The 72089-nt window shown below is 40.6% G+C and overlaps 1 protein-coding gene and 1 long non-coding RNA gene across 9 annotated transcripts; one reads left to right on the forward strand and one right to left on the reverse strand.

Moving 5' to 3' along the window:
- Positions 1-3011: 3011 nt before the first annotated feature.
- On the reverse strand, positions 3012-55172 carry LOC117591328 (protein O-glucosyltransferase 2). 8 transcript variants are annotated; one of them, XM_034284544.1, is made up of 9 exons: positions 55042-55168; positions 54331-54685; positions 42963-43973; positions 42729-42904; positions 42565-42653; positions 19416-19547; positions 19149-19336; positions 7475-7661; positions 3012-3418 (listed from the first exon to the last, which is right to left on the reverse strand). In XM_034284544.1, exons 1-9 carry the CDS (start codon positions 55058-55060, stop codon positions 3227-3229), a joined length of 2349 nt encoding a protein of 782 aa, XP_034140435.1. In that variant the 5' UTR covers positions 55061-55168; the 3' UTR covers positions 3012-3226. The 8 variants fall into 8 exon arrangements, with proteins under 8 accessions (XP_034140435.1, XP_034140434.1, XP_034140433.1 ...); XM_034284543.1 differs by having other exon boundaries at positions 42565-42875; positions 42967-43973; XM_034284542.1 differs by having other exon boundaries at positions 42565-42904.
- On the forward strand, positions 54092-54806 carry LOC117591329. The gene is made up of 3 exons (XR_004574385.1): positions 54092-54211; positions 54342-54705; positions 54775-54806. It is a non-coding gene; the product is annotated as an uncharacterized LOC117591329 (long non-coding RNA).
- Positions 55173-72089: the final 16917 nt, after the last annotated feature.

Below are 72089 nucleotides of genomic sequence, written 5' to 3' on the forward strand. Positions count from 1 at the left end.
ATCTGACTTGGAGATGCAGAAATAATTGCTTCAGCGATTGTCGTGTCCCAATGAGTATCGTTTTCAAGCAAATTTAGCTCTTGACATGCTGCACGAAATGTGGGGCACACGATACCATTAACAGTTCGCAGTGATTCAAATGATGTTGGCCCTCGAACATGTACCAGTAAAAACCGCAAATAGAAACATTCATCATTCTTCGGATGAACTGTGTAAATACGACCAAGAGCATCAGTAGAATCGCCTTGCTTCCGACGTTGCAATTTCTGCGATGTGGCGTTCTAAGTGTAATAACGTGGCATTTCTGAGTAAAGCAAAGTTCGTGCGAACGGATCGCTTTGACAAATCGCAAAGAAACTGGTCAGTGTTGTCGATGGAGGTGTTTCGGCACGTTGAGCAGCATTCGACGCTGTGAAATATACTCTCTGACCGTTTTCTAGATGCACCCCCAAATGTAAAACAGTGGGACGTTCGTGTGACGTTCGTAAATAGGGAATGAAAATATACGCCAAAATGCTTCATTGCAGTTCACATATCTACCAACTTGATAGCGCGTGATTTCATCGTTGGTATTGGATGTAACAAATAAATAAAACAAATATTAAATATGATTAAACAATTACAAATGAACAACAAATGAACTTATTAGACAAATTTCTGAACACACACATGGTGTCTTCAGAAAAAAATAAAGTTTTGGCTTTAAGGCCGCATCAAACAGGCCATAAGTTGTTTTTAAGATGTATTCTGCTACTCGCGACGGAAACAAATCCAACAAATCAAAAACCATGGCAATCGGTCCAGCCGTTCTCGGGTTATAAGTGCTTTACAAAATACGGAGATTTTTCTCAGCCGTCTCTCCATAGATTTTGATGAGCATACATTAAACGGCGAGGATTTTAGTTTTTTTTTACTATTCTGTGAGGGAACGTGTCCCTCACGGGCTGTGGAGGGTTAAAGCCTGGGGCTCGAATATCCGAACACGGTGAATCTGGAAGAGGCGCTCAGAGAGCGGGGAGCCCAAGATGGCGGCGCAGAAGAGAGCGGGGAGCTCAATTGGGCGGATCCAGAGAGAGCGGAAGGATGGAATCGGGCCGGCAGCGGACCGACGCATGACCAAATATGGCCATGTGATCGAGGTCCTGTTACGAAGAAGGGAGAAAGCATCAGAATCGCCAATGGAAAAACACTGACCGCGTTGGAGAACCGTTAGCCGGCGCCTATATAAGGAGGGTGGCCGCCAAGGCACGGGAGCTTCGCGCGTGAGCAGCCCAAGAGCTGAGTCGAGTGTTCGAGAGTCTGAGTGAGTCGAAGTGCGGAATAACGGAAAATTGTAACGGGACCAGCGACGTCGAATGCACAGAGTGAGTCTTCAATATTCAGAGTGAACGGCAGATTCTTGGAAGAGGTTAGAGCCGAGAAGGGCGAACCATTAGAGTGCGGAACTTGGTGGCGGACCGAGGTCAATTGCCCCAGTTCAGCGGCACCAACGTGCAACGCCCGGAGCCAAACCCCAGCATCGGCAGTTCACAAAATAGCGATAGCATAGCCATAAGCTAGCCCGACGTAGTAATATTATTATTACTGAATAAACCCCGAACTGTCAGAATTAAACCAATCCCGTGTTTTTACTTGGTTTTCGAGGCAACAAAAATAAATTCGTTGCAACCACCCCATTTCCCGCTGAGTTAGCTCAGCCCAGGTCATACGACCGGAAAAAGGGTTCGTTACAATTCCTGAGTTTTTAAAGCCAAAATCTAGTAAAAAAAAACTCACAAAAATCCTAATTTTTGCATTGCAAAGCTTAATATTTTTTAAACGGTAGGACAAAACCTAAGAAAACTGAACACGAACTGAAAAAGAACAAGACTTTAAAAACAGTTGTGACATAGAAAAAAAACATAATTAAAACGAGAAGGGACGTGTGAGACGTCACAACTTTTATACCCGGCACTCAGTACTACATCTGCACCTTAGCGGTTATTTGTCAAATTCTACATTTTATCTTCATCTGTCATCTACATCTACAACACTTCTCACACCAACACGCTCCTTTAGCTTTCCGGGCTTCCCTAGACCCACACACTGCAGACTCGCGGCAGAGGCAGAGGCCGAAGCAGAGTGTGAGAACGTGAAAAAAATAAAAATATAAGCTGCGGGACAGGGCCACTGCAAATTAATTTCTTCTATAATGATGATCCAATCGGATCCCATAGATGAGATATGGTCTGATAGATATGGTCAATATGGAGATATGGAGCCAAAATTTGGTGGCTCTAGCTCTTATAGTCTCTGAGAACTAGACAAACAAGACGGACAGACGGACAGACAGACATGGCTCTATCGACTCGGCTATTGATGCTGATCAAGAACATATATACTTTATGGGGTCGGAAACGTTTCCTTCTGTGCGTTATATACAACCGTTATTCACACAAATACAATATACCCTATTTACTCTTCGAGTACCGGGTATACAAAAAAATTTAAAGCCTTCAGTCTATCAGAAGAGGTCGGTTTATTTCGAAGCGGAAAAATAGTTCGACTTTGTCAGGTGGTTTATTCAAGTCTCCCGTCATGCGGCAGGATGTCTCGTTCATCTCTGTGACGATTTTTCCACTGATGGTGCAGTAATTGCATATCAGTTTCCGAAACCAATAAAAATGGGCTCCACTGCCTTGTTTCCTCACGCTCTTATAAATCAGCTGTCTTTCACAACGGATACTTTTACGTCCCTGCAATATATATTTTATATGTAACATTTAAAAAACCGAATAGTCAATACAAAAAAATTCCTATTGTTTAAGTGGGCAGACGAAAAGCTTTTCTTTGATTTTAAAGAAAAACAACAAAATAAATTTGTATTGAAAAAGCTACAAATCTGTCAATTGGGGTCTCGTAAATGTATCAAAAAGATTCATACAATTCGTGCATTTATTTGCATGCTTAGACAAATATTTAAATATTTTTACATCTATTTTTATAAAACTTCTTCCTTAAGTTTTTGCAGGGATGGTTTTTACAATATATATTTGCATACATGTAATTTTCTAACTAGCTAGAATGTTCTGTGATAGTATATGTTCAATTTGGAACATAAGCTGTACATATGAAAATTATCTAATATATAAATTACTTCAACTAATTAGTCTACAGTACATATTTAAAAATAGGTTAAAATATTTTTAACACAACAAAACAATTGGAGAAACAATTCTTCAATTAACTAAACAGACGTTACCATCATTGACTGTGGTTGCGGTGCTCGGGGACGAATCATCATCGTGGCCTTTTTTAGTGTGTAGTCCCAGCCTCTCCAACGAAACCATACAATTCCTTGCCGAGCAGTTAGATCTTGAGGATCATGAAGGTATAGTCCATTTAAACCACGGCCACAGGACTTCCACCACCAGCCCCCCTAAATGATAAATGCAGAAAATTCGTTTTGTAATAGTATTTAACTAGATTTGCATTATTTTCATACCCGACACTCGAAGAGTATATAGGGGAAATACTTAGGGTCGAAAAATTTAACACACATAAGGGATCGTTTCCGACCCTATAAAGTATGTATATTCTTGATCCGTATCAGTAGTCAAGTCGATATAGCCCTGTCTGTCTGTCCGTCCGTCTCTCCGTCTTGTTTGACGCCTCGTTCTCGGAGACCATAAGAGCTAAAGTCACCAAATTTTGTGTAAAGACTCATGTGATATCACACTGAATCAAGTTTGTTTTAAAATTTCTGCATCCACAATTTTGAGTATGAGAGAAAATTAAAGACGCAGTTTCGTAGGGAATGTCCATATCTATCAGATTTTTTAATTAGGTTTAGGTTGGATCATTATTACATCTGTCATCTACATCATCACGCCCATAATTTTATCTCGGCCTCCCTACCTTAGAGCAGCACACCACACGAAGCAGAGTCTGGATGTGAGAATGTGCAAAAAATAAAAAAAAACTGCTAGACAAGGTTTGTTTTGCCACTTCAAATTAATTTCTTCATTCTGGCTGTAATAATGTTCCAATCTGACCCCAATTCGGTGATCTGATAGATATGGTTCTACCCTACCGAATTGGGTCTTCAAAATTGTGAATACAGCAGGTTTGCACGATTTGCGGGGGCGGAAGGGGGCGGGCGAAATTTTGAAAAAGACTTGTAACATTGTGAGCATCTGCATGCAAAATTAGGTGGCTCTAGCTATTATAATCTCTGAGATACAGAGGCTCTATAAGACATGGCTCTATCGACTCGGCTATTGATGCTGAACAAGAATATATATACTTTATGGGGTCGGAAACGTTTTCTTCTCTGCGTTACATACATCCACGTTGTGCACATATATATACAATATACCCTAAAAAACTAAATGTTGTTGCAATATGTAGAAAAAATTTAAAATTTAAAATTCGAAAAAAAATCATTAGGTCACATACAGTTGCGGTGCATAAAATAGCACAATGGCACTAATCTTTCTTCTTTGAGATATTTTGTTAAAACAATGGTTCTAATGAACGTTTTAAAAACGATTATATCAACTTTGAGGCTTAATTCAACTTACCCGAGAGAAATGATATGCTTTGAAGGCTTCAGTTGGAAATATTTGGAAAGAAAAGGAATTATTCCGATATTTGGGCGTTAACAAAAGTAGCACTAATATCATAAAGCCCAAATAACTTCAAATTTATAAGAAATTTCCCCAATTTTTCTTTACTATAGTTAACTTTTATTGTATTCAAAGGTTAAGAGTTTGCTTTAAAGCTTTTGGCAAAAAAAAGGCTCAAAGTCTTGTCATAAAATGTAACCTTATTTTTGCGTCTTTCCTTTGGGATTCATCTCTACAAACCTGGCAAGACCCCCAAAAATCAAGCTTTTTCTTTGATTTCGTGTTAGAAAAATATTAACTGTTATATATAACATTATGAAACATGTTATTTAACTGTTCCACTGTTTTAAAACTCCTTAGAGCTCTCTATCTGGTCTGTTTTGGGTAATTTCCCTGATGAAAAGACACAAATCCACGGCATTTTCTAATGCAGATAAGGCAGCAGTATTGTTTTATTATATATTAACAAAGAAATTTTGATTCATCATCGATTCGAGTACGGGTACTATACCACCTACATAATACGAAAAGCATGCACATACCATGAGGCGTGTCTCAGCATGATTATTATACCCGGTTTTCGAAGAGTAAATAGGGTATATTGTATTTGTGCGAATAACGGTTGTATGTAACGCACAGAAGGAAACGTTTCCGATTCATAAAGTATATATATCCTTGATCAGCATCAATAGCCGAGTCGATAGAGTCATGTCTTTCTGTCCGTCCTGATGAGCGCCTAGTACTCAGAGACTATACGATCTAGAGCCATCAAATATTGCAACCAGACTTCTGTATGCTCACACTGTTACAAGTGTATTTCAAAAATGAGCCACGCCCCCTTCCGCCTCCGCAAAAGGGCTAAAACCTCCCACAGCCACAATTTTGAAGATAAGAGAAAATGATCCGATTGGATCATTATTATAGCTACAATGAAAAATTAATTTCCAGTGGCTAAACCCACCCCGTCCCGCAGATTTTATTGTTTTTTTCACATTCTCTCATTCACACTCTGCTTCTGCTTCACTCGGCCTCTGCCTCTGCCGTCCCTTTGCCTGTGCCGTCGGTCTGCCAATGCCCCTGCCGACTTTTAACCCACCCCGTCCGCAGCTTATTTTTGATTTTTTTTTGTGTGCTGGAGCAGTTTCTCCCTCTGCCGCGAGTCTGCAGTGTGCGGGTCTAGGGAAGGGCGGCGAGCTAAAGAGACTGTTGGTGTGAGTAGTGTTGTTGATGTAGATGAGAGATGAAGAAAATATTTAAAATTTGACAAAACACCGCTAAGGTGCAGATGTAGTACTGAGTGCCGGGTATAAAAGTTGTGACGCGGAAGAAGCGTCTCACACGTCCCTTCTCGCTAGATTTTAATCTCACTTAAAGGGTTTTGTTTTTCATTAGGAAGTCGTTTTACATAAGCTCTAAAGTTTTTGCAACAAAAATAAAAAATTTTCTGTTCTATATCTACATATATATGTAAATTTATCCATATTAATTTGTGCCAACGCCAGTGTTTTTTCTACCTTGTATTCACTTTAACAAACGGTTTTTTTGCTAAACTTTTTTCTCAGACTTTAAACACTTAATTTATATTATTTTAAGCTAGATCTAGCTTTCTAGATCTCCATTTTAATTGCTCTCAAAAACCAGCACTTTCAACCGAAAATTGAATATTGCGCCAATTCTTTCACGACTTTTTGTTGGTACCATGTTTTAAAGAATTCCGAATCATTTTAGATGAGGAGCCTACTATTTACCTCACATAAGGATAGCGTGATTCTTTTGGAGTATAAGTTTTGATCCTTTAGTTTTTTTCTTCCTGAAAGTGTTTTCGACGATAATAAGTAATATTTTGTAACTTTCTGTTTACAAACGACTTAAACCCACGATTATTATATCAAAAAGATAATATATCAAAAAGCTCGGAAAAGTAAAAGTTTATATAAAATAAAAATGTTTGTGCTATTTTTGTTGCCATTTAATTTTGCTTCTTTTTCGAAAAATTTTCTAAATTATTGAGACCCTCAAAATGGTAAGGAACAATTCTCTTAGGACATGTCAACCTACTTTATATTACTGCAAAGTGCAAAAAAATGTTCCTCCTCCAAGCTCTTCGACATTTGATTGCTTGCTCACCAAATGTTATGGTAACGATAGCAAAAGGGTGCCTTGCCTCAATCTCTTCGAAAAATAACATAGCTTGCAGGGTCCTCACCCTTAATTCTCGCCTACACGCCTTCTTCTTCTATATTTGTTTTTGTTCGGCACGATCCATATTCAGTGCGTTTGTGTGCATACAAAGCAGGCAAAACGGAACATTGTGTTGGTGCAAGATGAAGTGAAAGTCTCACCGTTTGGGTTGCGTATCAAACCCTCATATAATTTATCCGTCATTTTATAGATGCATTCGTCAGCTTTAAAGAAAAGCTAAGTTCACTACAACCAGATTTAGGATAAGGACATGTGAGACACTTCTTACGCGTCACAACTTTTTTACCCGGTACTCAAGTAGGACATCAGTACCTGTGGTTTTTCTTTGAATGCCCACTAAAATTTAATTTCTTCATTCTGGCTATAATAATGATCCAATCTAATTCTGTTATCTTATAGGCGATTGGCTATTGATGCTGATCAAGAATATATATTCCACTTTTGTGATACTCTTCGAGTACCGGGTATAAAAATGATCATCAAACCATTTCTAAGCCCCATATCTTTCAGAAAAAGTTAGTCTGGATCGAAGCGGCAAAATCGTGCCCAGTAGTAAAATGAAAGACTTTATTGAAGAGAGAGTTCAGGTTCTGTTCTGAACATTTTTTAGCATTTTTTTGCAGACTTGGCCTACGCATTGTTCACAAGTAAAACATATTCCTTACCTTTAACATGCTTGCGCAGTTCAGCGAGCTTCGATCATTGTCTTTATTGTATGTAGAAAACGGACTATTATTTGATCCATACCATGGATCGTTAAGCGAGTCGCCTGCGTTTCCTTCATATCCATCGATCTCAAGCTTATAGTAATCCGCCTCTGAGTGTATTTTAAAGTGAGAATACTGGGCATATCTGTAATCAAATAAATAAGTTTCTTAACTTAAACATAATTTAGCACATTTTACCAGGTATTCGATAAATTTAGGACCATATTAGCTTTTTCTTTTACCATTTAATTACACTACCCGACACGATTTTTCCACAAGGAAGCAGATCCAGTTTTTATGAGAGATATGGGACTTAAAAAATGATGAAAATGTTCTGATATACAATTTGTTGGGCGTCCTTTAAGGTATTGCTCATCAAAATCTATGGAGAGACGCATATGCTAAAAATGCTTAATCAATCCTAAAAACGCGAATTTTTCCGTTAGATACCGACATATTTTAGGAATTTATTTAATTGAAGTATTTTTTTTTTCGAGTACTGAAGCTAGAAATACTGTGTCAGTTTGGCGCGCAACCCTCCAAATCGTCCTTGTTTTAGATTATTTTTTTTTTGGTTTGCTAGCCAATTTTAGCTCAAGCGTCTCTCTATAGATTTCTCTCCATAGATGCACCTAGACAGAAAAAATAGAGGAAATATATACATTTTTTCAACTTTTCCTGATATTTTAAAATCGACTTTTGTTATTTTTGTTGTTTTGTTGTCAAAACTGCTGGAAGGGGTGAGGGAAGCCACTGCAATTAAATTTTTTCATTCTGGCTATTATACAGATCTGAGGCAACCTTAATTTGGGAATTCGAGGATGTGGATCAGAGGAATAAAGTTTCTAGTTGGGTTAATGGGAATCGTAAAGATTATGCGGCTCAACAAGTCAGGGCTATCTACGTTCTCCTTGATACTATTTTGCATAAATATTACCCAAAGCATTTTTCTATGGACAACTAAGAATGGAAGGTTTGTTAGATGTAATCTACTACGGTAGGATGGTAGTCTCACAGTTGGATCCCAGTTGCGGCCACGCAGGGCAAAAACACTTTTTCTTCACTGATTCAATACGGCCCTGATGTATGTTGTACTGAGGGCACCATACACATGAGCTGTGTTCTAATCACCAATTTTATCAACTCTCAAGACTGTTCCTAGTTGCTCCTGCAGCTGCAGCTCGTGCAAGATAGTCACTAATCCTCCGTTTAATGGCCAAGCCGCTTCAGGTACGACCGAAAGCAGTCGTGACCGTTCAACATCTGAGCAACATAAAAGTCTACCTGTCCTTTCTTCCGCTCCAGGCACACCCTGATATCCGGGCTAAGTCTGTGGGACCTGCCACCTTTGCTCAAGTGCTCGGCACACTTCCTGTACGAGAGCCTGGGGTCCATCATGATCCCTAGGTATTTTAGGTATTGCTCTGGCCCTCTGACTGTCACGCCGATCATTGCCCGCGCTGTCTGATTGATTGCTTAGCCCCGCAACCGGAAGTATAGTGATTACACAGTCGCCAATTGGATAGGAGGATAGCGAGCTCGAGACGAAGGTGAAGTCAAGGACTGAACCTGCACATCTTCGGTTAAATGTGACCATAACGTCGAGGGTCGAAAAGGTCCTGCCTCTGCAATAAAGTGACTTGCTATGATGAATTTAAATATGTTTATGATTTATTATTTTCTTGACGACGCCGACACGAAGGACTCCCCGCTGACGTTCAATCGATTTTCGATTTATTTGCTAGTGACTAGAGGGTAGCCCGCCAGATTCGGAAACCACATTCGTCCCCATAGACGAACCAGGCCGTGGCTTCATATACTTGGAAACAGGGACTGCAAAAATTGGTTATTTGTAATTTTTGAATAAAACGAGAAGGGACGTGTAAGACGCTTCTTACGCGTCACAACATTTATACCCGGCACTCAGTACTACATCTGCAGCTTAGCGGTTTTTTGTCAAATTTTAAATTTTTTCTTCATCTGTCATCTACATCTACAACAATTCTCACACCAACACGTTCCTTTAGCTCGCCACCCTTCCCTAGAGCCACACACTGCAGAGTCATGGCAGAGGCAGAGACGCGGCAGACGCAGAGGCCGCACACTACACGAAGCAAATTGTGAATGAGAGAATGTGAAAAAAGCAACAAAAGCTGTGGGACAGGGTGGGTTTACCCACGGCAGAGGCAAAAGCCCCATACTGCAGAAGCAGAGTGTGAATGAGAATATGTGAAGAAAGACATATATAAGCTGCGGGACGGGGTGGGTTTAGCCACTGCAAATTAATTTCTTCACTCCGGCTATAATAATGGTCCAATCGGATTTGGGAGCTCTTCGCCCTTTAGCGGTGTGGAAGGGGGCGTGGCTCATTTTTGAAATACACTTGTAACAGTGTGAGCATACAGAAGTCTGGAAGCAAAATTTGGTGGCTCTAGCTTTTATTGTCTCTGAGATCCAGGCGCTCAACAAGACGGACGGACGGACATACAGACATGGCTCAATCGACTCGCCTATTGATGCTGATCCAGAATATATATATATAGGGTCGGAAACGTTTCCTTCTGTGTGTACTTACTTTGTTCACAAATACAATACTCTTCGAGTACCGGGTATAAAAATTGTTGAATCCGAACTATAATTTATCTAATGCACTCCTGAAGATTTGCGTTTTGCTCTGCATTGATTGCCGACGTCCGCCAGAAAACGTAGTTTCTCGACTGTCGCTTAATTGTCGTTGCTAGCCAATGCTTTCTGATTTGCACAGCTTGCTTCTGCCTTTCGTTGCTTGCCATTGTCGCCTTGCACACACACGCTTAAATGTGCCACCAAGCCAACTAGTCGACTTAATGCAAATGTCCTCCAGCTTTTCATAGCGTTTTCCTTCCTCCCAGCACACGTACACATGCAATCTCTCTAAGTTGGTTTCACACTAGCGACTTGCTAATTTTTCTGCGCCGTAGACTTTATTCGCAAATGTCATATTTAGGCCACAATCTTGGACGAGCTCCCAAATTTTAGTATTTGCATTTATTATATTGTATTTGTGGTCGCAGCAATGTGAGTAACGTAAAGAATTTGTATATTTGTATATAACCGTATATAACCGTATATAACCGTGTGTATAACCGAGGATGATATGGATGATTGTCTGTCTGGCCGTCTGTTCGTCTTGTTTGACGCCAGTTTCTCAGAGCCACCAAATTTTGTGTGTATACTCATGTCATATCACACTGAATCAAGTTTGTTTTTAAATTTAGCCACGCGCCCTTCCGCCACCGCAAAGGGCCACAATCTATCACATCCAAAATTGAAAACAAGTAGGACCGTGTGAGATGGATCGTACGCGTCACAACTTTTCTACCCCGGACCTCATTGTTATACCCGGTACTCGAAGAGTAAATGGGGTATATTTTATTTGTTCACAAAGTGGATATATGTAACGCAGAGAAAGAAACGTTTTCGACCCCATAAAGTATATATATTATTGATCAGAATCATTAGCCGAGTCGATATAGCCATGTCTGTCTGTCCGTCTGTCCGTCTTGTTTGTCTACTAGTTTTCAGAGACCATAAAAGCTAGAACCACCGAATTTTGCCACCAGACTGCTGTGTGCTCACACTGAAACCAGTGTATTTAAAAAAATAGCGTGTTGGCATGATAAGTTATGTATGTAGATGTAGATGACAGGTGCAGAAAAACAAAAAAATTTCAAATGTAAAATGCGAAGAAAAAAAAGTCTCATACGTCCCTTTTTAACTTTACATTTTACTTTTTTTCTCAATCTATCATCTACATCACTTCTTACAATTTTAAGTTGTATTTACATATACCAAAAACAAATAAAACAATAAATAATATATATTTATATAATACTATAATATATATTAAAACTGAGTTATTCTAAGGTACCGTGGCTTCGGCCAACGGAGGTGAGAGACGATATTGATGTTCAGATATTTTATTGCCGGCACTGCAGGCTCGGTCGAATATGAGTGTAAAACTAAATCGACAACTAAAACACTGCTATCACTGCTGCCAGAAGCGGCCTGCCAGATGTTGCCTGCTAGACGCAGCCCAGTTACACTCGAAGCACGTCCGCTCCAGCGCTGTAACAGCCATTCTTACAAAGTAAGAACATTGCCTCTACAAGAGTGGTCGCCCTCGAACCTCTCAACTTCTCTATCATTTCGTTGACCTGGACCAACTCCCTTTTTCTCTTGAGTAGGGATCTGATATAGAGGATGATGCCGATGATAAAGGTCTGTCATCTTAGCGGTCTCGTCAGCAATGCGTCCATATTCTGTTAAGTTTGTGGTGTGCCTAATGTAATTTAGCTCCTCCTACACTAGTACAGTCCCATCTGTGAAGGGAATATAGTGGGAGTGGGAGAAGTCGGTGATGCTCCACAGCTTCTTCCACGTATAGCGGAGTCAACTTGTTCCCGAGGTGTCTGTTAGATATTACCAACATTACTCGGTTAGCTGAGCTTTTTGAACCTTATTCTGTATTTGCCTGTAGGCACCTGCTACAGCAGAGTAAAAAAAGTCTACTGGCCTTTAATTGGTGACCGAATGTTTTGATCTGTTGTACTCTACAGTTTCCTGCAGGAATATATCGACGGTGTCGGTGATGCCCTTAGAGATTTTGAGGCACCTGGCAATTTCCACCAGAGTAAGGTTCCAACCTTTCCACCTGGCCGTTCGAGATACTGTGGAGTGGAGACGTGTTGGGATGAGACTCCGAAGTTATTTTGAGAAAGAGACCTAATCGTCTCAAAATTAAGTGAGGGCTCGTTGTCGCAATAGATCTGCTTTGCATTACGTATTACGGAATACATTCATAAGCTATAAGTGCGGAGCCTTTAGGTCCGCAATGGTGCGGGAAGCTATTGGATGCGTGATGGCAAATTTCGAGAACTTTTCAACACATGTCAGGAAGTATTTCCTTTCGGTTGAGAATTTATCAACATGCAGCATTTCTCCCGTGCATGAGAAATCGCAGTGAATTGCATTTACGACCTGCGGCATTACTATCGACTTAATGACAGCGGCAAGGGCGGCTTTGTCTGTAAAGTGTACGATATTCCGAGTCTTTTCCCCGAAGAAATAAAGACTTGCTTAAGAGGGAATTGGGCTTCCTCTAGGACTATCTGGTTTCTAAAACAATTGACGGGCTTATCGCGATACCTCGCTATGAACCGTCGCTGCGTCCTAGTGTGGGACGCTTTCCAAGGCATTGACATTTTGTCGAGACAGTGCGTCAGCAACGTGATTTTCTTTGCCTGGCTTATAGAAAAGCTTGGCCGCAAGCTCGTCAACGCTTTATTTGTATACCCGGTACTCGAAGAGTAAATAGGGTATATTGTATTTGTGCGAATAACGGTTGTATGTAACGCCCAGAAATAAACGTTTCCATAAAGTATATATATTCTTGATCAGCATCAAAAGCCGAGTCGATTGAGCCATTTCTGTCTGTCCATCCTGATGAGCGCCTAGTACTCAGAGACTATAAGAACTAGATCCACCAAATTTTGCCTCCAAACTTCTGTATGTTCACACTGTTACAAGTGTATTTCAAAATTACGCCCCGCGTAATCTCAATGTCATTGTCTTCTTCTTCCTTTTCTTCATTGTTTACGAATGAAGACGTAAGCGGAAGACAATGAAATATGCATGCAACTACTATTCTATTTTGGATTTGTAATGAAATGTGTATGTAATTGAATCTTTATTCAATTACATCTTTTTTAGAAACAAACATGTCTGCAAAATATTTTTTGCTATGCCGCTCGAAATCTTTAATTTGCTGTCGGCAGAAACAATAAAAGCGAAGAGTGCAGAACGTAAAACGTTTGCTATCTCTATCTAGCGCTTGCCTCTCTGAGAGCTGAGAGAGCGTGGTGAATAAGCAGGTGATCCTCCACTCAGCTGATGACGTTACCTATTAGTAATTCTACCATGCTGACGACGTCACCTTGTTACAAATTTCACCATGAGCTAGCCCTTCTGAAACTGTCTTCGCTCTCATCGGTCGACACAGCTTTTGAAGGGGGTAAAGTAATTAGGCTAAGTGCCTGCTGCACAGAGAAAACAATTCATTCAAAGGTGGAAGACTAATTATGTACATATAGAATAAGAATAAAAAAAACGTGGTGATAATTCTGAAAAAAAAATAAAAGGGAATATAAACCCGATAAACCCAAACTGAAAAGAGTTGTGGCTGCAGAGAAAACATGAAGGGTCGTGTGAGACGCTTCTTACGCGTCACAACTTTTATACCGGGCGGGCTCATTTTTGAAATACACTTGTAACAGTGTGAGCATACAGAAGTCTGGATGCAACATTTTGAGGCTCTAGCTTTTATGGTCTCTGAGATCCAGGCGCTTAACAAGATGGACGGACGGACGGACGGACAGACAACCACGGCTCAATCGACTCGGCTATTGATGCTGATCAAGAATATATATACTTTATGGGGTCGGAAACGTTTCCTTTTGTGCGTTACATACATTCACTTTGTGCACAACTACACTATACCCTATTTACTCTTCGAGTACCGGGTATAAAAAAACTAAAACCAAAAACCTGGATATAAGGTACGAAAAGAAAATTTGAAAAAGTCACCTTATTACATAACTGCATGTATGTACATATATAGGTTATGAACCACGTGTGGCAGAAAAATTGCTGACCTGGCCGATCTGGGTCTGACCCTCACTCTCGGAGGGTGGTCCGCTCCAACACCACGATCATCAGTCCCTCTTTTTTGGTGCCACCGGACCTTGTCTGCCGGCAGAGACACGGATGGACTTGGTTAGCAGGACCTAGGCATATACATGAAGTAACTATAAGGAGGCATCGTCGGTGGCAGAGTTACTCGTGGCTTTTCATAATTTTCAGTGCTGGTTTGCTTGTCGACGCGTAAGGTTGGTTGCGAACATTTTTTTTCAAACTTATTAAAAATTGTTTTTTTTTTTCAAAACACAGACTACTATTATGTGGCAAACTATTAAAAATTAAATTATGAAACAATTATTATGTTTTTTCACATTGCTTTCAAATGATTCAACAGCACACTCCATTGTCGTTGCCTTCACACTTACAGCGAGAGCCCTTTCACTCGCACTTTTCACTCGCACGTTTGCCTAATTTTTGGTTCATTTCAAAAACGACGATATAAATCAATATAATACATTTCTAAAAACAAATGTTGGTTCTTGCGTAATTGGTGAAAAAAAAATTTTGTTCCATTTGCCATTGCGGTTGACCATGTATGTCACCCTCCTACTCTCAGGTTTATTAAAATAGTTGAAAGGACTTAAAGGAAGGGAATAATTAAAAATGAAAATGTAACGAAAAAAAATATATGAATAGAGAAAAAATATAAAACAATGTTATTAATAATATTAAATACACTTAGAAGAAATAAGAGGAAGAAAAAAGTGAAATTCATGCATAATTAATAATTGATTCATTGTGTCAATGCACTACGAGGCATTTGACCACTTTTCTTGGCCGAAACAAAAGTTTCAAAAAAGTTTGTCAAAAGTAAAAAAAGTAATATTTTTTAACAGCTATACATAAGAATAACATCAGTCCGTAATGTTACGTACCCAAACAATTAACAGTGCGCACCACTGTTAAGGCAACAGCTGTTAAAGTCAGCTGTTTGGTACGAACGATAGAAAGTTATCGGAAAACTGATTTTGTTCAAGTTTAACGTGCAAAAATTTGTAAATTTAATAAATTTAAGTTAATTTTTTACAATATTCTCGATTCAGGAAGGTATTAAAAAAGTGTTTGAGTTTGAAAATAAAAAATTGACCTCATAATATGTTTAATGGCTAATTTCTTAACAAGTCCATATTTGTGACGAAAATTTGTCTTTGAATAGACTTACTGTTGAATGTAGCAGCAGCGAGTTATCAGCGGGCTGTGGTTAACAGCCGGAGCTGTTAACCGAGAAGTTATCTGCAGCGAAGGAAGCCGCCCTCCTACAAATAGGAGGAAGCATTAAACTGCATAGATAATGTAGAGTATTTAATTCTTAATCCAATTTATTTTTTTGCGCTTTTCTGCGTCTTTGCAGATATTTGAGTTTTCGTAACATAACCTAAAGTTTGGAAATTCCGAGTTGTTTGCAATGTTAAACTCAGTGAAGAAGAAAATTTGCAGAAGAAGATGCAGATTTGCATTGCATTTAAGTGGTAATACCTGTCACTAGCTTTGAGAACGATAAAAGTTATTTTTAGACCCGTTGAAGAACTTTTTTTTACAGTTTGTAGATTAAATTGAACAATTTCACGGAAAATTAAAAAAAAAATTGAAAAAAACTGTGCAGATTTGCTAAATTTGTGCTGAATCGTACAATTATGATAACGTTGACGTAACGCTATTGTGTCCAACATTCAACAACTCAAAGAAAATAAGCTGCTTGCAGTATACAAGGAAGTCAATGTAAAAATCCTATTATCTTCTACTTTTCCATTTTTAAAAATCCGCGCACAACTTTTAAAGTAAAATATGGCATTGCTTTACATATTCCCATCATTTTTTGTTAGGTTCAATTTAAAAATAAAATAAAAATTCGATTTCACCCTGAAGACTCGAAAAGTAAATAGGGTATATTGTATTTGTGGGGAATAACGGTTGTATGTAATGCACAGAAGGAAGCGTTTCCGACCCCATAAAGTATATATATTTTTGATCAGCATCAATAGCCGAGTCGATAGAGCCATGTCTGTCTGTCCGTCTGTCCGTCTTGTTTGTCGGCTAGTTCTCAGAGACTATAAGAGTTAGAGCCACAAAATTTTGGCTCCGCACTGTTGTATGCTCACACTGAAACCAATGTTTTTCAAAAATGAGCCACACCCCCTTCCGGCCCCGCAAAAGGGCGAAAACCTCCCAAATCTACAATTTTGAAGATAAAAGAAAACTAAAAACGCCATTCCGTAGGCAACTAAACCCACCCTGTCCCGCAGCTTTTGTTGCTCTTTTTACATTCTCTCATTCACACTCTGCTTCTGCTTCACTCGGCCTCTGCCTCTGCCCTCCCCCTGGCCATGACTTTTCCGACCGTTAACACCTTTTTTTTTTGTGTGAGGGCGCTACCTCTGCCTCTGCCGCAAGTCAGCAGTATGTGGGTCTAGGGAAGGACGGCGAGCGTGTTGGTGTGAGAAGTGTTGTAGATGTAGATGACAGATGAAAAAAAAAATTAAAATTTGACAAAACACCACTGAGGTGCAGATGCGCTATTGTCCCAATGACCAGTTTTGGTGGCTGTTTATGCCAAATTAGCGCAAAGGGCTTATGGCCGGGAGCAATTAGTATTTTGTATAAGTAAAATTAATTTGTGGTATTAAGCTATTGAATTGTTGCATTTACGACATACTCACAGAAGTTTGTTGCTATAGAGCATACATGTGATATGTAAAAACGATAGAGAAAGACGAAGAACATGCATTTAATAGGTGAATATCGAAATTGAAAAGAAGAAGAGATTAAATTGATTTTAATTCCGACTCGGTCGAACAGCAGCACTTGGCTTTTTATTTCGAGATTTTGATTCTGAACTGGTTGCGAGGAGTTGCGGAAACAGTGGCCAAAAGCTAATTTTTAAAAGTTAAAATCAAGACTCGGTTTTAACGCTCTGTATTAGAAAAAGAGTGACCATCAAAGTTGCGTACAAAAAGTTTTCATAGATCTTTTCATTTTCATTTCAAAAATTTCATGATCTGATATATATGGCCATTCCCTACGGAATGGCGTTCTTAGTTTTCTTTTATCTTCAAAACTGTAGATTTGGGAGGTTTTCGCCCTTTTGCGGGGGCGAAAGGGGGCGGGGATAATTTTTGAAATACACTGGTTTCAGTGTGAGGTTTTTGGTGGCTCTAGCCACAGACGGACAGACAGACATGGCTGTATCGACTATTGATGCTGATCAAGAATATAAATTAACTTTAAGTCGTGTTGGTCCGAGCTGCGGTATGCGTTGCGTTGGCTCCGCGGCCACGGGTTCCCGTGGCCCGCTCTTGTAGCGGAGGACGGTGGTTGCGGTTGGCAACTGAGTCAAGATGGCTTCTAATACAACTCTCCCATTAACGGGAGATAAAGCAACCGGGAATTCCGAGTTGTTATACTAATATAGTTACGTGCAAAATGCTGAGCACAGCCTCAAATACACTTGCGAGGCAAGTAAATAAGCAGGTTAAGATTTGATTTCGAATGAAGATTTGGATGTCCGAAACCTAGCCGGCGAGCCGTCCGCGCACACAAGAGATAAGAGCCGCCCGCGCGTAAACAAGATCATGCGATCGCTGGCGCCCAATCAGATAACAGAGCCGCCCGCTGCAACGGCATCTACTGCATCGGCGCCCTCCGTATCGGACTGGATAAGTTAGGGCGGCACATGATATTTCACATTTCTTGTGCGCTAAGTTAGGGTGTCCCATGTTATTGCTTATGTGTTAACTTATATATACTTTATGGGGTCGGAAACGTTTCCTTCTGTGCGTTACATACAACCGTTATTCCCCGCAAATACAATATACCCTATTTACTCTTTGAGTACAGGGTATAATTATAACGATATAACATGAATTGCTAATCTTATTTTTGGGAGGGGTTCCTAAGGCACTTAGCGCAGCGGCAGAAGGTTTTGGGTAGAATCATAATGGCATATTCTTCTATCTACGACTTTGTTAGGTGACGGAGTTCGTTTTTGCAGCACAACACCCACACCATTTTCCCTGAGCCTAGCCGGCCAACCCTTAGTAGACAGAGAGTGCTGACGAGACGACACTTCCCGTGTCCCTTACAAGATGTAGAAAATATTGAAAATGTAAAATTCGAACGAAAAATCGTGAAAGGACGAGTGAGACGCTTCTAACGCGTCACAACTTTTATACTCGGTACTCAGTAGTACATATGTACCTTATCGGCTTTTTTAAAGTTACATTTTACACTTTTTCTACTTCTGCCATCTACATCATCACTTCACACGCCAAAACGCTCTTTAAGCTCGCCCCTCCCCTAGAGCCTTACACCACACGAAGCAGAGTGTGAATGTGCAAAAAATTAAAAAAGCTGCTGGGCAGGGTGGGTTTTGCCACTGCAAATTAATTTATTCATTCTGGCTATAATAATGATCCAATCGGATCCCAATTCGGTGATCTGATACATGGTCCTCCCCTACCGAATTGGGTTTTTAGTTTTCTTTTATCTTCAAAATTGCGAATACAGCAGATTTTCGCGATTTGTGGGGTGGAAGGGGGTCATCAAAAATATATGTATAGACTTCGTGGAGTCGGAACGTTTCCTTCTCTGCGCTCCATACATCCACTTTGTTCACAAACACAATATACCCTATTTACTCTTTGAGTACCGGGTAAAACAATAAAGTACAGTTATACTGACTGAGTGGAAGTTACTACTCGTTTCGCTAACTTTTCCTTATTTATTAATATCTTCTTAATATATTGGTTGTTAAGCCTGTGAAATAAGAATATATAAAAAATCCTTTAAAAGTAGCTTGCAGTGCATAACAATTTTTTACTGATATGGTCCTGACTGACATCGACACGGAAATGCCCATATACTATGTTCCATACAAGTACCGACTATGAACACTTACCGTTTGTTACCTTCAAAGTCTTCCAACTCGACTCTAAGAGTATACTCTTCATTGTTCGTCAACATATAAATATTTTCATTTCCCAACCAAAACTCCTTCGATGGTTCACCAAATCCGTTTTTGTAATCTGACCAATCTCGATTAAAGTTTTCACGTGGCTCCCCAAAGTCATCACGTCTTTGAATCACCTAAAAATGAAATTATCATTGAGCATATTCGTTGATGAAATTAAATGAAGCTGAAATTTGATGTGAATGAAATTTGTACCGTCCAGCCTCCATCAGAAATTTCCTGTTCACAGTATACTTTTAGGAACCAATATGTTGTGCCTCGAATTTGCAAGTAAAAAACTCCAGAATTTCTCATTCCGGCATTCAACAAGTCCACACACGAGAATCCCTATAAATATACAAGTGGATGCGTTAATTCTAAATATGAACATTTGTATTTATAAAAGAAATTGATTTCAGTAACTCAAAAACGCCTGAGCTGTTTTTTAAAAATGTTTGATCTGTCTTCCGTAAGCGTAGATAGGAACATAAGTCGAACTTATGCTAAAGATCGCGCATTCGTGGAATGAGTCAGGGTGGTTAGAAAATCTACAGACGCTCACGATACTCTTGTTTCTCTTTTTATACCCAGTACTCGAAGAGTAATTTGTATTTGTGGGGAATAACGGATGTTTGTAACGCACAGAAGGAAACTTTTCCAACTCCATAAAATATATTTATTCGTAAACAGCATTAATAGCCGAGTCGATTGACCCTTGTCTATCTGTCCGTCCTTATAAGCGCCTAGTACTCAGAGACCATAAGCGATAGGGCAAACCCACTTTTGTATCCAGACTTCTGTATGCTCACACTGTTACAAGTATATTTCAAAAATTATCCCCGCCCCCTCCCGCCGCCAAAATATCATACAGCCACAATTTTGAAGATAAAAGAAAACGCCATTCCGTAGGGAATGACCATATCTATCAGACAACTGAATTTGGATCAAAATGGATCATTATTATAGACAGAATGAAGCAAACAATTTCCAGCAGCTTTGCTTATTTTTTGCACATTCTCTCATTCCACACTCTGCTTCGAGCAGTGTGCGGCTCTAGCGGAGGAGGGCAAGCTTAAATAACGCGGTATACATGTAGTGACGCATAAAAAGCGTCTCACACGTCCCTCCTCGTTTTAACTCATATTGAACCAATAAATTGAACCATATTGAACCACAATGGACAAATGGGAAACTTTTGAACGTACTTTTAACGAGACAGACTTAGGTCGTGAACTGCTAGAATGATTAAATAATAATATCCTGATTTCCACAAAATAATTCCATAGCTTTTGAAACTTAACAGTCGAAACTAATCAAAAACGTACACAGAGGGTATTATTCGTAACAGTACAGCTGCCTTTTTTGTAACCCCAAAAACACTGTCTCAGATGCATTTTCACACAGCAAGATAATAATCACCACAAGAGCTGCCGAACCCTCATTTTTATACCCGGTACTCGAAGAGTAAATAGGGTATATTGTATTTGTGGGGAATAACGGTTGTATGTAATGCACAGAAGGAAACGTTTCCGACCCCATAAAGTATATATATTCTTGATCAGCATCAATAGACGAGTCGATAGAGCCATGTCTGTCTGTCCATCTGTCCGTCTGTCCGTCTTGTTTGTCGGCTAGTTCTCAGAGACTATAAAAGCTAGAGCCACCAAATTTTGCATTCAGACTGCTATATGCTCACACTGAAACCAGTGTATTTCAAAAATGAGCCACGCCTGCTTCCGCCCCCGCAAAAGGGGCGAAAACCTCCCAAATCTACAGATTTGAAGATAACAGAAAACTAAAAACGCCATTCCGTAGGGAATTGCCATATCTATCAGATCACTAAATCCGATCGGATCATTATTATAGCCACAATGGAGAAATGAATTTCCAGTGGCTAAACCCACCCTGTCCAGCAGCTTTTGTTGCTCTTTTTACATTCTCTCATTTACACTCTGCTTCTGCTTCACTCGGCCCCTGCCTCTGCCCTACCCCTGCCGCTGCCTCTTCCGACTTTTAAGCCACCCCGTCCCGCAGCTTATACTTGTTTTATTTTTTATCCGAGTCAGCAGTGTGTGGGTCTAGGGAAGGGCGGCGAGCTAAAGGAGCGTGTTGGTGTGAGTAGTGTTGTAGATGTAGATGACAGATGAAGAAAAAATGTAAAATTTGACAAAACATCGCTAAGGTGCAGATGTAGTCCTGAGAGCCGGGTATAAAAGTTGTGACGCGTAAAAAGCCTCTCACACGTCCCTTCTCGTTTAAAGTAATATTATTGACTTAACATATTACTACGTTTTTATAGCCGCTACTTAAAAAGTTTAATGTTATATTGGGCTTCAGTGTAAGTGATGTGCGGAAAGTACAGTAGGAAACGTTCCTAGACCCAGAAAGTATACGTATATATTCTTAATCAGCTTCAATGGCCGATTCGATGTCTAGCTGCCTCTCTGTTCGTCTTAATTGAGTGTTGTATAGTCTTTAGTCCTAGTTATCATGGACTATAAAAGCAAGCGCAACCACATTTTTATACCCGGTACTCCAAGAGTAAATAGGGTATATTGTATTTGTGTGCAATAACGGTTGTATGTAACGCACAGAAGGAAGCGTTTCCGACCCCATAAAGTATATATATATTCTTGATCATTCTTGTCTGTCTGTCCATCTTTCCGTCTGTCCGTCTTGTTTGTCGGCTAGTTCTCAGAGACTATAAGTGCTAGAGCCACCAAATTTTGGCTCCAGACTGCTGTATGCTCACACTGAAACCAGTGTATTTCAAAAACGAGAAGGGTCGTGTCTTACGCGTCACAACTTTTATGCCGGGTATAAAGGACTACATCTCAGGACTACATCTAGATGTAGAAGACATCGCCAACCACTAGATATCGTTCACATTACAGAACACGTAGTAAAAAGCCTACTAAATAAAATGCATCAAAAATATTGGATCAGTTAATCGTATTTTCCAATTTATGAGATATTTAAAACAGAAATAAAATTGGTACTTTTTCCCTGCACATTCTGTGCAATAATGACCGCTAGGTTTCACATCAGATTTTTCGAAAGTGGCGTCATCTATGAAAATTTTTTGTACGCAACTTTGATGGTCACTCTTTTTCTAATACAGAGCGTTAAAAACCGAGTCTTGGTTTTAACTTTTAAAAATTAGCTTTTGGCCACTGTTTCCGCAACTCCTCACAACCAGTTCGGAATCAAAATCTCGAAATTAAAAGCCAAGTGCTGCTGTTCGACCGAGTCGGAATTAAAATCAATTTAATCTCTTCTTCTTTTCAATTTCGATATTCACCTATTAAATTCATGTTCTTCCTCTTTTTCTATCGTTTTTACATATCACATGTATGCTCTATAGCAACAAACTTCTGTGAGTATGTCGTAAATGCAACAATTCAATAGCTTAATACCACAAATTAATTTTACTTATACAAAATACTAATTGCTCCCGGCCATAAGCCCTTTGCGCTAATTTGGCATAAACAGCCACCAAAACTGGTCATTGGGACAATAGCGCATCTGCACCTCAGTGGTGTTTTGTCAAATTTAAAATTTTTTTTTCATCTGTCATCTACATCTACAACACTTCTCACACCAACACGCTCGCCGTCCTTCCCTAGACCCACATACTGATGACTTGCGGCAGAGGCACACAAAAAAAAGGTGTTAAAGTTCGGAAAAGTCATGGCCAGGGGGAGGGCAGAGGCAGATGCCGAGTGAAACAGAAGCAGAGTGTGAATGAGAGAATGTAAAATCAGCAACAAAAGCTGCTGGACAGGGTGGGTTTAGCCACTGGTAATTAATTTCTCCATTGTGGCTATAATAATGATCCGATCGGATCCCAATTTAGTGATCTGATAGATATGGCCATTTCCTACGGAATAGCGTTTTTAATTTTCTTTTATCTTCAAAACTGTAGATTTAGGAGGTTTTCGCCCTTTTGCGGTGGCGGAAGGGGGCGTGGCTCATTTTTGAAATACACTGGTTTCAGTGTGAGCATACAGCAGTCCAGAGCCAAAATTTTGTGGCTCTAGCTCTTATAGTCTCTGAGAACTAGCCGACAAACAAGACGGACAGACGGACAGACATACATGGCTCTATCGACTCGGCTATTGATGCTGATCAAGAATATATATCCTTTATGGGGTCGGAAACGTTTCCTTCTGTGCGTTACATACAACCGTTATTCCCCACAAATACAATATACCCTATTTACTCTTTGAGTACCGGGTATAATGAGCCCCGCCCCCTCCCGCCCCTGAAAAAGGGCGAGAACCTCTCAAATCTATAATTTTAAGTTAAACCAAAACTAAAAACGACATTCCGTAGGTAATGGCCATATCTATCAGATCGCCAAATTGGGATCCGATTGGATCATTATTATAGCCACAATGAACAAATTAATTTCCAGTGGCTAAACCCACCCCGTTCTGCAGCGTATATTTGTTTTTTGCACATTCTCTCATTCACACTCTGCTTCTGCATTATGCAGCCTCTGCCTCTGCCGATTTTTAACCCACCCCGCCCCGTAGCTGTGCCTCTTTCTCTGCCGTGAATTTGCAGTGTGTGTGTCTAGGGAAGGGGGGCGAGCTAACGGAGCGTGTTGGCGTGAGAAGTGTTGTAGATATAGATGACAGATGAAGAAAAAAATTAAATTTTGACAAATAACCGCTAAGGTACAGATGTAGTACCTGTAGTGGTACAGATGTAGGGTATAAAAGTTGTGACGCGTAAGAAGCGTCTCACACATCCCCTTCTCGTTTTGTCTACATCTTTCACCAACATTCACATCTACTTCCACATCACTTCTCACGCCAACACGCTCCTTTAGCTATCCCCCCTCCTCTAGTGGCACAGTCTGCAGAGGCACTGCAGAATGAGAGAATGTGAAAAAAACAACAAAAAACAAGCTGCTGGACAGGGTGGGTTTAGCCATTGCGAATTAATTTCTTCATTGTGGCTATAAAATGATTGAATCGGATCCCAATTTGGTGATCTGATAGATATGGTCATTCCCTACGGAATGGCGTTCATAAGGACGGACAGATGGACGGACGGACGGACAGACAGACATGGCTCAATCGACTCGTCTATTGATGCTGATCTAGAATAAATATACTTTATATGGTCGGAAACGTTTCCTTCTGTGCGTTATATACAACTGTTATTCCCCATAAATACAATATATGTACATCTTTCCCAACCGTTATACCCCACAAATACAATATAGGGTATATACTCTTCGAGTACCGGGTATAAACAGTTAGTTTGGTTCGATTTTGTCAAGTAGTGTAATAGACTTTAGAATTAGTTCTAAGTTTTTTTGTTTTTTTTTTTTTGTTAGGACGTTGATATGCAATGACTGCACTATCAAGTGGCCCATGCCACACCAAGCCAAAGCCTGTTAAGCGCGGAACCCAGCAGAACGTAGCCCTCCTCCCGCCCAACCGACCGAGTGGCGCTGCATGCAGGAAAGATAGATGTTAGGCTAATATTCGAGGAAAATTAGAACTAAACACAACTAAACTAGAGCAAGTATAGCTAAACAAGAAAATGATCAAAATCAGAAACAAGTCAAAGCTAAAATGAAACTAACTACGGGAGAGGTAGGCTAGTATAAGAAATTTAAGAAGAGGAAGGGAGTTAGTCGAGCATAAGACCCTAAAGGGTTCGTGCAAGGCATAATTCGATCTGCACAGTTTAAGGAACAAAGGCATATAGTTTCTAGTGGGTTTAATGGGAATCGTAAAGTTTACATGGCTCAACAAGTCAGGGATGTCTACATCCCCCTTGATCAAGTTGTGCATACAAATTACACCAAGCATTTTTCTACGATTAACTAAGGATGGAAGGTTTATTAGAAGGAGTCTGTAGTAGGATGGCAGTCTCACAGTTGCATCCCAGTTGAGGCCACGCAGGGCAAAACGTTTTTCTGCACTGATTCAATACGGTCCTGATGATGTATATTGTACTGAGGGCACCATACTCATGAGCCGTATTCTCAAAGCGGACGAACAAGCGGGATATAGAGACTCTTCGTTATATAGGGGTCATCAAATTCCTTTGACCATCTCTTTATAAACCCAAGCACACCCATGGCTTTATTTACCATGGTAGGAATGTGTTCAGAAAACTTTAACTTGGGGTCTAGCTTAACATCTAGATCATCAACTAATGTAATTCTCTCAAGAGAACTAGCGCAGAGGGTGTGAGGAGCCAGGAAGGGTCTGGAGCGATAAGAATTCATTACATTGCACTTTGAGGCATTAAGTTGTAACATATTTGCACAGCACCATGACTGAAAGCTATTGAGATCAGATTTCAAGCGAGAGTGAAATGAAATGTCCTTATACTGGACATAGAGTTTAACATCATCCGCATACATAAGTACTCGAGAATTTGTTAATACAGAAGGCAGGTCATTAATAAAGAGTGTGAAAAGTAAGGGGCCTAAATGGCTACCCTGTGGTACTACAGAAGTAACCATAACAGGTAAAGATAAGGAGTTTTTGAAGAGGAATTTTTGAGACCTAAAACACAGGTATCTAGAAATCCATGTGCACGAAGAAAATGGTTTACAAAATCGAATGTCTTACTTAAATGAAAGTAAATAACATTCGTCTGCAAGTTACCTTGGAAGCCTTTAATGACAAAGGAGGTCAACTCTAAAAGATTAGCGGCTGTTGATCGTCGCCTTATAAATCCGTGCCGAGCTAGGGATATAAGTGTTTGCAAAATCTCTGCAAGTGCTGAGTTACAATTTTCTAAAAAATTTTAGGAATAGCGGATAACTTCGATATACCTATATTGTTTTTACCCTCAGACTTGCTACCTTCCTTATGGAGAGGAATTATAAAGGATTCCTTCCAGATGGGGGAAAGCTAGAGGAATGGATTGATAGAGTGAATAATTTAAGCAAAGGTCCGCACAGAGACTCGGCACAGTACCTGAGTACTCAGCTGGGAACTCCGTCAGGGGCCGGTGAAAATACAGGCTTAACTAATTGAAGTTCATGAAGTAAGGAGCTTTCATTAAACAAAGGGCAGAAATTGCCTAATTCCTAGGAATGGGTTGTTTGATAAAATTGTGCAAAAAGATCGGCGATCATTGTTTGCCGACATATTCAAAAATGATAGCGAGGATGGATGTGCGGACGTTCTACGCTTACTGTTTATAACGCTGTAAAACTGCTTTGGGTCCTGTGAAAAACGTATCCTGCATCGAAGGAGGCAGTTCCTATAGCAGTGAAATTTGACCGAGCTATTAAGTAATTAGAAAGAGAAGAGGGAGAACCAACTTCTTGAGATGTTTTAAATAGTCTTGATTTGAGGTTTTTTAGACTGGTGAACCAAGAAGGCTTCGCAGATCTAGTGGGATATGAGAGTGGGACACACGATTCAAAAATTGTGTCAAGTACATTGTAAAAGAGAAGGGACGTGTGAGACGCTTCTTACGCGTCACAACTTTTATACCCGGCACTCAGAACTACATCTGCACCTTAGCGGTGCAAATTTTACCGTTTTTCTTCATCTGTCATCTACATCTACACACACTTCTCATACCCACACGCTCCTTTAGCTCTCCGCCCTTCCCTAGACCCACACACGGCATACTCGCGGCAGAGGCAAAGGCAGCGTCCGCAAACCAAAAAAAAACAAATATAAGCTGCGGAAAGGGGTGGGTTAAAAGTTGGCAAAGGCAATGGCAGAGGGAAGGCAGAGGCAGAGTGTGAATGAGAGAATGTGAAAAGAACAACAAAAGCTGCGGAACAGGGTGGGTTTAGCCACTGCAAATTAATTTCTTCATTCTGGCTATAATACTGATCCAATCGAATCCCAATTTGGTGATATGATAGATATGGCCATTCCCTACGGAATGGCGTTTTTAGTTTTCTTTTATCTTCAAAATTTTAGATTTGGGAGGTTTTCCTCTTATGCGGTGGCGGAAGGGGGCGGGGCTAGTTTTTGAAATAAACTGGTTTCAGTGTGAGCATACAGCAGTCTGGAGCCAAAATTTGGTGGCTCTAGCTCTTCTAGTCTCTGAGAACAAGCCGACAAACAAGAAGGACAGACGGACGGACGGACAAACAGACATGGCTCTATCGACTCGGCTATTGATGCTAATCAAGAAACTTTTTCTTCTGTGCGTTGCATACAACCGTTATTCCGTTATTATTATTATGTATTCAAATACAATATACCCTATTTACTCTTCGAGTCCTGGGTATAAAAATAGCTCAAATTGGAATGTTCTAGTGCAGATGGAAAACATCGAATGATGTAACCAATAAAGAATAGTTTTTTAATCCTAAATTAAAGTACACAAGTTTTTGCTGTTATTCTATTCTCTACTTAAAAAAAAATATCCTCCGCTGGATTTTTATATGGGTCACAAAATATATGAATAAGTTTATGTGTATTATTGACTGGAGCTATTTAAGGATGTTAATTTATGTTTTGTTAATATATTTACTTTATGTAATTTGTTGAACATCCTGAATAAGCAAAGCAAAAGCAAATTGCAGTCGTGAATAACATAAATGCATGTTTTTATTAACTACCTCAGAGCTCATCCCTATTCTGGCCTTTTTTACATGAACATGAGTAACTTAAACTTAGTTCTTCCATTCCTGGCAGAACTTCGACCGGCGATATTAGGCGATTGCTCCATTCTTTAAATAATGTCATATGATAACAATAAATGTGTTGAGGTAGAAGGTTTTCGTCAACAAATTTCCGCGCAGCCAAAGTGATCTCCTTTGCACGCATGTCGTTGTCTCTTGCCCATCTGATTTTGTCTATAACATCGCTAAGATCTCGTTTAATTGGCACATAATGTTTGTACGGTAGCAGTTTGTTATAAAAATGCTCATAATAATGCGATTCTTGTTTTAACACTAAAGAACCACCAGCCAGCAGGTAGGGTAACCGATATGCTGCCACTGCCCCATCAATGTTTAGCTGATATTTATACTAAAAAAAGAATAATGAGTGTGATGTAAGGCGAAGCTATTTTTACGTACCCTGAAAAACTCCATAAATGATATATGAGGCACTCTGGGACCATATTTTTGTTCTTCATTGCGAAAAAAGAAAAAGTTTGTAATCGATGCGTTGATCATGTCAGGAAATTTCCTCGCTAACTCTATTAAGTTTAGTCTTTCTCGCCTGGAATCTCGTCCGCGAAAGAACCCTTTCTCCTCTTTGTTGTCCCATGGAATATCAGTTTGCTGAACTGAAAGCATATCTAACATGACTCGTCCCATGTTCTCCAACGTCGACTCAGTTATATCATACGTCGGTAACGTAATGTCATAACTATCGTCACTTCCACACCAGGAAAAAATGGGGTAAGGTCCTGAAGCTCTTTGTTGGCCACCTTTTCTTGAAAGTGGCCAATCACCCAGATTTAAATAAAATTCCATTTCTGGTAATACAACTACACGTGCAAGCGATGATAACGTTGCATCCATAAACATCTTAAAGCCTGTATATTTACCAAAACATTTTCTCCAAATGTGTTGCTTTTTCACTACATAATGGCATAAAGAAATACTTTCAGGGGCGTTATACCGTTTTAATATATTTTCTCTAATTGCGCTAAAGTTTACGCGCTTAAATAAATGTAAGTCCCAAGATATCTGCGAGTCTTTTGAAAAATCTGAGCATCCATTACTTAACAACCAAAGATCTAAGTCCTGTGGGCAATAGCATCGCTCTGAATATACTTTCTTCTGTATATAATACGGAGACTGTGCCACGTGCAAAGAATTATGTTTTACAATAATTTTCATTTGTTCACACCAATCCACAATCGTGTATCGAACAATAACAGATCCATCTTCGCGGTCAATATAATTTATATTAGATCTGCATTTTCCATCCTTGGAATAGCCGTCTATGCTGACTTCATAATTTTTATGTGTCATTGACATTCTGTGAATAATTTACATTAATACTTTCTTGGCATGCATTTTTGGTATATGTACGTACTTTTTGCCACTATTGTCGATGGCATGAATAAAAAAATACCTTGCTGGCAGAACAATATCGGCAGGCTTGAGTCCAGGCCCCCACACCTGCGATTTTGTCACATCTATTACCTGCTTTTCGCAATTGGACAACAACAAAAAAGTTGAGATTACGCAGTATTGAACCGAAAACATTTGTTTTGTTATTTCTCAACAACAAATAGAATTAGCGGTGTGAGTTAACCGATAAATTATCTGGCTAGACATGTGATGTTATTCGATATAATTTATTCAGGAATTAGTTCTACTCATTGCGATTTAAGCCCAGTTCAGAAATGAGCAACATTTTCAGTATGACCAAAGAGAACAAAGTGCACGCTCTCTAGGTATACTTTCTTGCGAGTGCTTACAAAATGAAATTCCAATTATAAAATCCATTATAAATTTCAATTTTGTATGAAAGCAGGATTGTGTTATTTCAGAGTGGATATGGAGAGAAAGCACCGCATTATTGGCTAAGTCCGTTCTTTATATATGGATATATTATTAGCGATTGTGGGATTACTAAATTATAATATCCATAAAACCAGTTTTCGTTCGACTTTATTAATAAGTTTTGAATCGTCACCATTAAATGATCTTTTCTAGCCTTCTCGCTCTTGTTTCGCTTGTTTCCTTCCTTGTTTTTTATTTCTGTCGACAGAAAATATAAATATTCTTTCTTTCGCTGTATATTTTGTGCTGCTCTAAGTACTCAACTGCGAAAAGATTGCAGTGAAATGTTCTATAGTTATCGTTAAGCCTAGTAGTCAGATCGAAAAAGACGTTTGCTAGCAAAAATATTTTGATTGCAGGCCAGAGGTGCAAACCGCATTCCGTACGGTTACACTTCTCAGGCAGATGGGATGTTTTGTTTACTTTTTTGAAAATGTCTTAAAATTGAATAAAATAAAGTGTCTGGGCACACTGCAAGCACGTGGGGAACATAACCTCTACTCCAGGAAAGTATTGGAGCAAAGCTGTAACAAGTTACATATTTCGACGTGGCGATTTCCCCCTTGTAAAGGCGGGTGGCCAAATAATTCCCCTCTACCCAAGGGTAGAACGGTAACTTAAAACCTCACAAAAAAAAAAAAATGGAATAAAAGGTTAATAAAACAATGAATGCAAAATGGATTCATGCAGGAGATTGCTTTTAGTGGGATTGGGGGCTCTTGCATTAGCGCAGGAGGAGGACAATCAAAAAAATAAGCGCCGACAACTTTGATTAAATACGTATCTGCAGGAAAGAAACTATGCATTTGATTATTATAAATCATATAAATATGTGTACATTTATGGAAACCCAGGAAAATATACCAGAGAATTTGCATATGTCTGGGAAAAACATCTGCAGCCTTCTTTGATTGGTGGAACAGCAAGGCCGTGCCAAAGAATATTTGCGCCCGTGTCAAAGTTGTAAAACGGAGCACTCTTCCTATTCAAAATTGGATTGTTTCGAGTCGAAATTGTCGCCATCGCTCCTTGGCACGACCCTGTGGAGAAGTACTTGGTCCCAAAAGGAAAACAACTTCAAATATTTTGTTAACAGCCCATCTATAATAATTGTATCCTTTTTTTTGCCGTTTGATGGACTTAAGCACGTTTAGAAGCACGGTGGTCATATAACTTTCCACTTCAACAGCTTTTTTGCCTCAATTTGCTTGAAACTTTACTCTCTGTACCCTCGCGGAACATAAAAATAATGGATCTTTTGCGAGCTGCTAAAAACATACCATCGAATACCACAAAATACTATCGGGTGATTTTCTATATTTAGTTTTTTTTTAGTTTATAATATTTTTTTTTTATACCCGGTACTCAAAGAGTAAATAGGGTATATTGTATTTGTGCGAATAACGGTTGTATGTAACGAACAGAAGGAAGCGTTTCCGACCCCATAAAGGATATATATTCTTGATCAGCATCAATAGCCGAGTCGATAGAGCCATGTCTGTCTGTCCGTCTTGTTTGTCGGCTCTTTCTCAGAGACTATAAGAGCTAGAGCCACCAAATTTTGGCTCCGGACTGCTCCAGTGGCTAAACCCACCCTGTCCCGCAGCTTTTGTTGCTCGTTTTACTTTCTCTCATTCACACTCTGCTTCTGCTTCACTCGGCCCCTGCCTCTGCCCTCCCCATGGCGCTGACTCTTACGACTTTTAACCCACCCCGTCCCGCAGCCAATATTTGTTTTTTTTTTTTGTGTGAGGGCGCTGCCTCTGCGTCTGCCGCAAGTCAATAGTACTTGGGAAGGGCGGCGAGCGTGTTAGTGTGAGAAGTGTTGTAGATGTAGATGACAGATGAAGAAAAAATTTAAAATTTGACAAAACACAGCTGAGGTGCAGATGCACTATTGTCCCAATGACCAGTTTTGGTGGCTGTTTACGCGAAATTAGCGCAAAGGGCTTATGGCCGGGAGCAATAAATATTTTGTATATGTAAAATGAATTTGTAGCATTAAGCTATTGAATTGTTGCATATACGACATACTGACAGAAGTTTGTTGCTATAGAACATAGAGGAAGAGGAAGAACATGCATTTAAAAGGTGAATGTCGAAATTGAAAAGAAGAAGAGATTAAATTGATTTGAATTCCGACTCGGTCGAACCAGCAGCACTTGGCTTTTTATTTCGAGATTTTGATTCCGAACTGGTTGCGAGGAGTTGCGGAAACAGTGGCCAAAAGCTAATTTTTAAAAGTTAAAACCAAGACTCGGTTTTTAACGCTCCGTATTAGAACGAGAAGGGACGTGTGAGACGCTTCTTAGGCGTCACAACTTTTATACCCGGTACTCAGTCAAAGTACCTGTCCCATATTGTTTTTTTTCGAATTTGTCAATTTACATTTTTTCTACACCTGTCATCTACATCTACATCTACATAAATAATTTCTCACTTCTTTCTTAGAGCCACACACTGCATATCCACGGCAGTTGCAGAGCCAAGGCAGAGGCAGAGGCCGCACACAGCAGAAGCAGAGTGTGAATGAGAGAACAGGGACAGGGTGGGTTTAGCCACTTCAAATTAATTTCTTCATTGTGGCTATAATAATGGTCCAATCGGATCCGCTGCGGAATGGCGTTTTTAGTTTTCTTTTATCTTTAAAATTGTAGCCTTTGGGAGGCTTTCGCCCTTTTCCGGTGGAGGAAGGGGAAATACACTTTTAACAGTGTGAGCAAAATTATATATTTTCCGAATCTTTTGCTAACTTTACTCCTCGTCGTGTCCTCATCCTTTTAAAATATTGAAACTTCGAAAGGGATGGCGCTTCATCCGAGAGAAGGTCCCAATCTGATTATGCGTTGACACTAATTTCGATTTGGGGAATACAAATTTTCAGACTTTACGGTTACTTTGGGATCAGACTCCCATTCGCATTCTATGCTTTTTTGGTAAATAAAAAAAGTTTTCCAAATTTGATTAAACCGTGAAGTAAAGATCATCTATACTGTCGTGGGGTTCCGAAAATGAATGAAAATGAGCAAGACATAAATCTAAACAATATGTAGCAATTTCACTGAAACTATAATAAAACACTTTTTTTCCCCCATTGTTTCCTTTCTTTAACTCCTCTGAAGCCGTCTTAAATCTTTTTTGAATGCACTTCTGTCCTGGTGTTCTGCTTTCCTGCCCTCCTGTTGTCCCCTCATTATGCCGATAAAAAAAGGGTGGGGTAGCTTGGGATCTGTTTTTGGGTGGGTTTCTGTTTGGGATCCTTCAGTTCTATTTACATACATAACTTTAATTATAAATTCATACTTCCCTTAGCTGGGATTAAGCTTTAAATGCAAAACGGTAAACCGGGACTGTCTTTCTCTCCCACTTCTTGCCGCTTGGCGTTTGCCTTAGCTCTTCCCCAAATAATAAATGAAAATGCGTTCGTGGGGATGTGTCATCCATTTTCTAAGAGTATTTGGGACACATAATTTATGCTCCCCCGAATTTTCGGGATGCTGGTTTCAGGATACAGCCTCGGATTCGGTATATTTATTGGTGGTCGGTGGTCCGGCGTGGTTCGATCTTCGTTCGGTTCAGGGTTGGAGATATCGGCATTAACTTCAATTTTTACTTTCATTAGGCTCAGCTTTTAGTTTTCTGTTTAGGTCAGGGCCAGGGCCAGACTAGCTCTGTCTCTGGGATTGAACCCTTATCCTTATTCCGAATTTTTATCGTTAGTTGAAAAGATTTGAAACTTGTTCAATATGATCATTTGCATCTTATTTCTTCGAAATTCGGAAAAATCAGAAAAATCGCCAGAAAAATCAGGGATGATATTCGTAAGCATAGCGGCTGTACTCCGGGTAGTACTCAGATCGAAAAATAAAACTGGCCGATTAAATATAGAATTAATTTCTACATTGTGGCTATAATAATAATCCAACATCCCAATTCGGTGATCTGATAGATATGGCCATTCTCTACGGAATGTTTTCTTTTATCTTAAAAATTGTAGATTTGGGATGTTTTCGCACTTTTGCGGGGGCGGAAGGGGGCGTGGCTCATTTTTGAAATACACTACAAAAACTTCAGTCTGGAACCACACAGACCGGCCCAGCAACCCAAAAGGCAACGCTCTCAGGAGACGCCTGGACCAGCTGCAAAGCTATCCAGGATACGCTGATCGGTGGCGTCATCGGCAGAGGGAGCGCCACTGGGAAAATTCCGAGGAGCTAGTGGAAGTGGGTGGAAGCGGCATTGGCCGACCGCTGCTTCGAGCTCCTGGACAAGGGCGAAGCTGGTCGCAGTCGCCTGGAGAACGGAATTTGTACTATTTACCAACAAGTAAAAAACACTAAACAAATTTAGGCTATCCTTTAGCGTCAGTGCCAGTTACCTTGGGTTGGTAATAGACAAGAAGTTAAATTGGAACCTTAACACGAAAGAAAGAGTGAAGAAGGCTGCAATGGCCCTATAGACTTGCAAACGAGAAGGGACGTGTGAGACGCATCTTACGCTTCACAACTTTTATATATTGTTCTTTTTTTTTAAATTTTACATTTGACATTTTACATATTTTCTACACCTGTCATCTACATCTACATAACTTCTCACGCCAACACGCTATTTTCGCTACCCCTTTCCCCTAGAGCCGCACACTGCAAATAGATATGGTCATTCCCTAGGGAATGGCGTTTTTAGTTTTCTTTTATCTTCAAAATTTTAGCCTTGGGAGGTTTTCGCTCTTTTCCGTGGTCGGAAGGTGGCGGGAATCATTTTTTAAATACGCTTGTAACAGTGTGACCATACAAAAGTCTGGATGCAAAATTTGGTCTTATAGTCTCTGAGAACTAGCCGACAAACAAGACGGACAGACATAGACTCGGCTATTGCTGCTGATCAAGATCGGAAACGTTTCCTTTTGTGCGTTACATGCATCCACTTTGTGCACAAATACAATACACCCTATTTACTCTTCGAGTCCCGGGTACAAAAAGTATGGTGGCCGGCTCCATCAAAAAAGACAATCACTGCTTAACTGGCAAAATTCCAACGAACGGCCACTCTTTGAATCAGTGGCTCTCTCCGCGCCACACCAAATGATGCACTAAATGCTATCCTATGCCTGCAGGGCATAGACCTTTCTGGGAAGAAACAGGCAGTAAGGGCAGCAATTCGTCTGCGCGACTCGGACCATTGGACGTCACGACCCTATGGTCACTCGGCGATCCTAAGGGACAAAAACATAGTACCTCACAGAACTGATTATTGCGTTCCCAAGGAGTACACAGCTAGCCCCTACGAGGCTCGAGGGCACACATGGCCCAAGGGGGGCCATACAAACCTTTACAGGCGGATCCAAATTGGAAAATAGGGTTGGCGGAGGAATTTACTCCGAGGAACTAAACATGAAGTACTCATTCCACCTTTCAGATCACTGCAGTGTTTTCCAAGCGGAAGTCATGGCGATCAATGATGCGCTGAGAGACTACCGTCACGGCTACTCACTAAATATCTACAGTGACAGCCAGGCGGCACTCAAATCACTAAACGCGATTTCTTCGAACTTTACCAAAGTGGAAAATGGTCGCAAATCTCTCCATGAGATGGCAGATAAATGTGTTATTGCCTAATATGAGCCTTAACCAAGATAAGAAGGAAATACATATGCCAATGGCCACTTGTAAGCTCATTATAAAATAATATTATACCCTGCAATCAAACAACAGATGGCAAATGGTTACACGATGTCACAAGAAGTCACACCACTCGACAAACTCGGCCAGACATCTCGAAAAAGAGCACCGCTGAGCTATGCAAACTTAGTAGGGCTGGGTGCAGCGTAGCCCATCGCTCCCTCAAAGGGCAGTGGCTAATAGGCTACCACGCAAATAGGCTAGGTGCCCCCTACAACGATTTTTGTCGTAGCTGTAGAGACGAGGACAAGGAGGAGACAGTGGAACTTATGTTCTGCTCTTGTCTAGCTCTCAGTAGAAGGATGCTAAGATATGTATCTGGGCGGAACCCAGCAGAACGCAGCCCTCCTCCCGCCCAACCGACCGAGGGGCGCTGCCGCATGACGCGCGGCGCGATTAACCGAACCGGTCGCGAGCATGCAGGAAAGATAGATGTTAGGCTAATATTCGAGGAAAATTAGAACTAAACACAACTAAACTAGAGCAAGTATAGCTAAGCAAGCAAAATGATCAAAGTCAGAAACAAGTCAAAGCTAAAATTTGTTTGTTTCTCTCTCTTTATATTTACAATCTGTTTTTGTAAACAATAATTAAATTGTATAAAGCTAAAATGAAACTAACTACGGGAGAGGTAGGCGTATAGTATAAGAGATTTAAGAAGAGGAAGGGAGTTAGTCGAGGATATAATGTGATAGAGGGAATTATAATCCGAGCATAAGACCCTAAAGGGTTCGTGCAAGGCATAATTCGATCGGCACAGTTTAAGGAACAAAGGAATATAGTTTCTAGTGGGTATAATGGGAATCGTAAAGTTTACGCCCCTCAACAGGTCAGGGCTGTCTACATCCCCCTTGATCAAGTTGTGCATACAAATTACACCAAGCATTTTTCTACGATTAACTAAGGATGGAAGGTTTATTAGAAGGAGTCTACTACAGTAGGATGGCAGTCTCACAGTTGCATCCCAGTTGAGGCTACGCAGGGCAAAACGTTTTTCTGCACTGATTCAATACGGTCCTGATGATGTATGTTGTACTGTACGCCCCTCAACAGGTCAGGGCTGTCTACATCCCCCTTGATCAAGTTGTGCATACAAATTACACCAAGCATTTTTCTACGATTAACTAAGGATGGAAGGTTTATTAGAAGGAGTCTACTACAGTAGGATGGCAGTCTCACAGTTGCATCCCAGTTGAGGCTACGCAGGGCAAAACGTTTTTCTGCACTGATTCAATACGGTCCTGATGATGTATGTTGTACTGAGGGCACCATACTCATGAGCCGTATTCTCAAATCGGACGAACAAGCGGGATATAGAGAGTCTTCGTTATATAGGGGTCATCAAATTCTTTTGACCACCTCTTTATAAACCCAAGCACACCCATGGCTTTATTTACCATGGTAGGAATGTGTTCAGAACACTTTAACTTGGGGTCTAGCTTAACACCTAGATCTTTAACCAATGTAATTCTCTCAAGAGAACTGCCGAAGAGGGTGTAAGGAGCCATGAAGGGCTGGAGCGATAAAAAGTCATTACATTGCACTTCGAGGCATTAAGGTGTAACATATTTGCACCACACCATGACTGAAAGCTATTGAGATCTGATTGCAGGCGATACTGAGATGAAATGTCATTATACCGGATGCAGAGCTACATAACATAAGTACATAAGTACTCTAGAATTTGTCAATACAGAAGGCAGGTCATTAATAAAGAGTGTGAAAAGTAAGGGGCCTAAATGGCTACCCTGTGGTACTACAGAAGTAACCATAACAGGTAAAGATAAGGAGTTTTTGAAGAGGAATCTTTGAGACCTAAAACACAGGTAGCTAGAAATCCATCTCAAAAGATTGGGCGGAAACCCTAGAAGCTCAAGCTTTTGTGCAAGAAGAGAATGGTTTACAAAATTGAATGCCTTACTTAAATCAGAGTAAATAACATCCACCTGCAGGTTTCTTTGGAATCCTTTAATGACAAAGGAGGTGAACTCAAAAAAAATATTAGTGGTTGTTGATCGTCGCCGTATAAATCCGTGCTATGAATGAATTATAGTTTTTATTCTATGGCGGAACTTTTAATACCCGGTACTCGAAGAGTAAATAGGGCACATTGTATTTGTGTACAATGTAGATGTATGTAACGCACAGAAGGAAACGTTTCCGACCCCATATACATGTATTCTTGATCAGCATTAATAGCCGAGGCTATGTCTGTCCGTCTGTCCGTCTTGTTTGTCGGCTAGTTCTCAGAGACTATAAGAGTGTACTATACAAGTGTATTTAAAAAATAAGCCCCACCCCCTTACGCCCCAGCAAAAGGGCGAAAACCTCCCAAACCTACAATTTTGAAGATAAAAGAAAACTAAAAGTTTCGTAGGGAACGACCATATCTATCAGATCGCAACATTGAGATCCGAGTGGATCATTATTATAGCCACAATGAAGAAATTAATTTGCAGTGGCTAAACCCCCCCTGTCCAGCAACTTCTGTTGTTTTTCACATTTTCTCATTCACACTCGCAAAACCATAAACGACGCCCAAATAATGCAACTAATAATAACGGGAAAATTCGTGTTTTTTAGGTTTTTTATGATTGATCTAGCATTTTTAGTTCAGCTGTCTCTCCATAGATTTTGATGAGCAAAACCAAATAATGCAACTGTACATAAACAAATATTGGACACATGATTTATTTTTTGTACTTTTCCCGACATATTAAAGTCAACATTTTGTAAAAAAAACCTCACAATACGTCACAAAAATCAAAATATCAGTCAACAATTTTGTAAAAAAAAGTTCCGCCATAAAAAAGCCATAATTCATTAAAACATTTAAATGTCCGAAATCTATCAGAAAATGTCGGTTTGGCTCAAAGCGGAACAAAAAATTGGATTTTGTCGAGTAGGGTAATTGACAAACTGACCCGACGAGTCCTTCTTATATAATTTCTTCATGTCTATGGTAATTGTTTCCTTTTTCGCCTTTACGATGGCCTCAAGCTTTTAGAAAAGGACGGTGGTCATTTTTCTTTCCACTTCAATGGCAGTTTTGTCTCAATTTTATTGAGACTTTACTTTCTGTTTGCTAGATAGCCCCGCGGCACATAACGCAAATGTATCTTTTTCGTGCTGCTCGAAAACTGCCATCGAATACCACAAAATACCATCTGCGGATTTTCTAGGATTCATTATTTTTCGATATGAGTACAGCCGCTAGAAAGTGGTTTATGCGCGACAACATTTCTTATCGGTCCGATTCGAAGATCACTTTAGCGGTAGTAGCTGAGCGAAATCAGAACGGGTATCGACGAAACTCTTCAACATGAAAAACTGACGAAAACACAAGAAAGCTGTCAGCCTGTCATTCGTTTTTCTGTAAACGATTCCGTTCTTGTGAATCTGTTCCTGAACGACCTTCGGATACAAGGTCACCTACGCGGATGATCTAGTAGTACAGGTTACGGAAAAGTACCTGTCCACAATTAGTGATTTTCTAAAATCTGCACTAGGAATGAATAAGTACGCCAGAACTGTCTAGCGGTCAATCCTCAAAAAACTGAATTGGTGCTCCTGGAAGATGGTAGCTTTCTTACTTCAGTAGGAAGACTTTTACAACCGCATATCATTCTCTGGATGTATAAAGCGATAATTAGGTGGGAAGCGGTACACCTAAGCTCAACTGGAGAACCTACGTAGAGTCCAGCGGACAGCATACCTGGGGATCTCCGGATCTCTCAAATCCACCGTACAGGCGGCTCTGGACACTTTGTTAGATCTGGGACCAATAGACCTGCACATAAAGTGTAAGGCAGAGACTAGTGCTGTGAGGCTACTAGCCATGCAGTTCTTTAGGCCAACGCCGTATGGCCACGCCACTGTTCTCCGTAAGGAAGAATGTGGAAAGGTCGGTCAGAGTGACTACTGTGTCTCGGAACTCTCATGGAAAAGGAACTTCAAGGGACCCATACCGGACAGGAAAGCGCCGAAGCGAAATACTGCGATCGGACAGAACGAGCTCTCCATCTTCACAAATGGTTCTAAGACAGCCGAGGAACAGGCGCTGGAATCTACTCTGAGGAGCTAGCAACCACAATATCCTTACGACCACCAGACTTTTGCAGTATATTCCAGGCTGAGATATATGCAGTCTGGCAAGTGGCATAGTTGTTAAACACCCTGGATATACCTCCTAGGAACATATCAATCTGTTTGGAAATCCAGGCTGCTATCAATGCCCTTGTATCCTGCAAGACCACAAGCAGACTAGTAGGCGATACGCTGGACGCACTTATCCGGAGTAGACCGCTCTCAATCACACTCACATAGGCCTCGGGTCACACTGCCATCGCGGGCAATGAGAGTGTGGACGAGTGCGCCAAAACTGGAACTGGAAAACATCCCCTGCACAGGATAACATCCAATGACGAGGGTGGCCATCACAATGGGCAGTACTGCCTCCGTGTGATGTCGGCTTGACCGAGCAGCCCAAGAAACCTAACCTAAACTAAATCATCGTTCGTTCTCTTTCGTAGTGACCACACGTGTCACTCCACGGGTTCTGCAAGTCCTTCGATCGCTTGCTACAGCAGCTAATTTCGTTTGCCACTCCAAGGGCAACGACAGCCGCTGGTGATCCAGTTTCGGCTACCAAATTGATCATCTCGGAGAACACGCAGCCAGTTACGACTGTAGCGTCCGTTTCCCTGGAGTCCGCTCCAAGCCCCTTAAGTATCGCATATATTTTGATTCCACCAACCAATTAACGTCCCGGACCACCGGATATTGCCGTCACAGGTACCAGATCTGGGAGTTTTACCACAGCGGCAAGTTTTATGTTTCTCGGCTTGTTCCTGACCTCCCTGACCACTTTTATGCAAAACAAAATAAAAGTTGTTGGCTTAAAGGTGGAGAAGTTTAATTTATCTTATGAAAGGGAGAGACCATTTGCTCAGCCAATCTCCGCTATCTGATAAAGACCATTTAATAGTTATTGGTGATTTCAACCTGCCAGGTACTGTTTGGTCTTCGATTAACCTTGTGCCCATGACACAACATGACTTTATTGATGATCATCCTACTTTCGAAGTGTCGGTAGATATTGGACCTACTGTATCGGATCGTGCGGGTGGGCTATCTGAACGCGTCCGCTGCTTTCGTAAAGCCGAGTTTACGAAGCTCAATAATTTAATTAGGGATTTTGATTGGTCCGCTCTGTACTTGTGCACTAACGTTATTGAAGGCACAAACATTTTTACACTCGGTACTCGAAGAGTAGATAGGTTATATATTGTATTTGTGCACAAAGTGGATGTATGTACCAAACAGAAGGAAACGTTCCCGATCCATAAAATATATATATCCTTGATCAGCATCAATAGCCGAGTCGATAAAGCCATATCTGTCTGTCCGAAGCTTAAGAATCGTCTCACACGTCCCTTCTCGTTACTCTTTGCTCTGCGTGGTCTCAAATGGAATGCAACTGTAAGACTGCCACCCTACCGTAGTAAATAACTTCCAATAAGCCTTCCATCCTTAGATCATTGAAACGTTGTTTTTGTTGATATAATGATATCGTCTTCTCCAGCTGAATTGAAGTAAATCGTCTCCATTTAATGCTCTTTTCTAGACGTCTTGCGCTTGTTTTGCTTTTTTTCTTCCTCCTGTCGCAAATCTGTCGACAAAAGATAACATTTGTATACCCTGTACTCGAAGAGTATATAGTTTATATTGTATTTGTGTGAATAACGGTTGTATGTAACGCACAGACCCCATAAAGTATATATATTCTTGATCAGCATCAATAGCCGAGTCGATTGAGCCATGCCTGTCTGTCCGTCCGTCTGTCCGTCTTGTTTGTCGGCTAGTTCTCAGAGACTATAAGAGCTAGAGCCACCAAATTTTGCATCGAGACTTCTGTATGCTCACACTGTTACAAGTGTATTTAAAAAATGTGCCACGCCCCCTTCCGCCATGCAAAAGGCGAGTACCACCCAAATCTACAATTCTGAAGATAAAAGAAAACTAAAAACGCCAATTCGTATGGAATGGCCATATGTATCAATTGGGATTAATTTCCAGTGGCTACAACCACCCTGTCATCCAGCTTTTGTTGTTCTTTTCACATTCTCTCATTCACACTCTGCTTCTGCTTCTGCTTCACTCGGCCTCTGCCTCTGCCGATGCCTGTGCCGATTTTTAACCCACCCCGTCCCATGAAGAAAATATAAGGAGGCCTCGTCGGTGACAGAGTGACTTGTTTGCTTGTCGACGCGGAAGGTTGGTTGCGGACAAAATGTTTTTTCCAATTTTTTCAATATGTTTTTTTTTTTAAACAAAGACTACTATCATGTAGCAAACTATTAAAAATGATATTATGAAACAATTATTATGTTTTTTTCACATTGCTTTCAAATGGTTAATCTGCACAATCCATTGTCGTTGCCCTCACACTTACAGCGAGAGCCCTTTCACTCGCACTTTCCACTCCAATTTCTTAGTTTTGCCGACGAGATCTCCTTATAGTTTCTTCATGCCCTGTCCTGCAGCTTATATTTGTTCTTTTTTTTTTGTGCGGGCGCTGCCTCTGCCTCGAGTCTGCAGTGTGTGGGTCTTGGGAAGGGGGGCGAGCTAAAGGAGCGTGTTGGTGTGAGTAGTGTTGTTGATGCAGATGACAGATGAAAAAAAAATTTAAAATTTAACAAATAACCGCTAAGGTGCAGATGTAGTACTGAGTGCCGGGTATAAAAGTTGTGACGCGTTAGAAGCTTCGAGATGAAATTATTTAATCGGCTAGTTTTCTGGTATATTTTCTGATGATATGAGTTCTCGACTGCAATATTCTTGACCCAACATTTTCTGAGGAACAAAAAGCAGGGTTGATTTCTTATCGTTTGTGTGGGAAAATCGTCCCTGATTCTGTAACAAGAATATTTTGAGCGCTTGAGTGCTGGGCTTTCCGTACGAATATCTTCCCTGATTTTTCTAGCAGTGTTTTTTCGGATCTGAGTACTATGCTTGAGCAGTGTCAGATCTCAAAAGCACACTAGGTGGCTAGAAAAATATATGGCACTTTTAGCTAAGCGACGTTTTGTCTGATCTGTACTAGGCTGAAGGCGAAGAGATAACTTTAGTAGGTAAATGCTTAAGGTTGAGTCTTAGCTTAATTTATTCACGTATTTTATCTTAACAAGAAAGTGAAACATTTTTCTTTACTTACTCTGATATCCTTAAGTGATAAAATATCATTGGTAAATGTGTTATTTATAACAGCTGGCTTATTTTTAACGCTGGGAAAAATAATGCCACCTTTTCGAATAGTTGATTTTGTAGGAATAGGGCTGTTAGAACTTGTCGAAGAGGAAAGTGTTCCATTTTGCATACTTATGTTGGCACTTTTGGACAATATTGGCACATCCATTGTTGTGACATCCCTAGGAGAAGTAGCTGTTGGTGATTGGAAAGTTGATGTGGATGTTGTGGTCGACAGTGGTATAGAAGGCAATATTGGAGGCAATGGCGTGTTAACCTCTGTAAAATTGTCATCTATTATTGAATATCTTTCAAAAAATATAAAAATGAGAAAATGTCCTTAAAAAAGAATATAAATTAAATTACTTGCTTGGGTTATATTTCACCAATCGATCAATGGTCGAGTCCACTTCAAGTTCCGTGGGAACTGGAGGCGTTGCCAGTATTTGCACATCATTCTCTTGTTTTTTTAAACGCTTTTCGATCATATCTAAGTTGTTGTTAATTAAGTTAGTTTTTGTTTTTAGATCTTGGTGAATTTCATCAATGGCCCGTTCCTGTCGTTGTGTTTGTGTCAAAATAGCATCAGACTTTGGTAAAAGATGATCAACTGTAGATTTTGTACCGACCACAACGTCCCAAACTTCCTCCATTTTTTCAGAAACAGAAACCATAGGACGTATTTGCTTAACTAAAGCATCAATTTTGCTTGATTTGATGGGTGGCGGTGCAGTTGTCGTGATATTAAATGGATTTACTTGCTTGTGATGATTTACCACCGCATAGTGAATATCGTGTATCATTCGAATCATTCGCCCTATATTTTCGGACACAATGTTAATGTGAAATTGCAACTTTTTGTCGATACTGTCTGTTGAATCACGAAGACCACTTAGTTCTTCTGATACATGAGTCATCGCTTCTGGGTTTAAAGCCTTTGTGACATCAATTACATTCATTGCTATAGGCTTTTTCTCACTTGCCTCAGCGTTAAAATCTTCTCCTTGTAAAAAGTTATTATCTATTTGTGATTTTAGAACCTCTAGTTTGATATCAATATTAGTAACTTTTTCGTCCAACTGTACTAATTGATTCTCAAGGATATTGCTCGAAGAATTAAGAGGTTTTGTTTTTTGTTTGTCCTTATCCGAACGGGCAACTTGTATTGCAGGAACATCTTGAACAAGGTGGGCCTCTAACCTGTGAAGCTTAGATATAATCAATTCACTTTTTCCTATATTATCAGACACTCTACTATCCAAATTATTCATGTGATTCATCATAAGTTCCACTGTTTTGTCTAAATTATCAATTCGTTTTAGTTTTCCTTCAAGTGTGGTTATAATAATTTCAAATATATTCAGTAGTTGTTGCTCTCTAGAAATCAAAACAGAAAGATAATAGATTATAACCTTGTTTTATTTCGGTTGTTTTCTTAACACTTATTCCGCAGCTGGCAAGCGGTGCTGGCGTGAATCTAAGAAAAGCTGGGAGAGTATTACAGGAGAATGCTACACCTTGCAATACTGAAATACTAAAGCTTAGTTAACGATTACACTGGAATTGAATTGGATTGGATTGGATTGAATTGGAGATATTAAGCTTTCAAAAGACTTAAAAACTCTTTCGTTATACCCGGTACTTTTAGAGTAAACAGAGTATATTGTGCGTAACGGAAAGAAAGAAACATTTCCGACCCTATAAAGTATATTCTTAATCAGCATCAATAGCCGAGTCGACACAGTTATGTCACTCTGTCTGTTCGTCCGAGCGCCTAGTCTCAGAGCAACAAAGTTTTGCATCCAGACCTCTGTAATATCACACTGTTACAAGTGTAACACAAATTGCGAAAATCTCCCACATTCACAATTTTAAAGATAAGAGATTACTAACAACACACTTCCGTGGAGGCCATATCTATAAGATCCCCGGGGGATCTGGGGAATAGTGGCAAGATAAAAGGGAGTGTTGGTGTGAGAAGTTATGTAGACCCTGCTGTACCAGAAAACATCGATATACTAGGGGCAAGACCCCTGCAAACTCGCTTCGCTAGTTTGCCAACCCCCATAATTGTTTATATGAAACACTAATGAAATGATAAATTCATCTACAAAAAACAACAATGGAAACAAAAAATATTAAAAAGAACAAAGCTCTTAACTTAAAATTTAATATTATTTGTTCTTCATTTGCTAATGATTATATATGTACTGTGACGATGCACATTTTTGTGGTATGTAAGTCGTTATAGTTGTTAGTAATAAGTATTCTGAAATTATACTATAATGGTTTTAGTAGGAAGTTATATTTTTAGGTTACAGGTCCTTTGTCATTAAAGGCTTCCAAGGTAACTTGCAGACGGATGTTATATACACTGATTTCAGTAAGGCATTCGATTCTGTAAATCAATCTTTCGAGATGGATTTCTAGCTGACTGTATTCTCGGTCTCAAAGAGTCCTCTTCAAAAACTCCTTATCTTCACCTATTAAATTTACTTCTGGAGTACCACAGGATTACCATTTGGGCCCCCTACTTTCCACAGTCTTTATAAATGACCTGGCTTTTGTATAAGCTCTGCGTCCAGTATAAGGACATTTCCTTTCACTCTAGCTCGCAATCAAATCTCAACAAATTTCAGTCATGGTGTTGTGTAAATATGTTACAACTTAATGCCTCGAAGTGCAATGTAATGACTTTTTATCGCTCAAGCCCCTTCCTGGCTCCTTACACCCTCTGTGGTAGTTCTCTTGAGAGAGTACTTAGAAAGTTCGGGCAACCAACCAGACTTCGGAACGGACGGGGTGGGTTTAGCCACTGCAAATGATTTGCTTCATTCAGTCTATAATAATGATCCAATCTGATCAATTCCCTACGGAATGGCGTTTTCTTTTATCTTCAAAATTATTGCTGTGGGAGATTTTCTCCCTTTGCGGGGCCGGGCAAATTTTTAAATACACTTGTAACAGTGTGAGCATACAGAAGTCTGTATACTAAATTTGGTGGTTCTAGATTTTATAGTCTCTGAGATCCAGGCGCTAAAAAAGATGGACGGACAGACGGACATGGCTCTAACGACTCGGCTATTGATGCTGATCAAGAATATATATACTTCCTGGGGTCGGAAACAATATACCCTATTTACTGTTGTATAATTGGGATCCGATTGGATCATTATTATAGCCAGAATGAAGAAATTAATTTGCAGTGGTGTTCCGCTCTGGGGGAGGGGCCGAGCTAAAAGTGCGTGTATGCGTGAGAAGTGATGTAAATGTAGATGAAATATGTAGAAAAAATGTAAAATTGTAAAAAAATCCACTTAGGTACAGTTGTAGCACTGAGTACCTTGTATAAAAGTTGTGACGCGTAAAGAGTGTCTCGCACATCCCTCCTCTTTTACAGTTTACTTGACACAAGTTTTGACACGTGTGTCCCACTCTCGTGTCCGATTAGATCCGGGAAGCCTCCTTGGTTCACCAAAGAGTTATCCAGTCTAAAGAACCTAAAATCAAGACTATTTAAAAAATCTCAAGAAGTTCGTTATTCTTCTTCTCTTTTTCGTTAAGTAATAGCTCGATCTTATTTCTCTATTCCTAATGCTTAATGCTATAGGAACTACCTATTTCGATGCAGGATGCAATTTGACAGCTTTGTTAACAGTAAGCGTAGAGCGTCCGCACATCTATCCTCGCTTTCCTTTCTAAATATGTCAGCTAACAGAGAGACGGCTGCAGAAAATGTGATAAGCCAGTGGCTATTGAAACCGTGAAACATCTCATCTGCATCTGCCCGGCCTTCGCAGGAGCAAGAAGAAGATACCTAGGCGCCTCGGTGCCTAGCCTACCTAACCTAACCTAAGGCCGTGCTTTTGGAGCTCTATTTGTCGACGTTCATCAGCGATCTCAATCGATTAAATTCTTGTGGGAGATAAGAACGAGTTGGTGGAATTGAAGAAGCGGCTCCTTTCCGAAGCGAATCTGAAGGCAGCTCAGCAGTTTTGCGTAGCGGATCATGTTGACAGGGGGCTATTCCCCCTCGCCCTCCCCACATCGTACTGCTTTGGGAGGCTGCGCTTAAGACAGCAAACCATAATTTATACCATTCCGCTTCCAGTTCCTTAGTCTGCTTCGATGACCTCAGCGCACTCGTGTGTTTTTTATACCCACTACTCGAAGAGTAACGAGAAGGGACTTGTAAAACGCTTCTTACGCGTTACAACTTTTATACCCGGCACTCAGTACTACATATGTACTTTAGCGGTGTTTTGCCAAATTTTACATTTTTTTCTTCATCTGTCGTCTACATCTACAACACTTCTCACACCAACACGCTCCTTTAGCTCGCCGCCCTTCCCTAGACCCACACACTGCAGACTCGCGCCAGACGAACATTAAAAACAACAAAAGCTGCGGGACAGGGTGGGTTTTAGCGTCTGAAAGTTAATTTCTTCATTCTGGCTATAATAATGATCCAATCGGATCCCAATATGGTGATCTGATGGATATGGTCATTCCTTAAGGAATGGCGTTTTTAGTTTTCTTTTATCTTCAAAATTGTAGGTTTGAGAGGTTTTCGCTTTTTTGCGGGGGCGGAAGGGGGCGGGGCTCATTTTTGAAATACACTTGTAACAGTGTGAGAATACGGAAGTTTGGATGCAAAATTTGGTGGCTCTAGCTTATATAGTCTCTGAGATCCAGGCGCTCAACAAGACGGACGGACAGACCTACAGCCGGACAGAGCGACGGACAGATGCTGATCAAGAATATATATACTTTATGGGGTCGGAAACGTCTCCGTCTGTGTGTTACATACATCCACTTTGAGCACAAATACCCTATTTACTCTTCGAGTACCGGGTATAAAAAGGGTACCCCCCATAAAGTATGTTCATTTTTGATCAGCTTCAATAGCCGAGTCAATATAGCCATGTCTGTCTGTCCGTCCGTCCTTTCGTCTTGTTGAACACCAGGATCTCAGAAACTATAAAAGCTAGAGCCACCAAATTTTGTATCCAGATGGCTGTATGCTCACACTGTGTATTTGCGAAAATCGGCTGTATCTACAATGTTGAAGATAAAAAAAACTAAACACTATCTAATGGATCACTGGATTGGGATCAAATTGGATATTTATTATAGCACGAATGAAGAATTTGATTTGCAGTGGCTAAACCCCGTCCAGCAGCTCTCTTTTATTTTTTGCACATTCTCTCATCCACACTCTGATTCGTGTAGTGTGCGGCTCTAGGCGAAGGGGCCAGAAAAAAGCGTGTGTGGGGTCGGAAACGCTTCCTTCTTTGTGTTAAATTTTTTCCGCACAAATACAATATTTACCCCATTTACTCTTCGAGTACCGGGTATAAAAAGTCGGTTTGGTTCCTTGAGGAAAAAAAAGTTCGATTTTGTCGAGTAGTGTCATTGACTCCCTCAGAGCACTGGCAAGTGTTTCAAAACTGTCTCCCAGTCCACTCTGAGGAAGAGTAGCCGAACAGTAGCAACACTGACGATACCCTTGTGGTGCCTCCTCGATTAAGTAGCTCACATTATCACATCCTTCCCCCAACAGTCTCTACCCAAATCCCAACGACCATCACACACCGGGCCGAACTAAGAGTGTTATTCGATCCTTGCCGAGAGTCAGCCTGGCTGGAAAGCCACCGCGGTAGAAGACTCTGAAGCGAGCCCAAAGACGCCGCATCTCGGACTTGGGGTGGGTGGTGAATGGGCTCCCAAAACTTATACCTTGGCGCAGTGGCTATGTAACCATGCAGCTACTCTTCCTAATGGTAACGTTGCGGGGGGCGAGTTTCCATCGTCAAGTGCCCAAGCAAAACATACGCCGAGAGGAGAAGTGCTGGCTACCTTCTCCGCAGTCCAAATGCCACCAAGATGTCCAGCACATTAAATCAGTTTTAGTGGCCATCGAAGACGCTGCCTAACTTTGGAACAGAAGCGTCGAACAGAGAAGCAGCGCTCGCAGGAGATAGCTGGGCCAGCCCCGAAGAGCCAAGAGTTCTGCCGATCGTCTCTTTCGAGCAAATTGCTATGGAGAGGACGCTAATCGGTGTCGTAGACAAAGGGATAGAGTTTGTGTACCCGCCTGCACGAATGAGCCAGATCTCTTCCTGAAGATGTTTGTAGAGGGGAAACACTCTCCTTCCAGCATCAGATTGAAAGGTGGTAAAAGCTCAGACGTCACATGGACCCTCAGACCAGGCGGTGGTCATTCTCAACAAGGAGTCGCTGGCCCCGATTGAGGCAGCTAAAGGCGAGCTGATATTCGGCTTCAGCCCAGTGTCCATCAAGTCCGACGTAGCGTCCGAGGCGCGTTCTCTAGACAACCCAGTCGAGCATGACGTTACCTCGGAGATCGAGGCACCGGAAGGTGCATTGGAGTTGATCTAGGACGGGTGCTCCTCGGCGACCACGCTGATGCATGACTTCGAGTATATGTGTCTCGAGCATGACGCGATATTCGACGAATCAGAAGCAGATATTACAGTGGTTGAGAAACCCGATGCTAAGACTAATAATCTTACAAATCCCTGTAAATCAGCAGCAGATTCCCTAATACTCCTCTGGGACAAAAGTGGAGCGGATGTAGGCCTGTTCTATGAGCCTTGGGTTGGACACAAGGTCTGTGGACTAGCGACGAAGGAGTATAAGCTAATAGCTGCTCAAAAAGAAGGTAAAATTCGAACCTGTAGTCTTGCCAGAAGGCATCTAAATATCTTTCCGCTCCGTAACTTTAGCAACGGCGACAACACCGAGTTGCAAAGGAAACACCTGAGACTGGCGTCCCCCTACATGGCTCACGAGGAAATTGATCCGAGAGGTAGGACCCAAGCCTGCTTATAGGCTAGGCTAGGCTAGGCGCCAACTTTCACTGGGTGACTCTTTTTTTCCCGGTATTCAGTCAGCATATACATATGTACATATGTATGTACCTTAGCGTGATACATATGTATGTCAATTTCCTTTCCGTAATTTTGAAATACACTTGTAAAAGTGTAAAATCACTGAAATCTGGATGCAAAATTTAGTTGCTGTGGCCTTTAGGTTAGGTTGAGGTGGTTGTCAAGATTGCCACAATCCCGACACTTAGGCCGGTTTCGGCCCGTTGTGATATCGCTTGGATCTACTCCTCTTCTCCTCCCGCTTTGCAAGGTGTCAGCCGTGGTTCCAACCCGGTGCCCTTACAAAGTTTGCTATCTTCATGGGAAAGTTCGTTTAGAAAAGCTAAGCCTAAATATCGAGCCTCCTTCTAATGAGATCCGAACAGATGTTCCACTATATCCTCCTCGTCCTCGACTATACAGCTGCGACAAAAGTCGTTATAGGGGCACCAACCTATTTGCGTGGTTGCCTATTAGCACTAAGCAAACAACCCATAGAGACTCCAAACATCCAAAACACTGGCTGCATAAAGAGTATAGGGGATTGGTTCCCAGTTCCTTCGGCTCTCGTTGCCGATGACTTCGTCTGAGAGAGTTTGAAGCAATGATATAAGGAGGTGCTTTTGCGTGGCGTTCTAGGGTGTTCGGTCTCTAACTGTTCAGTGCGTGCTCGCTTGTTCATGCAAAAGGTTGTGTGCGGACGAAGTTGTTCGTTGTTTTTGCTAATAAAATTTGATTTATTGAGAATTAACAGCACAAGCAAAAATATATATACTAAGAAGCCAAAATAACGACTACTTTCAAGTAGTAGGTGATTGAAAAATTAATTTTAAAAAAATAACTTATACTCATTTTCTTGTCATGGGCTACTTTAACCACCATGCCATCATAGGGTTAATCCGTCACACGATAGTCTCGGTTCACTCACACTAACTGCGCAGAACCCTTTCACTCTCACTCACAATCAGCATCCATACGTGACAAACGGGCCCGACGGCACCTCCTTATATAATTGCTTCATGGCGCAGATCAACTATGCTGGCATAACTTGGCCACAGTTCATAGAAGTGTTTATTCACAGCTATGACGACTCTGAGACGCCGGGCGCCATCTTGTTGGACATGCCCAACGGACGGCCGAAGACAGGCGAGGGCTTGTCCGCATATGGAAGCCGACAATTGACGACTAATGACCAAATGGAAGTCGATTAAACTGGAAGAAATAGCTGTGCCTTTCGTATTGGCACACACATCGCAGATCGACACCATACTGCAACATCTACTTTTCACCACCAATATAATGAATACTTAGAAGTGAACTACAGCAGCATTTGAAGACTTTAGACCATTCGATCAGCCCCGATAAGAAGAGGTTTAAGGCACACAATCCAATGAATTGGCAGTACTGTGGGAATCCTGGATATAAAATGCTGGAATGCCCGAAATTCCCGAAAGGGGAAGGCCGAACAAACCAGACCAAAACCATTATATGAAAACCCATTGGCGGGACGCGACAGGACTGGAGGGACTTCTTTTAAATGCGGAGACATCGGTCATATTGCATCCACATGTACGAAGGGAACCGCTGTAGCGTTTAGCAGTATGAGTGAGAAGCGAGTGTACGTCTGTGTCGTGCTGAAGCCGAAAGGAGTTTTATATCAATTTGGTGAGCTCTTTCCATTTTTCTTTGACTGAGGTGCCGAGTGCTCTTTGATCAAAGATAACTTAGCAGAAAAACGAGAAGGGACGTGTGAGACGCTTCTTACGCGTCACATCTTTTATACCCGGTACTCATTACATCTGTACATTAGCGGTTTTTGTCAAATTTTACATTTTTTCTTCATCTGTCATTTACATTTACAACACTTCTCACGCCAACACACTCTTTTCCCACCCACACCCTCCCCTAGAGCCACACACTGCAGAGTCACGGCAGAGACGTGGCACAGGCCGAGTCAGAGGTACGGAAGAGGCAGAGGTCGCACACTGCGCGAAGCAGAGTGTGGATGAGAGAATGTGCAAAAAAAACATAACCTGCGGGACGGCTTGGGTTTAGCCACTGCAAATGGATTTTGTCTCATTCTGCCTATAAAAATGGTACAATCGCATCTTATATGATAGATATGATCATTCCCTACGGAATCGAGTTTTTAGCTTTCTGTTATCTTCAAAATTGTAGCTTTGGAAGGTTTTGAAATTTTAAAAATTTTCTTGAACATTTTAGGAATAGCGGATAAGAGGTACCTATAGAGGTATAGCTCTCTATGGTTTATAGCGCCAAACCCCTACCGAGATGGGGGGAAAGCTAATAGAATGGATGGATAGAGTAAATAGTTTAAGCTAAGGTCAGCACAGAGACTCGGCACAGTACCTGAGTACTCAGCCGGGAAAGTCCGTCAGGGCCCGGTGAAAATACCGGCTTAACTAATTGAAAATCATGAAGTAAGGAGCCTTCTTTAAACAAAGGGAAGAAATGCCATTCGACCTTGGTAGACTATATGAATACACATGACCAAGTTAGCTTTCCTGGGAATACGTTGAATGAAAAAATTGTGCAAAAAGATCGGTAATTGCCTGATCATTGTTAGCTGACGTATTTAGAAAGGAAAGCGAGGATAGATGTGCGGACGCTCTACGCTTACTGTTAACAAAGCTGTCAAATTGCATCCTGCATCGAAATAGGTAGTTCCTATAGCACTAGGCATTAGGAACAGAGAAATAAGATCGAGCTATTACTTAACGAAAAAGAGAAGAAGAATAACGAACTTCTTGAGATTTTTTAAATAGTCTTGATTTTAGGTTCTTTAGACTGGATAACTCTTTGGTGAACCAAGGAGCCTTCCCGGATCTAATCGGACACGAGAGTGGGACACACGTGTCAAAATTTGTGTTAAGTACATTGTAAACGAGAAGGCACGTGTGATACACTTTTTATGTATATCTTACATAACTTCGTACGCCAACACGCTCTTTTAGCTCGGCACCCTCTTCTAGAGCCGTACACTGCGCGAAGCAGAGTGTGGATGAGAGAATGTGCAAAAAACAAAATAAAACTGCTGGTGCATTTTTGTGCACAAATACTAAATCTATATAGCAACACTATATAATTTTTTTTTTTTTTTACCAGGTACTCGAAGAGTAAATATTGTATATGTTATTTGTGCACAAAGTGGATGTATGTATCGCACAGAAGGACACGTTTCCGACCCCATAAAGTAGATGTATATCTTCTTGATCAGCATCAATAGCCGAGTCGATAATGCCATGTCTGTCTCTCCGTCCGTCTGTTCGTCCTGATGAGCGCCTAGTATGCTAGTATGCCTAGTATGTATGCTCACACTGTTACAAGTGTATTTCAAAACTGAGCCGCTCCCCCTTCCGCCCCCACAAAAGGTCGAAAACCTCCCAAACCCACGATTTTGAAGATAAAAGAAAACTAAAAACGCCATTCCGTAGGGAATGACCATATCTATCAGATCACCAAATTGGGATCCCATTGGATCATTATTATAGCCACAATGAATAAATTAATTTGCAGTGGCTAAACCCACCCCGTCCCGCAGCTTTTGTTGTTTTTTCACATTCTCTCTTTCTCTCTGCTTCTGCAGTGTGTGGCCTATGCCCCTGCTGATTCTAAACCCACCCCGTCCCGCAGTAAAATTTGACAAAAAAACCGCTAAGGTACAGATGTAGTACTGAGTGCCGGGTATACAAATTGAGAAGCGTAAGAAGCGTCTCACACGTCCCTTCTCGTTTTATATTGTAGTATGCACAATACAATACAATACTACAATATTAAACTTGTTAGCCGACATGCCGACAATTAAAGTTACAGTATATATGTATATATGTACGAATGTACATACATATGTATGTTCCTACATATGTATATGTATATATGCATCTACCAAAAATCATACCAAAAATATATACCCCTATATTTAATGAGTACCGTGTATAAAAACCCTTCAAAATATAGTAAAGTGAATTCGAGAAAATAAAAATGTTGGTACAGATCGTGTAGGCCAAAAGTTAGATTTTTCGGACTGTATAATCCTTGCTTAATCCACATTATTATATAAAAAACCTGTGCGCTTTTTAAGCTTTTCCCACTCCGTACAGTTTTCAATTAAACGTCTGTCCATATGTATGTACATGCATATGTATGTATGTACATATGTACACATTTGAATCACATTCACTTTTAACAAAGTGAACACAGTCAACACATCTGGGTTGACCATTTCCCACACCAATAAACAGACCGGTTTTCCACCAAGCAGCGTGAACTAAACCAAAAAGTCTTTCTTCTCCCTACTCTTAAGTTTTATTAGGATTGGAAATGTTTTCCTTATTTAGAAAATATTAAATTATTGAGAAAAAATAGTAAATAATTTTGAATTAATATGTTTGTATATATGTATGTATAACTGCACTTATTCCGAAATCGGTTTCCCATCACTTTCCTTGTATTTACTAATAGGCAAATTCATGTATGTTCATTTGTGTATGTATATAGGTATATACCTACATACAATACGTAAGCGTCATGGACGATTGTACATTTATGTACATACATATGTACATTTGTATGTGCTTGCACATATTTTTAAATAGGTTTAGGTTTTGGTATGTATGCCTGCGAGGTTTACAGTTAACCACTATGCAAAAAACCTGTTTGTTAGCGCAATCTTTTGTTTTGACCAGCGGATTTCTTTAATATGTTCATGTGTACCTTGTACATATGTACCTACATACATACATATAATCTCTGTTCATACATACATACATACATAAGTACATACAAACAACAAACGTCTTTAAAAATGCAAAATAACAGACCTTGTTCGCAGGTTTCCATTTCGAGATGTATTTAATGATTTTGTGGCAAGCTTGAAACTTGTGGTGGCGCTGTTGCCACTATTGAGTTGACTGGCACTTGTACGAGGTAACCGCGGATTTGTATTCCCATTTCCTGACAAGGGGCGCGCCGCACTACCAGCATTATTGCTCACGGCAAGTGCTCCCGGTAACATATCATGGTGCATGATGATTCCGATGCACAGTAGCATTAATGTAAGCACCGCCCGGCTAATGAATTTCCCCCTCCTTGTATAATCCAGAAAGGCTACCATGACTGCGAACCGTATCATCTCTACACTTTTATATATATTTGACACGACCGAGACGTTTTTACCTGAAATTATTTATAAATTTGTAAGTGGAATGTTTTTTATTTCATTGTACACATAAGAACATATACATATACATACAAATGTATTACAGAAAATGTTGCGACTGGTTCAGATTACAAAAATCAACTATCTACATACATAGATTCTTTAAATAAAATATTTTTAAAAAAATGTATCTTTCTTAATTTAATATTTGTTTTATATATACATATGTACATATATGAATATGTAAATATATATACATATACATAAGTACATAGCTTTTAAATAATATCGCAATAAATTTGATATCAATCTCTTGGGTGTTTTTTTTTTCACTTTTGATTTCAATATTTAACCAAACCAAAAATGAACATACAAAACCAATTTTTAGTCATAAATCCATTTTATTTACTTAAAAAAAACTTGAATGTACATTTAGAGGAAATCGTATATCTTCAACATTCAACAATTCACAACCGATTAAAGCCTTGGGTGAAACTTTTCTGTTTCTGTTATAGATCTCAGTAGTTAAACAGCTGCCTAAGCAACCACAAAACACAGCTTTACAACATGCCCAGAAACTCACCACAAAGATAGATATTGTGGAACTCGTTTACTCTATCCGAAAGTGAGAGTTGCTTTACAGTTCAATATAAGGCACTTATACATATGTAGATACATTTGTACGAACATAGATACATATGTATACAATATGCTATTGTAATACAATACTTAAATACAAGCGATCGTGTTCTTTTTGTGTACGTATGTGTTAATTTGATGATTACCCAAATACAAAGCACATATACAGGACAACATCAAGCCAACTTACTTGATTGATTAGTTATTGTGCCCGGTACTCGAAGAGATAAAAGGGCATTCAGCAGAATCTCATATGTATATTAGAACCATTTTTTTTCTGGGGCGATTCTAACTTCTAACGAAAAGGGACGTGTGAGACGCTTCTTACGCGTCACAACTTTATATCCGGCACTCAGTACTACATATGCACTATAGCGGTGTTTTATCAAATTTTACATTTTTTCTTCATCTGTCATCTACATCTACAACACTTCTCACACCAACACGCCCCGTTAGCTCGCCGCCCTTCCCTAGACCACCCACCCCTAGTACACTTGTAACAGTGTGAGCATGCAGAAGTATGGATGCAAAATTTCGCACAAATACAATCTACCCTATTTACTCTTCGAGTACCGGGTATAAAAATAAGAGAAAAGAAAAAACGCAATCCCGTAGAGAAAAGCCATATGTATCTATCAGACCACTGAATAAGGATCAGATTGTATCAATATTATAGTCAGAATGAAGAAATTAATTTGCAGTGGCTATCAGGAATTGACCAGGTACTTTATGTTGAATATTAGAAAAAAAATGTTACTGAAAATATTGAACTCAAAAAAAAGTTGTTTGCCGAACGAACACTAGAAATAGAATGTTCGATGTACATAGATGTCACAAAACATTCTGATAAATAAAGCAAATCCCTACTTAATCCAAAAACAGACACATTAAAAGCACGACTATATAGGTTAATTGTGTGGTGACCTACTTGATAAACAACAAAAATCTAAATTTTTTGCTCCGTACATTCCTTTTAATGATCTGTGCCGATGAGCAGACTGTTAAATGTTTCGGGTGTTAACTCAATTTCAGGAAGTTGCACTTTTCTTTATTCCCAATATATGCCATCTAACTCAAGTTAGAGTTTAGTTGGCGTAGTTGGTAATTTTGTCTGACTGTCAATTTTGGGATGTCGCGGTTGTCTCCTTTCCAATTGACTATGTTGATTTCGTTCATTTCGCGCCTCTTGTGATAGATTTTCAAGCAAAAGCTACATGCCCATATGCACATTATCTTCTAGAATCGTCTGCCCTTTCTGTTCGAAGGGGCAACAACGCTTCTTTTATCCTTAATGTTCCCACAAAAATTTTGAATAAAATTTAACAAAAAAGTAAGTATACGCACAGATGAATATTATTTTATTCAAGCAATGCTAATTTCGTTAAAAACACTAAAATTAAAAATTAAAACCTATTTGCAGACCTTAAACTGCAACAACAATTTTATAAGAATCGCGATTAAAAGGTAAAAATTGGTTATAGTTTACATCCGATCCGCGTACCTTCTTCATATGCAACAAAAATGTCATTAGTTCAGTCACAAACACCGTGAGAACGAACTTCTTTATATATAGAATATAGATTATATGTATTATAAAATTGTTGTTGTTTTATTATACTTTTTTTAACAAATTTATGAAAAATTAATTTTACGTATAACTGAAAATAAAAATTGTATACGTACCTTGCTAAATCTAATCTTACCTCTTTAACTATCATTTCATAATTTTCGTTTCATCTAGATAAAACTTTTTTTAGGATTCGGATAGCATATTCATAGTATCTACAGATTTTTCTACAGAACCATCTATTTTTGAAACCTCAGTCTAAAGAACCTAAAATCAAGACTATTTAAAAAATCTCAAGAAGTTGGTTCTCCCTCTTCACTTTCTAATTACTTAATAGCTAAAAAAAACAACCTAAAATGATATCTGGTTAGTCGACTTAAAAGAAATAAACTTGGAAAGTCTGTTACCCGAAGGCTATGTTAAAAACATTCATGTCGAAAAACAGCTTGACTCCAATTCTCAGCCGCATATTGTAAGTATGGCGTTTTTTAGTACATTTGTTTTGACCTAATGCAGTATAATAATAAGATAACGACGAAGACCAAAGGGCTTATTTAATACCTTATTTATATACGACTATCTTTTTAAATAGAGAATATTTGGTTTCTTTAATAGTATTTGGTATCTTAATATGTATTCCATTATTCAAAAAATCTCGAAATCAAATGTTATACCATTCACTCGAAGAGTAAATAGGTATTTTTTCTCGAAAGTTTATGTACGTTACACACAGAAAGAATCGTATCCGATCCCATAAAATATATTGTCTGGACATTGATATGCAATACACCAAGCCGAAGCCTCTTACGCGCGGAACCCCGCTGAACGCAGCCCTCCTCCCACCCAACCGACCGAGGGGCGCTGCCGCACGACGCTCGAAGCGTAAAATCGAACCGGTCGAGAACATGTTGGAAATAATATTCTAGTATTCGAGGAAAGTTAGAGCTAATCGCGACTAAACTAGAGCAACTATAGCTAGGTAGGCTAGTATAAGATATTTAAGAAGGGGAAGGGAGCTAGTAGAGGTTATAATGTAATAGAGGGAATTATAATCCGCTTAAATCCGAAAAGGGTTCGTGTAAGGCATAATTCGATCTACAAAGTGGACGGAAAAAAGGAATGAAGTTTCTAGTGGTTATAATGGGAATCGTATAGTTTATGCGGCTCAACAAGTCAGGGCTGGCTACATCTCCCTTGATCAAGTTGTGCATAAAAATTACACCAAGAAATTTCTACGGCTAACTAAGAATGGAAGGTTTATTAGACGCAGTCAACTACGGTAGGATGGCAGTCTCACAGTTGCATCCCAGTTGAGGCCACGCAGGTCAAAAAGTAAAAAGTTTTTCTGCACTGATTCAATATGGTCCTGATGTATGTTGTACTGAGGGCACCATAAACATGAGCCGTATTCTAAAATCGGAAGAACAAACGAGATATAGAGAGTCTTCGTTATATAGGGGTAATCAAACTCCTTTGACCACCTTTTTATAAAACCAAGCACACCCATGGCTTTATGTATTTCTTCATATGTAGAAATGTGTTCAGAAAAGTAACTTGGGGTCTAGTTTAACACAAATCATCAACCAATGTAATTCTCTCAAGAGAACTACCGCAGAGTGTGGAAGGAGCCATGAGGGGGCTGGAGCGATAAAAAGTCATTACATTGCACTTCGAGGCATTAAGGTGTAACATATTTGCACCACACCATGACTAAAAGTATTGAGATCTGTTTGCAAGCTAGATTGAACTGCAATGACCTTATACTGGACGCAAAGCTTAACATCATCAGCATACATTAGTACTCGAGAATTTTTTGAAGTGTGATCTTATGACCACAAAACTCGAACGATTGTCTGAATGGACAACGGAACGAAAACGGAACTTTTACTATTCACTAACAAAACTCAACCTCTCAACCAACACTAAAAAAATGTAGGCTATCCTTTAGCGACAGTGGCAGTTACCTAGAATTGGTAATAGATAAGAAGCTAAATTGGAACCTAAATACCTACCTCTTATCCGCTATTAATAAAATGTTCGAGAAAATTAAAAAAATTTCAAAAATTAGCCCCCTTCCGCCCCCGCAAAAGGGCGAAACCACCCAAAGCTAAAATTTTGAAGATAACGGAAAACTAAAAACGCCATTCCGTAGGGAATGACCATATCTATCATATAAAATGCGATTGGACCATTATTATAGGCAGAATGAGAAAAATCCATTTGCAGTGGCTAAACCCAAGCCGTCCCGCAGGATATGTTTCTTTTTTGCACATTCTCTCATCCACACTCTGCTTCGCGCAGTGTGCGACCTCTGCCTCTTCCGTACCTCTGACTAGGCCTCTGCCACGTCTCTGCCGTGACTCTGCAGTGTGTGGCTCTAGGGGAGGGTGGCAAGCTAAAAGAGTGTGTTGGCGTGAGAAGTGTTGTAAATGTAAATGACAGATGAAGAAAAAATGTAAAATTTGACAAAAACCGCTAATGTACAGATGTAATGAGTACCGGGTATAAAAGATGTGACGCGTAAGAAGCGTCTCACACGTCCCTTCTCGTTTTTCTGCTAAGTTATCTTTGATCAAAGAGCACTCGGCACCTCAGTCAAAGAAAAATGGAAAGAGCTCACCAAATTGATATAAAACTCCTTTCGGCTTCAGCACGACACAGACGTACACTCGCTTCTCACTCATACTGCTAAACGCTACAGCGGTTCCCTTCGTACATGTGGATGCAATATGACCGATGTCTCCGCATTTAAAAGAAGTCCCTCCAGTCCTGTCGCGTCCCGCCAATGGGTTTTCATATAATGGTTTTGGTCTGGTTTGTTCGGCCTTCCCCTTTCGGGAATTTCGGGCATTCCAGCATTTTATATCCAGGATTCCCACAGTACTGCCAATTCATTGGATTGTGTGCCTTAAACCTCTTCTTATCGGGGCTGATCGAATGGTCTAAAGTCTTCAAATGCTGCTGTAGTTCACTTCTAAGTATTCATTATATTGGTGGTGAAAAGTAGATGTTGCAGTATGGTGTCGATCTGCGATGTGTGTGCCAATACGAAAGGCACAGCTATTTCTTCCAGTTTAATCGACTTCCATTTGGTCATTAGTCGTCAATTGTCGGCTTCCATATGCGGACAAGCCCTCGCCTGTCTTCGGCCGTCCGTTGGGCATGTCCAACAAGATGGCGCCCGGCGTCTCAGAGTCGTCATAGCTGTGAATAAACACTTCTATGAACTGTGGCCAAGTTATGCCAGCATAGTTGATCTGCGCCATGAAGCAATTATATAAGGAGGTGCCGTCGGGCCCGTTTGTCACGTATGGATGCTGATTGTGAGTGAGAGTGAAAGGGTTCTGCGCAGTTAGTGTGAGTGAACCGAGACTATCGTGTGACGGATTAACCCTATGATGGCATGGTGGTTAAAGTAGCCCATGACAAGAAAATGAGTATAAGTTATTTTTTTAAAATTAATTTTTCAATCACCTACTACTTGAAAGTAGTCGTTATTTTGGCTTCTTAGTATATATATTTTTGCTTGTGCTGTTAATTCTCAATAAATCAAATTTTATTAGCAAAAACAACGAACAACTTCGTCCGCACACAACCTTTTGCATGAACAAGCGAGCACGCACTGAACAGTTAGAGACCGAACACCCTAGAACGCCACGCAAAAGCACCTCCTTATATCATTGCTTCAAACTCTCTCAGACGAAGTCATCGGCAACGAGAGCCGAAGGAACTGGGAACCAATCCCCTATACTCTTTATGCAGCCAGTGTTTTGGATGTTTGGAGTCTCTATGGGTTGTTTGCTTAGTGCTAATAGGCAACCACGCAAATAGGTTGGTGCCCCTATAACGACTTTTGTCGCAGCTGTATAGTCGAGGACGAGGAGGATATAGTGGAACATCTGTTCGGATCTCATTAGAAGGAGGCTCGATATTTAGGCTTAGCTTTTCTAAACGAACTTTCCCATGAAGATAGCAAACTTTGTAAGGGCACCGGGTTGGAACCACGGCTGACACCTTGCAAAGCGGGAGGAGAAGAGGAGTAGATCCAAGCGATATCACAACGGGCCGAAACCGGCCTAAGTGTCGGGATTGTGGCAATCTTGACAACCACCTCAACCTAACCTAAAGGCCACAGCAACTAAATTTTGCATCCAGATTTCAGTGATTTTACACTTTTACAAGTGTATTTCAAAATTACGGAAAGGAAATTGACATACATATGTATCACGCTAAGGTACATACATATGTACATATGTATATGCTGACTGAATACCGGGAAAAAAAGAGTCACCCAGTGAAAGTTGGCGCCTAGCCTAGCCTAGCCTATAAGCAGGCTTGGGTCCTACCTCTCGGATCAATTTCCTCGTGAGCCATGTAGGGGGACGCCAGTCTCAGGTGTTTCCTTTGCAACTCGGTGTTGTCGCCGTTGCTAAAGTTACGGAGCGGAAAGATATTTAGATGCCTTCTGGCAAGACTACAGGTTCGAATTTTACCTTCTTTTTGAGCAGCTATTAGCTTATACTCCTTCGTCGCTAGTCCACAGACCTTGTGTCCAACCCAAGGCTCATAGAACAGGCCTACATCCGCTCCACTTTTGTCCCAGAGGAGTATTAGGGAATCTGCTGCTGATTTACAGGGATTTGTAAGATTATTAGTCTTAGCATCGGGTTTCTCAACCACTGTAATATCTGCTTCTGATTCGTCGAATATCGCGTCATGCTCGAGACACATATACTCGAAGTCATGCATCAGCGTGGTCGCCGAGGAGCACCCGTCCTAGATCAACTCCAATGCACCTTCCGGTGCCTCGATCTCCGAGGTAACGTCATGCTCGACTGGGTTGTCTAGAGAACGCGCCTCGGACGCTACGTCGGACTTGATGGACACTGGGCTGAAGCCGAATATCAGCTCGCCTTTAGCTGCCTCAATCGGGGCCAGCGACTCCTTGTTGAGAATGACCACCGCCTGGTCTGAGGGTCCATGTGACGTCTGAGCTTTTACCACCTTTCAATCTGATGCTGGAAGGAGAGTGTTTCCCCTCTACAAACATCTTCAGGAAGAGATCTGGCTCATTCGTGCAGGCGGGTACACAAACTCTATCCCTTTGTCTACGACACCGATTAGCGTCCTCTCCATAGCAATTTGCTCGAAAGAGACGATCGGCAGAACTCTTGGCTCTTCGGGGCTGGCCCAGCTATCTCCTGCGAGCGCTGCTTCTCTGTTCGACGCTTCTGTTCCAAAGTTAGGCAGCGTCTTCGATGGCCACTAAAACTGATTTAATGTGCTGGACATCTTGGTGGCATTTGGACTGCGGAGAAGGTAGCCAGCACTTCTCCTCTCGGCGTATGTTTTGCTTGGGCACTTGACGATGGAAACTCGCCCCCCGCAACGTTACCATTAGGAAGAGTAGCTGCATGGTTACATAGCCACTGCGCCAAGGTATAAGTTTTGGGAGCCCATTCACCACCCACCCCAAGTCCGAGATGCGGCGTCTTTGGGCTCGCTTCAGAGTCTTCTACCGCGGTGGCTTTCCAGCCAGGCTGACTCTCGGCAAGGATCGAATAACACTCTTAGTTCGGCCCGGTGTGTGATGGTCGTTGGGATTTGGGTAGAGACTGTTGGGGGAAGGATGTGATAATGTGAGCTACTTAATCGAGGAGGCACCACAAGGGTATCGTCAGTGTTGCTACTGTTCGGCTACTCTTCCTCAGAGTGGACTGGGAGACAGTTTTGAAACACTTGCCAGTGCTCTGAGGGAGTCAATGACACTACTCGACAAAATCGAACTTTTTTTTCCTCAAGGAACCAAACCGACTTTTTATACCCGGTACTCGAAGAGTAAATGGGGTAAATATTGTATTTGTGCGGAAAAAATTTAACACAAAGAAGGAAGCGTTTCCGACCCCACACACGCTTTTTTCTGGCCCCTTCGCCTAGAGCCGCACACTACACGAATCAGAGTGTGGATGAGAGAATGTGCAAAAAATAAAAGAGAGCTGCTGGACGGGGTTTAGCCACTGCAAATCAAATTCTTCATTCGTGCTATAATAAATATCCAATTTGATCCCAATCCAGTGATCCATTAGATAGTGTTTAGTTTTTTTTATCTTCAACATTGTAGATACAGCCGATTTTCGCAAATACACAGTGTGAGCATACAGCCATACATCTGGATACAAAATTTGGTGGCTCTAGCTTTTATAGTTTCTGAGATCCTGGTGTTCAACAAGACGAAAGGACGGACGGACAGACAGACATGGCTATATTGACTCGGCTATTGAAGCTGATCAAAAATGAACATACTTTATGGGGGGTACCCTTTTTATACCCGGTACTCGAAGAGTAAATAGGGTATTTGTGCTCAAAGTGGATGTATGTAACACACAGACGGAGACGTTTCCGACCCCATAAAGTATATATATTCTTGATCAGCATCTGTCCGTCGCTCTGTCCGGCTGTAGGTCTGTCCGTCCGTCTTGTTGAGCGCCTGGATCTCAGAGACTATATAAGCTAGAGCCACCAAATTTTGCATCCAAACTTCCGTATTCTCACACTGTTACAAGTGTATTTCAAAAATGAGCCCCGCCCCCTTCCGCCCCCGCAAAAAAGCGAAAACCTCTCAAACCTACAATTTTGAAGATAAAAGAAAACTAAAAACGCCATTCCTTAAGGAATGACCATATCCATCAGATCACCATATTGGGATCCGATTGGATCATTATTATAGCCAGAATTGTTTTTAATGTTCGTCTGGCGCGAGTCTGCAGTGTGTGGGTCTAGGGAAGGGCGGCGAGCTAAAGGAGCGTGTTGGTGTGAGAAGTGTTGTAGATGTAGACGACAGATGAAGAAAAAAATGTAAAATTTGACAAAACACCGCTAAAGTACATATGTAGTACTGAGTGCCGGGTATAAAAGTTGTAACGCGTAAGAAGCGTTTTACAAGTCCCTTCTCGTTACTCTTCGAGTAGTGGGTATAAAAAACACACGAGTGCGCTGAGGTCATCGAAGCAGACTAAGGAACTGGAAGCGGAATGGTATAAATTATGGTTTGCTGTCTTAAGCGCAGCCTCCCAAAGCAGTACGATGTGGGGAGGGCGAGGGGGAATAGCCCCCTGTCAACATGATCCGCTACGCAAAACTGCTGAGCTGCCTTCAGATTCGCTTCAGAAAGGAGCCGCTTCTTCAATTCCACCAACTCGTTCTTATCTCCCACAAGAAATTAATCGATTGAGATCGCTGATGAACGTCGACAAATAGAGCTCCAAAAGCACGGCCTTAGGTTAGGTTAGGTAGGCTAGGCACCGAGGCGCCTAGGTATCTTCTTCTTGCTCCTGCGAAGGCCGGGCAGATGCAGATGAGATGTTTCACGGTTTCAATAGCCACTGGCTTATCACATTTCCTGCAGCCGTCTCGATTGGTGATGCCTTGCTTGGCTGCATGCTCTGTGAGGCTGTGAAGACTTCCGCTAGTAGTCTGCAATTCGTCCGACTGGCACGTTCCCGAGTCTTTCATTTGCCAACTCGATTGCCTTTCTTAGCTAGAGCGTCCGCTGCCTCGTTTCCTTTAATGCTGGGAACCCACTAGATGGGATTGACCTTGCTAAACTGTATGGATACACATGACCAGGGTAGCTTTACTGGGAATACGTTGAATGAAAAAATTGTGCAAAAAGATCGCCAATTGCCTGATCATTGTTAGCCGAGGTATTTGGAAAGGAAAGCGAGGATGGATGTACGTACGCTCTACGCTTACTGTTAACAAAGCTGTCAAATTGCATCCTGCATCGAAATAGGTAGTTCCTATAGCATTAAGCATTAGGAACAGAGAAATAAGATCGAGCTATTACTTAACGAAAAAGAGAAGGAGAACGAACTTCTTGAGATTTTTTAAATAGTCTTGATTTTAGGTTCTTTAGACTGAATAACTCTTTGGTGAACCAAGGAGGCTTCCCGGATCTAATCGGACACGAGAGTGGGACACACGTGTCAAAACTTTTGTCAAGTAAATTGTAAAAGAGGAGGGACGTGTGAGACGCTCCTTACGCGTCACAACTTTTATACCCGGTACTCAGTGCTAAAACTGTAAATAAGTGGTTTATTTTTACAATTTTAAATTTGTTCTACATATTTCATTTACATCTACATCACATCACTCACGCCAACACCCACTTTTAGCTCTCCCCCCTCCCCCAGAGCCGAACACCACACGAAGCAGAGTGTGGATGAGAGAATGTGCAAATAACCAAAAACAAGGCTACAGGACGGGTTGAGTTTAGCCACTGAAAATTAATTTCTTCATTCTGGCTTTAATAATGATCCAATCGGATCCCAATCCAACAAGAGTAAATAGGGTATATTGTATTTGTGCGGAATAACGGATGCATGTAACGCACAGAAGGAAACGTTTCCGACCCCATAAAGTATTTACATTCTTGATCAGCATGAATAGACGAATCGATTGAGCCATGCCTGTCTGTCCGTATGTCCGTCTGTCAGTCCTTATGAGGGCCTAGTGCTCAGAGACCAAAAGAGATATGACAACCAAGTTTAGATTTGCACATTCTCTCATTCACACTCTGCTTCGGCAGTGTGCGGCCTCTACCTCTGCAGTGCTTCCGCAGTGTGTGGCTCTAGGGGAGGGGGGCGAGCTAAGGGAGCGTGTTTGAATTTGAAAAAAAACTTACAGTTAAGGTACTTACAGATGTTCTACTGAGTACCGGGTATGAAGGTTGTGACGCGTAAGAAGTGACTCACACCTAACTTCACGTTTTTTTATGTACAGGTTCAGGTTATTTCGGCGTCGTTACTTTGTTGCTCATCAAAATCTATAGAGGGACGCTTGAGCTAAAAATGCTCGATCAATCCTGAGAAGCATGAATATTTCCGTTACATACCGACGTATTTTGGGAATTTTTTTAATATCAGTATTTTTTCTGTATTTTCGAGTACGGAAGCATACTCTGGCAGTTGGGCGCGAGTTACACGATGTGTTAGGACTTGGTTTTTAATAAGATTCCATATACAGGTTCTGTACATTGTATGTAGCATACTCCGCACTTATGCAGGATATCCAAATGGATTGCAACGGCAACAACTACAGTGGCGTAGTAGTTGATATTTGAAGGGGGACACGTTGTGGTTTAGGAGGGGTTACCGTGACGGTAACTCGCGTAACCCTAAAAGTCGTCCTTTTTTTCGATTTTTTAAATTTTTTTGCGTTGGAAAACCAGATTTTCCCGAGTTCTTACAATCAAAATTTCGGAAAAAACCTCACAAAAATCAACATTTTTGCATTTCAAAGCTTAATATTTGCCAAACGGGACGTTAAACCGCAAAGGTTTTGGGTCCACTTGTTAGCTGCACTAATCAGCTTTTTAGATAAACAAAGTATAAATAATACTTAACATTAAAAATTCATAAAAAAATGTTCTGACATAGAAAGAAAATTGTCAGACCATCTCTAAGCCCTATTTTTTTCATAAAAAGTGGGTTGGGTTCATTGGGGAAAAATCGTGTCGAGTAGTGTTATCGGCGCCGTTCTACCTGATTCCTGATATGACTAGGACAGCATTCGTCTTGTGCTCGGCAAGTTCAAGTGCTGCAAGTTTTAGCCAACCATCAAATGTAATCAAATTTTCTGTGTCTTGGGTGGGCTCACATCCACCTCATCTCCTGCACATTGCATTACTACTAGTCCTGCTAGGGCTAACCTAAAAACGGGTACGTTCAGGAATGCTTCCTTGTAATGACCATTCGTGACATTCCTTGGGGTGGCTCTTCGGGGGTGCATGGTGCAATGTCGTAAATCGCATAAGGAAAGACTTCAAAAGCAGCATCTGTCCGTCCGTCCGTCCGTCTTGATGAAGGCTAGGATATCAGAGAGTATAAACGCTACTGAAACCAAACTACCTCTATGGTTTATTGCGTCAGACTTACCACCTTTCTTAAGAAGAGGAATTATAAAAGATTCCTTCCACGTGGGGGGAAAGCATGACGAGTCGATGGATAGAGTAAATAGTTTAAGCAAAATACCTTATTCCACAGCAGATAATACCGAAGCAGGGAGCTTACATTTGACAAAGTGATGAAAATGACGTTCAAAAACAAAAAACAATTTGAATTTGGACTCTGACAGACCCTTACCACCATACCGATCTATGCTAAAACTAGTGGACCTACCGCCTTTACATCATCACACTATGGGTAAAAAGCCCAAATTTTTGGTATTAATACGTACCTATAATAAAGACTAATATAACAAACACTTCTACATATTTACAGAAAATTTGCACAAACTGTTAAACTGAAGTCAAATTTCGAAAATTTAGTTCATACGAACTGAAACCAATTTACGTATCTATATATATAAATAAAAAAGAAAGTCGTAATTTGTAAAGCACTTATAACTCGAGAACTGCTGGACCGATTGCCATGGTTTTTGATTTTTTTATTTGTTTCCGTCGCGAGTAGCAGAATACATTTTAAAAACAACTTATGGCCTGTTTGATGCGGCCTTAAAGCCAAAACTTTATTTTTTTCTGAAGACACCATGTGTGTGTTCAGAAATTTGTCTAATAAGTACATTTGTTGTTCATTTGTAATTGTTTAATCATATTTAATATTTGTTTTATTTATTTGTTACATCCAATACCAACGATGAAATCACGCGCTATCAAGTTGGTAGATATGTGAACTGCAATGAAGCAATTTGGCGTATATTTTCATTCCCTATTTACGAACGTCACACGAACGTCCCACTGTTTTACATTTGGGGGTGCATCTAGAGAACGGTCAGAGAGTATATTTCACAGCGTCGAATGCTGCTCAACGTGCCGAAACACCTCCATCGACAACACTGACCAGTTTCTTTGCGATTTGTCAAAGCGATCCGTTCGCACGAACTTTGCTTTACTCAGAAATGCCACGTTATTACACTGGAACGCCACATCGCAGAAATTGCAACGTCGGAAGCAAGGCGATGCAGTTCCTGGTCATCCAGATATGCGTTCTACTGATGCTCTTGGTCGTATTTACACAGTTCATCCGAAGAATGATGAATGTTTCTATTTGCGGTTTTTACTGGTACATGTTCGAGGGCCAACATCATTTGAATCACTGCGAACTGTTAATGGTATCGTGTGCCCCACATTTCGTGCAGCATGTCAAGAGCTAAATTTGCTTGAAAACGATACTCATTGGGACACGACAATCGCTGAAGCAATTATTTCTGCATCTCCAAGTCAGATACGCACATTATTTGCTATCATCATTTCAACATGCTTCCCATCAAACCCACTTGACCTGTGGAACAAATACAAAAATAACATGTCCTAAGATATTTTACATCGAATTCGCGTCAGCTCAAGAAATTACGATCTTGAGGTGAATGAGGAGATCCATAACCAGACTTTGCTCTTGATCGAAGATATGTGTTACCTCATGTGCGGCAGTTTGTTAGTTAGGTTAGGAATGAGAATTGGAACGTGAACATGAATATGATCCACATGAACTAATCCAATCAGTTCAAACGAATGTACCTCTGTTGAATCCTAAGCAGAGGGAAGTCTATGATACACTGATTAATGCAATTGATGATGGAAATGGCGGCTTATTTTTTTTTTATGCCCCCGGTGGAACTGGGAAGACATTCCTCATGTCATTGATTTGACCGAACATTAAAAGATCTGCGCAATGACTCGAGATGTTTGGTGATGCAATGATTTTATTATCTGGCGATTTCCGACAAACACTACCAGTCATTCCAAGATCTACTGCTGCAGACGAAATAAACGCTTGCCTTAAAGCATCAAATCTGTGGCGATATGTAAAGAAACTTCAACTGTCTGTAAATATGAGTGTTGCATTGTTGAAAGATCTATCTGCTGATGATTTCTCGAAGCAATTGCTGACTATCGGTAATGGCCGTGTTCTTGTTGACAAATCGAGCGGTTTGATGACATTTCCTCCAAATTTTGCAATTTCGTATAATCAAAAGACGAGCTTATCAACAACGTATTCCCGGATATCATTGGTTAAGTGAGCGAGCAATTCTGGCCGCTAAAATAAAGATGTAGATGACCTTATAATTAATCTTATAATTCAAAATCAAATCGTAGGTACTCTATATTCATTCAAATCTCTCGACTGTGTAACAAACGAAGAAGAAGCCACTAATTATCCAACTGAATTTTTAAACTCCTTGGATGTGCCTGGTTTACCACCGCACAATTTAAAACTTAAAGTTGGCATCATGCTTAGAAATTTAAACCAACCAAAACTGTGCAATGGAACGCGTTTGGTGATAAGAAAACTGATGAGCAATGTGATTCACGCGTCGATACTTAAAGGAAAATTTAAAGATGAGGAAGTTCTTATTCCAAGGATTCCGATGATCCCAACGGATATGCCCTTTGAGTTTAATCGAATTCAATTCCCGATGCGTCTTGGCTTCGCCATGACGATCAACAAATCACAGGGCCAATCCTTGACTATTTGTGGCCTCAATCTAAAAAATTAATGTTTTTCTCATGGTCAATTGTACGTGGCATGCTCACGTGTCGGCAAACCATCCGCTTTATTTGTTCTTGCGCCTGATCAAAAAACAAAGAATGTCATTTACCACAAAGTGCTTGAATGAAAATCCTATTACATCCTATAAGATGCACAGCATACATTCTTGCAATATGGGCAATATGGAAGAACAACTTGACAGGCGTCAAGGGATCAACAAAGGGCTACAAAGAGAGCAATTCTCCAAGATCTACAGCAAATGCTTCATGAACATCATGCATTGGTCAGGCTGTTCAAGACTGCTTTAGAGCGCATGCCAAGTGATTGCAATTCGGTCAAGTCAATTAAATACATTTACAAATATGTCACGAAAGGGAGCGACATGGCGGTTTTTGGTATCCAAACATCCAATACCAACGATGAAATCACGCGCTATCAAGTTGGTCCTTTTTTTTTCTATCTATATAAACATATTATTTTGTATCATTGTTTTACGTTCATCAAAGCCTAAATTAGTTCAGCTAAAAAGTAACACGACATTCATTGACTGTTAGGTGGTGCGAAGTTCGCGGGGTCAGCTAGTTTATTATAAAAACGAGAAGGGACGTGTGAGAGGCTTCTTACGCGTCAAAACTTTTATACCCGGCACTCAGTACTACATGTGCACCTTAGCGGTGTTTTGTCAAAATTTACATTTTTTCTTCATCTGTCGTCTACATTAACAACACTATAACAACACTACAACACTCACTCCAACACGCTCCTTTAGCTCGCCACCCTCCCTTAGAGGGACACACTGCAATGTCAGGGCAGAAACGCGGCAGAGACGCGGCAGAGGCAGAGCTGTGTCTGCGCGAAGCAGAGTGTGAATGAGAGAATGTGCAAAATACAAATATAAGCTGCTGGACGTGGTGGGTCTAGAGACTGAAAATTAATTTCTTCATTGCGTAATGATCCAATCGGATCCCAATTTGGTGATCAGATAGATATGGTCATTCCCTACGGAATGGCGTCTTTATTTTTCATTTATCTTAAAAATTGTAGCTTTGGGAGGTTTTTGTCCTTTTGTTAGGGCGCAAGGGGGCGGGGCTCGTTGTTGAAATACACTTGTAACAGTGTGAACATACAGAAGTTTGGACGCAAAATTTGATGGCTCTAGCCTTTATGGTCTCTGAGATCCAGGCGCTCCAGACGGACAGACGGACGGACAGACAGACATAGCTCAATCGACTCGGTTATTGATGCTGATCAAGAATATATATACTTTATGGGGTCGGAAACGTTTCCTTCTGTGTGTTACATACATTCACTTTGTGCACAAATGCAACATACCCACTTACTCTTCGAGTACCGGGTATAAAAATGTATTTAAAATATTCAGTATGATTAAACATCCTTTAAAGCAGTTTTGAACTTTATAAAAATATATTTAATTGAATTATTGTTTTCACTATAGGTAAAAAGCCCAAATTGTAGTCTTTAAGGAATGCCTTAGTTTATTATAACCAGATGTAAGATATTTAAGTTATGTGAAGAAAAGAAGCGCTACCTCTAAAAAAAAACCGTTACAAAAAAATACAATCGACTTAAGTCAGTTTAACAGAAAAAGTCATTTTGGTTCGAAGCGGACAAAAAAGTTCGATTTTGTCAAGTAGTATTAGCTTAACACTGACACTTTCATGAGCTAATTTAAATCCTTTCCTGAGTGGAATTATTCCCTTATCGTCAATCATCAAACGTGGCCGTACAAGAAATAGACACATTAAGGTTTATAACAGAATATACAACATTTTGAAATGCAAATGACTATTGGGTCAAAATCAGGCTAGAAGTGATGTAGGCTAAAAACATTTTTTTTCATCCGGTACTCGAAGAGTAAATAGGGTATATTGTATTTGTGTGAATAACGGTTGTATGTAACGCACAGAAGGAAGCGCTTCCGACCCCATAAAGTATATATATTCTTGATCAGCATCAATAGGCGTGTCAATAGAACCATGTCTGTCTGTCCGTCTGTCCTTCTTACTTGTCGGCTAGTACTCAGAGACTATAAGAGCTAGAGCCACCAAATTTTGGCTCCAGACTGCTGTATGCTCACACTGAAACCAGTGTATTTCAAAAATTACCCCCGCCCCCGCAAAAAGGCGAAAACCTCCCAAACCTGCAAACCGTACTGAATCCGATTGGTTCATTATTATAGCCAGAATGAAGAAATTAATTTGCAGTGGCTAAACGCACCCTGTCCCGCAGCTTTTGTTGTTCTTTTCATATTCTCTCATTCACACTCTGCTTCTGCTTCACTGGTCCTCTGTCTCTGCCCTCCCTCTGCATCTACCGACTTTTAACCCACCCCGTCCCGGGCGCTGCCTCTGCCTCTGCCGCGAGTCTGCAGTGTGTGGGTCTAGGGAAGGGCGTGTTGGTGTGAGTAGTGTTGTAGATGTAGATGACAGATGAAGAAAAAATTTAAAATTTGACAAAACACCGCTAAAGTGCAGATGTTGTACTGAGTGCCGGGTATAAAAGATGTGACGCGGAAGAAGCGTCTCACACGCCCCTTCTCGTTTTTTTTTGAGCCTTGATTTAACTTTATTTAAGATCTGTATTTCGCAGAAAATTATTAAATTTTCTCTTTGGGTACTTGGCAATCTTATTTAAGTTATCTTACAATTATGTTATTATTAAGTTATTATGAATAATTTTGATATG

Source organism: Drosophila guanche, unplaced genomic scaffold, assembly GCF_900245975.1.
Source record: "Drosophila guanche unplaced genomic scaffold, DGUA_6, whole genome shotgun sequence".
Lineage (NCBI taxonomy): Eukaryota > Metazoa > Arthropoda > Insecta > Diptera > Drosophilidae > Drosophila > Drosophila guanche.

Coding starts and splice junctions, on each gene's coding strand:
- LOC117591328 (XM_034284542.1), bottom strand. Junction 7,662..19,148: donor GACTTTGAAGGTAACAAACG/GTAAGTGTTCAT, acceptor ATTTGATTACAG/ATATGCCCAGTATTCTCACT. Junction 3,419..7,474: donor ACTGCGCAAGCATGTTAAAG/GTAAGGAATATG, acceptor TTTATCATTTAG/GGGGGCTGGTGGTGGAAGTC.